Source organism: Oncorhynchus mykiss, chromosome 2 (genome assembly GCF_057628025.1).
Source record: "Oncorhynchus mykiss isolate SJ-2025 chromosome 2, ASM5762802v1, whole genome shotgun sequence".
NCBI classification, from domain to species: Eukaryota; Metazoa; Chordata; class Actinopteri; order Salmoniformes; family Salmonidae; genus Oncorhynchus; species Oncorhynchus mykiss.
This window is the reverse complement of record NC_143023.1, coordinates 101,170,071-101,242,159: the sequence shown is the minus strand read 5'-3', so window position 1 is coordinate 101,242,159 and position 72,089 is coordinate 101,170,071. Positions and strand designations below refer to the sequence as shown.

At 40.4% G+C, this 72,089-nt stretch overlaps 1 protein-coding gene across 1 annotated transcript; it reads right to left on the bottom strand.

Moving 5' to 3' along the window:
- Window positions 1-14,935: 14,935 nt before the first annotated feature.
- On the bottom strand, window positions 14,936-65,630 carry LOC110501031 (uncharacterized). Its single transcript, XM_090214300.1, has 48 exons — window positions 65,457-65,630; window positions 65,270-65,332; window positions 64,940-65,142; window positions 64,617-64,684; window positions 63,877-63,991; window positions 59,458-59,542; window positions 59,137-59,240; window positions 58,758-58,977; window positions 58,293-58,418; window positions 52,346-52,463; window positions 51,987-52,125; window positions 48,007-48,114; window positions 47,690-47,759; window positions 47,288-47,425; window positions 46,846-47,010; window positions 45,366-45,460; window positions 44,974-45,100; window positions 44,455-44,558; window positions 43,550-43,701; window positions 43,324-43,373; window positions 43,104-43,204; window positions 42,708-42,859; window positions 42,472-42,610; window positions 42,207-42,314; window positions 38,601-38,780; window positions 38,223-38,462; window positions 34,768-34,924; window positions 34,481-34,609; window positions 34,087-34,237; window positions 33,485-33,528; window positions 28,497-33,308; window positions 28,130-28,392; window positions 27,734-27,905; window positions 27,150-27,394; window positions 26,436-26,619; window positions 25,599-25,800; window positions 25,083-25,261; window positions 24,742-24,811; window positions 21,542-21,684; window positions 21,418-21,449; window positions 20,818-20,986; window positions 18,081-18,121; window positions 17,770-17,892; window positions 17,536-17,634; window positions 17,118-17,246; window positions 16,846-16,885; window positions 15,502-15,622; window positions 14,936-15,300 (listed from the first exon to the last, which is right to left on the bottom strand). Exons 1-48 carry the CDS (start codon window positions 65,524-65,526, stop codon window positions 15,120-15,122), a joined length of 10,926 nt encoding a protein of 3,641 aa, XP_090070426.1. The 5' UTR covers window positions 65,527-65,630; the 3' UTR covers window positions 14,936-15,119.
- Window positions 65,631-72,089: the final 6,459 nt, after the last annotated feature.

The window sequence follows — 72,089 nt, the reverse complement described above, 5'->3', positions numbered from 1 at the left end:
GTATATTTCGTAACCTCTTTAGGATGGTTTTACCGTTTATGAAGAGAGGCCTCAGCATAGCCAAACCACATTTAAAATCAGTGGCTAAAAATATAGTAAGTGAGGTTGTAGCCAATGCTATGACCAGAAGGGCGTCACCAGATGCCGAGCATCATCAAGAAGGCTCGGGCTTATGATGTTGTCTCGAAGACCAAAAAAGAGACCTCTGGGTATAAGGCGCAGGGTAACAGTTATAAGCGAAGGGTAACAGTTAAAAGAAACTCAAAGACGTGGTGAAGTGAGGAGGTCTGGACCAAAAACAACAAAAAGACTCAGAAGTATTTCCTAAAAGAACAAGCAACATGGCTCTTCTACACCGCATGTCCTCTGAAGCTATAAAGACAGAGCTCGATCTTTTCACTGCTCCCTTAACCCAACATTCAATAGAGAGGTCCAGTTACGTGGAGACAGCCCCACTCTCTGCCATTACGGACAACGGTGACAACTATCTGGACCGCAACAACATCTTGGTGCATTTACGTCTAAAAGTGACCAAAAGAGATTGTATTAATATTGCAGACGATGCCAAAGTGAGTCTCATTAATTACCCAGTGGCCACCATCTTCTCCCAAGTTGATGTGACTCTGGGGGAACACCTAATCAGCCACCTATCCTTATAGGGCTATCCTGGAACGTTTACTAAACTACTACGAAGACACTCTCAAGACACAATTCAGCGCCGGCTGTTTAGCAAGGATACTACAGGAGGGTCTATGGAATCGACAGACCCTTCCACCGGTGAAAACAAAGGACTGGAGGCACGCACTTGCTACTGTGCCGAATCTCGAGAGTTTCACCTGCTAGGGCCCATACACTCTGACATTTTCTTTCAAGAACGTTTACTCTTAAATTCGGTTGATTTAAGAATAAAATTAACCAGGGCTAAGGATGAGTGTTGCCTAATGTCTGCCCAGGACGGGGACTTTAGTTTAAAAGTGTTGGGGGCAACGCTTTTTATCTGTATCTCCGACAGTTCGTCTGGGTCACTCACAGGCTTTGATGAAAGGAAATTCCCTTTACCTTCTCCAAAGAATTACCATGAAAACCTTTAGCATACCTGTGGGCAGTAGAATCTGCAGTCAAGAAGACCTTTTTCTAGGCCCTTTACCCCGATACATTGTTATAGGTTTGGTTGATCACGCCTCTAATACGGGCAGCTTAGATAAAAACCCATTTAATTTTCAACACTTCAATGCAGAGTATGTAGCTCTCTGTCAGGACGGACATCAGGTCCCTGCTAAGGCTTTCCAACCGCAATTTAATAACAATATATCTGTGCGAGAATTTTACAATCTATTCCTGGCTACCGGGAGGCATCTAAAAGATCTCTCTTTACCTATTGACAGAAATTATTTTGCAGAGCGTTACACATTGTATGCTTTCAATTTATCACCTGATGATGAGATCTCAGGAAATTTGTCTGTTTGTTTACCAAGGTAACCTCAGGCTGGAAATGCATTTCCGTACACCTTTAGCCTGTACCGTTAGCATTATTGTTTATGCATGCTCTGATTCAATCTTGGAAGTGAAGTGACATTAGAAGAGGAAGGAGGAAGAAAAATCTCAACTTTTTTGATTCCTGCGGCTTTTCCCCCGGTTTTTCACATTTCCCCAAATATATTCAATAATTTTTGACCAAAAATGGATCAAAGATATACTACAGCATTAAACAAGATAACCTTTCCACTACATGCGGTCACCACTGTGTATTCTACCTATGCCAAAAAGCCTGGGGAGTTTCTTTTGAAGATGTAAGGGAATACCCCCCTGAATTGTACAAAAATGAATGGCAAGATATTGGCATTGGACAAACCATTTACACGATGTCCAATACCACCCAAAGCGGCGTTGATTCGTGCAAAGTATATGGCAAATGCCATATGGCAATTGCCAATTGTAACACTTCAAAAATCCAACAGGGGGCGAGTGCGCTCCACCTGGGTTTTTCATATTGGAAATGCAACCCAAGTCAACATCCAAAAGCAACATTTTGAAAAAATGATTTTTTTTTCAAAAACTTTCCACCAATTTTTTTATCATATTTTTTTTTTTTTATTATTTTTCAAAATTCTTTCAATTTTTGTGTCAATTACACATGTATAAGAACTTTATCAACATACTTTAGTCATACTTTATTATCATTTTTTTTAATGTTTTACTTGTGCATAAGGCATATGTTTTCTCCATTTGGAATATGATTTCATAGGAAGTCAAAAGTCAAAAGTCAAAAATGTCAAAATGTTATAAAAAACTTCAGCTTTCTGGACCGTTTTTCAAAATTATTTCGAATTTTGTGTCAATTACACACATATAAGAACTGTATCAACATACTTTATTCGTATTTTATTATCATAATTTATTTATTTTTTTACTTGTGCATAAGGCACATGTTTTGTCCATTTGCAATATGATTTAATAGGAAGTCAAAAGTCGAAAATTGATTTTTTTTTTTAACTTTAAAAACTAAAAAAAGTGCTTTCTGGACAGTTTTTCGAAATTGTTTCGATTTTAAGACAATTAATCATGTGTAAGAAGTGTATGAATATCCTTTTGTAAAATGTTATTATCATAATTTTTTTTTTTTACTTGTGCATAAGGAATATGATTTGTCCATTTGCAATATGATTTCATAGGAAGTCAAAAGTCAAAGTCAAAAGTAAATTTTTTTGGGGGCCAAAATTGACTGAACTGATGAACTCGGGACGGCCGGGCAGTGATAGTTGTTCATTTCCATCACTCGTTGTGTTGATTTCATCATGTCCATTTGGTGATATTTTTTCACTATAGAATCATATTGCAAATGCGCGTGCAAATGGTAACCGGAAAAAAAAAAATATGATTTGATTATGTCCATTTGTTTATGTTTCCTTACTTTTTCAAAGTCACTGTGCATTTGCAATATGTTTTAATGGGCAGGTACCATCACGAATTTGTCATGCTCAAAATTCAAACTATACTTTGCTCAAACTATACCTTTGTCAACTTGTATTATCATAATTTTTTTTTGTTTTACTTGTGCATAAGGCATATGTTTTGTCCATTTGCAATATGATGTCATAGGAAGTCAAAAGTAACGATTTTCCTCCGTGCAACTGGTGATCTGAAATGTGCAACTGGTGATCTGAAATGTGCAACTGGTGATCTGAAATGTGCAACTGGTAACCCCCCCAAAAAATAATTTTTGTTTATGTTTCCTTACTTTTTCAAAGTCACTGTGCATTTGCAATATGTTTCAATGGGCAGGTACCATCACGAATTTGTCATGCTATAAAAATCCTGCAGGAATGTGAAATTGACTGGCCCGATGAACTCGGGATGGCTTTGCAGTGATTCTGGGTCATCTCAATCGCTCGTTTGGGTTGATTTCAGAATGTCGCTTTTGGTGATGTTTTTTCACTATAGAATCATATTGCAAATGCACGTGCAACTGGTCACCCAAAAATAAAAAAAAATGTTGATTTCATTATGTCCATTTGTTTATGTTTCCTTACTTTTTCAAAGTCACTGTGCATTTGCAATATGTTTCAATGGGCAGGTACCATCACGAATTGGTCATGCTATAAAAATCCTGCAGGAATGTGAAATTGACTGGCCCGATGAACTCGGGATGGCTTTGCAGTGATTCTGGGTCATCTCAATCGCTCGTTTGGGTTGATTTCAGAATGTCGCTTTTGGTGATGTTTTTTCACTATAGAATCATATTGCAAATGCACGTGCAACTGGTCACCCAAAAATAAAAAAAATGTTGATTTCATTATGTCCATTTGTTTATGTTTCCTTACTTTTTCAAAGTCACTGTGCATTTGCAATATGTTTCAATGGGCAGGTACCATCACGAATTGGTCATGCTATAAAAATCCTGCAGGAATGTGAAATTGACTGGCCCGATGAACTCGGGATGGCTTTGCAGTGATTCTGGGTCATCTCAATCGCTCGTTTGGGTTGATTTCAGAATGTCGCTTTTGGTGATGTTTTTTCACTATAGAATCATATTGCAAATGCACGTGCAACTGGTCACCCAAAAATAAAAAAAATGTGTTTATGTTTCCTTACTTTTTCAAAGTCACTGTGCATTTGAAATATGTTTTAATGGGCAGGTACCATCACGAATTGGTCATGCTATAAAAATCCTGCAGGAATGTGAAATTGACTAGCCCGATGAACTCGGGATGGCTTTGCAGTGATTCTGGGTCATCTCAATGGCTCGTTTGGGTAGATTTCAGAATGTCGCTTTTGGTGATGTTTTTTTCACTATAGAATCATATTGCAAATGCACGTGCAACTGGTCACCCAAAAATAAAAAAAATGTTGATTTCATTATGTCCATTTGTTTATGTTTCCTTACTTTTTCAAAGTCACTGTGCATTTGCAATATGTTTCAATGGGCAGGTACCATCACGAATTGGTCATGCTATAAAAATCCTGCAGGAATGTGAAATTGACTGGCCCGATGAACTCGGGATGGCTTTGCAGTGATTCTGGGTCATCTCAATCGCTCGTTTGGGTTGATTTCAGAATGTCGCTTTTGGTGATGTTTTTTCACTATAGAATCATATTGCAAATGCACGTGCAACTGGTCACCCAAAAATAAAAAAAATGTTGATTTCATTATGTCCATTTGTTTATGTTTCCTTACTTTTTCAAAGTCACTGTGCATTTGCAATATGTTTCAATGGGCAGGTACCATCACGAATTGGTCATGCTATAAAAATCCTGCAGGAATGTGAAATTGACTGGCCCGATGAACTCGGGATGGCTTTGCAGTGATTCTGGGTCATCTCAATCGCTCGTTTGGGTTGATTTCAGAATGTCGCTTTTGGTGATGTTTTTTCACTATAGAATCATATTGCAAATGCACGTGCAACTGGTCACCCAAAAATAAAAAAAATGTGTTTATGTTTCCTTACTTTTTCAAAGTCACTGTGCATTTGAAATATGTTTTAATGGGCAGGTACCATCACGAATTGGTCATGCTATAAAAATCCTGCAGGAATGTGAAATTGACTAGCCCGATGAACTCGGGATGGCTTTGCAGTGATTCTGGGTCATCTCAATGGCTCGTTTGGGTAGATTTCAGAATGTCGCTTTTGGTGATGTTTTTTTCACTATAGAATCATATTGCAAATGCACGTGCAACTGGTCACCCAAAAATAAAAAAAATGTTGATTTCATTATGTCCATTTGTTTATGTTTCCTTACTTTTTCAAAGTCACTGTGCATTTGCAATATGTTTCAATGGGCAGGTACCATCACGAATTGGTCATGCTATAAAAATCCTGCAGGAATGTGAAATTGACTGGCCCGATGAACTCGGGATGGCTTTGCAGTGATTCTGGGTCATCTCAATCGCTCGTTTGGGTTGATTTCAGAATGTCGCTTTTGGTGATGTTTTTTCACTATAGAATCATATTGCAAATGCACGTGCAACTGGTCACCCAAAAATAAAAAAAATGTGTTTATGTTTACTTACTTTTTCAAAGTCACTGTGCATTTGAAATATGTTTTAATGGGCAGGTACCATCACGAATTGGTCATGCTATAAAAATCCTGCAGGAATGTGAAATTGACTAGCCCGATGAACTCGGGATGGCTTTGCAGTGATTCTGGGTCATCTCAATGGCTCGTTTGGGTAGATTTCAGAATGTCGCTTTTGGTGATGTTTTTTTCACTATAGAATCATATTGCAGATGCACGTGCAACTGGTCACCTAAAAATAAAAAAAATGTGTTTATGTTTCCTTACTTTTTCAAAGTCACTGTACATTTGCAATATGTTTTAATGGGCAGGTACCATCACGAATTGGTCATGCTATAAAAATCCTGCAGGAATGTGAAATTGACTAGCCCGATGAACTCGGGATGGCTTTGCAGTGATTCTGGGTCATCTCAATCGCTCGTTTGGGTTGATTTCAGAATGTCGCTTTTGGTGATGTTTTTTCACTATAGAATCATATTGCAAATGCACGTGCAACTGGTCACCCAAAAATAAAAAAAATGTTGATTTCATTATGTCCATTTGTTTATGTTTCCTTACTTTTTCAAAGTCACTGTGCATTTGCAATATGTTTCAATGGGCAGGTACCATCACGAATTTGTCATGCTATAAAAATCCTGCAGGAATGTGAAATTGACTGGCCCGATGAACTCGGGATGGCTTTGCAGTGATTCTGGTTCATCTCAATCGCTCGTTAGGGTAGATTTCAGAATGTCGCTTTTGGTGATGGTACCTCACTGTTTAAACATATTGCAAATGTACAAGAGTCAAGTGGACAAGAGTCCATCAGTCAATTAGATATCATTCTGACACCAAACTGATACAAACTGACACCAAACCCACTTTTTCCAACTCGTTTAGTAGCCAACTATTACATACTTCAGAGCTGGCCCAAAATTCACAACGCCTTCGGTTCAAACCATAAAAAAACCATAAAACACGTAGTTACGTTCTAGCTGCGGGTCCATTTCTTATGTTATGTGTTGGCCTAGCTGAGGCGACCCCGAATCCCAAGTTTCGGCTCGATAGGTCATATGGTGTCCGAGAAAAACCCTAATTGGTGCTGAAAATCCACTTTTTTCCATGCCTTGCTACGGGGTCCTTGAACGAGCTATCGGACAGAAACGTTGGGGTCCGTCTCTATGGGCCGAGCCGGTTTCAATGCACCTAGCCTTGCGTCTCTGAGACTTTTCTGTGATGGTCAAAATGAATTGAAGGTATTGCAAATGTACGAGGCTGTTTCTCGGTCCGAGAACCGTCTAGAGCCACGTAACTCACCACGCACCATCGACCGGAGGTCTAGAACAGGTTTCTAAAGTTTCGGAACTCTAGGCCTGACGGTTCTTTTTTAGCTCCAACAAAGCTAACTATTGCAGCCACTGTCTGTCTCTACGCACCCCAATACGTCCCTCCATCCAACTTGTGGTTTAGTGTGATTTTTTTTCCTTTGATTTTTTTTTTGAAAAATGACTGATTTACAGTTCATGGGGGTTGCCTAATCACACATATGAAGTTTTGGAAAGATCAGACTTTTTTAACCCCTCGAAACAGCCCCTGAGACACCAATTATGGCACTTCCGGTTGGCACAGGAAGCTATAAATCAACACATATCCTCATTGGGGTATGCTGTTACAGAATCCTGAGTTTTAAGTCCTTACGTTAAGAACTGACTGATTTACACAGGGTTGAATGCACTATGTCTGTCAAACTGCAGGCAGGGTATGGGTAAACACTTTTAGGGTGATTTTAACCACTTCCGGTTGGTCCAGGAAGCTCAGAATCAACACAGGTAGACCTCATAGTGGCCTGATGGACTGGTACCGAAGACAGGTTCATACGGCATTCATAACCCATATAGACTTCAGGTTGAAATTAGGGGTGCAGGCAATGTATTCCTATGGGGAGAGATGACACTGTAATCTGTGAGATCAAAAAACACTGTTTTACTGTTAAGGGTTAATGCCACACGGTCAAGGTTAGGCTTGCACGGATCGGGAGGACCTTAGGAACATTCATGTGGTGTAATTTTTCTTCTCACCCTAACGGTTCTCTCACTGTTACTCATAAGCAAATGACATTGTGGGTCAGGCTTCATTTTGGGCCTACTTTTCTAATGGTCGTTGCGCTTAGACCGAGCGAGCTACGGTTAAGCGGGATAGCTCGTTGAACTCAGCACAGTCTGGAGACTATGGTGATGCCATTTTTTTGTGTTGATTTCAAGATGCCATTTTGGTGATGGTCCCTCTCCGTTTAAACATATTGCAAATGCACAAAATTCAACTAGCAAGTCAGTGTCCATCAGTCAATTAGATGTCATTATGACACCAAACCCACTTTTTCCTACTCATTTAGAAGCCAACTATCACATATGTCAGAGCAGTCCCATAATTCACAGCGCCTTTAGTTTAAAACATAATAAAAAGGTAAAACACATAGTTACGTTCTAGCTGCGGGTCCAGTTCAGACATTATGTGAAGTCCTATGTGAGGCGACCCCGAATCCCGAGTTTCGGCTCGATAGGTCATTTGGTGTCCGAGAAAAACCCTAATTGGTGCTGAAAATCCACTTTATTTCATGCCTTGCTACGAGGTCCTTGAACGAGCTATCGGACAGAAACGTTGGGGTCCGTCTCTATGGGCCGAGCCGGTTTCAATGCACCTAGCCTTGCGTCTCTGAGACTTTTCTAAACGTTGTCATTTTCGTAATGGTCAAAATGAATTGAAGATATTGCAAATGTACGAGGCTGTTTCTCGGTCCGAGAACCGTCTAGAGCCACGTAACTCACCACGCACCATCGACCGGAGGTCTAGAACAGGTTTCTAAAGTTTTGGAACTCTAGGTCTGACGGTTCTTTTTTAGCTCCAACAAAGCTAACTATTGCAGCCACTGTCTGTCTCTACGCACCCCAATACGTCCCTCCAGTCAAGTTGTGTTTTAGTGTGATTTTTTTTTCCTTTGATTTTTTTGGGGAAAAATGACTGATTTACAGTTCATGGGGGTTGCCTAATCACACATATAACATTTTGGAGAGATCAGACCTTTTTAACCCTTCGAAACAGCCCCTGAGACACCAATTATGGCACTTCCGGTTGGCACAGGAAGCTATAAGTCACCACATATCCTCATTGGGGTATGCTTTTAGATAATCCTGAGTTTTAAGTATTTACGTTAAGAACTGAGTTATTTACGGAGGGTTTAGTATGTGTGTGTTATTTCAGAAAATCATAGAAAATCACAGAAATCTCGCAGAGCTCCGCAGCACACTTTAAAAAGATTCGTATGAACACCCTGCAACTGGATCTGTAACTGTTGAAGAAAAAAAAACGCCTATTTGTGACCATCACCAAGTTGTCATTGTTCCGTTTCTCTTAAATGACGATAGATAAATGGCTGGTTCTTTTTTTATTGACACCGGAGGCTCCTTGACTTTGACCTGAAGTGGAAAAATAATTTCTCTATTTCCATTTTGGACCTTTAATCCCAGAAAAATGGCCATAACTCAAAAACCGTTGAGGCCTAGACGCCATCTTGTTCGGGGCCAACTGCCCATTATGCCAAACCTACGCTCACCAAGTTTCGGCTTCAAAATATTTTCAGTTTTCGAGATAAGGCCCCGTCGTTATTCGTGATGTTTTGCCAAATTGCCATATGATTCCGTATGCCCTCTTGTGGGAATTTCCGGGATAGCGGAAAAATGGTCCAAAACTTGTTTATTTTATAAAACGGAAACCGAATGTCCGACAAAGTTCATTTGATGACTTCCCGGTAGGTCCGGCCCTACCGCACGGCCCGACGCGAATTGTACAAATGTTTTCGGACGTCTAGTAAGGGACCGTACATTTGCAATATGGACTTTTTCACTGATCATACACGAAATGCCAAAATGTTCCCTTAAGGTATGTTATGTCTCTTTATAATGATGATTTAAGAAGTAATGATAACGTTGTAGCTTGTTTCGTTAGAAAATATCAAAAGTTTTAAAATATGTGTCCTTTAAAACCGTGTAATCAAGGCGTATGCTCACGTCAAATGTTTCAAGAATGCCACAAATGTTAAATTGCTTAATTTTTCAAATAAAATTGATTTAATTTAATCAGAGTCATTCAAAAGTCATTCAAAAGTCTAACCACCCAGAGAGATCGGGATTAGGGAAAGGTCCGGAGACGTTCAGGGGGGTAAATGAGTCATCATCCCTTTCATAGGGGGGGGGGGGGGGGTGTTGGGGCATCTTTAGGGGGGCTGTAGCTCATTGAAAGTTTTTGTTTTAAAGCTTGAATCTGTAGACGAAGCTTATAGTTGGGTACCACCAAGAGGGGAATGTTGAGGATTGCCAGGGCCTTAAGAAACTGACCCCACCCGTCTTCTGTCATCAGCAACCTTGTGGGCAGCCGTGGTACTTTTAAGCAAGTCAAGCATATGTGAACCCTTGACAACAGAGCCCTGAAGGATAAACTCTCCTTTGTCATTCCAAGTAGCGGTCCCCTTTGAGTCTTTTATCTTGTTCATAATGTATTTAACATTTTTCCTGTTACGTGCCGGAACATGGGTTAACATGTCATGCATAACTTTATCTTCAAAAGGCATTTGATATTCAACCGGTAAGATCGCAGGTACAGGCATTACAGGGGCTTGGCTCTCGCTAGGCTCGTCATCTTTTACAGGGTCCGGCAGGGAAAGCGTTAAAAGGTTGGTCTCTCTCTCTCACCTTTGTTTACCAAGGCCAAATACCTTTGCAATAGGTTTGTGTATTTTTGGACCTTATCATAGGGGTTCAACCCTTTTCGGTTCAAAATGTCCTTCATGGCCATATCCAAATCATTTTCCGCTGTTTGTCTGATATTTTCAGGACCCTGCATTTGTTTGTTTAAGTCTATCCAACTCTTGTTGAAACACCAGGTACATTTTATTGGCCATCACACTCTGTGTTCAACCCCCACGTCTGGCAGCAATAAGGCTGGTGATGAAGGGCACGGCTATACTTCGTAAAGGTAGAAGAAACCGCCAGACTGTTGTATGCTATGTCTTTTCTTTTGAAGACTTGCCAAAGAGTTTGATCGCGGTCTTTTGTATCTTTAATTTTTTCAATTGGGTCAGGGTGAGTGGAATGCGTCCTTTGAGAAGATTTAAAGCAATCTCACATAGGGATAAAATGAGATCTGAAGAACAGTGACCCAAGATGGCCTTCCCTTCTTTAGCTGTATTCCCAACTAGGCTATTTTTACCTTGGTGAAACACATTCTGCACCAAGTAAAGCACGGACAGGTTTCTATGATGAATATATTGGGTAAAAGCTTGTGCAATTTCGGGATGTTCGCTACCTACAAATAGCATATCGTCCAAAACTAGCAAATTGTTTTTATGAGGAGGGAGAAGTTCATCATCAGACAGGGATTCAGGTATTCCTTCAACAAACTTAATTTTTATTTTCTTCAACAATTCATCATACAGAGGTTGATAACACGAATAACACCACTCAACACTATCAGGCTTTTGAGATAACACATGTTCAGAATTCTCTAAAATACCTTTTACAAAACAAGTTTTACCACTATTGGAGGGGCCTGCGATTAAGGCCGATTATGGTAGTTGCAACCGGGGGTCAAAAACTTCTACAGCAGTCATTATATCTTAAGCTTTAAGACACACTGGGGCTTGTAGCATAAGTCAGTAGCCAAAGGGCAATGTGGTCCCGTCAGGCAAAAGCAGTCTCTTGTTATAGACTACCCTGAATCTTTTAGTAAGTGGGGCATTCCTTAGATGGAATCCCTTTTTATCCCTAACAATTTTTTTGTAGGAGCTCAAAATCTCCAAGGCACTATTTCGGTCGTTTATGAACCCCTCCACCAAGCGTGTGATTGATTCCAAGTTGACACGCGGGGCATTCTCATAGTTTTTGAGTCAAGCCTTTGGCCTTCAACACCACGTGATTGTCACGTGATGTGATTGCCTCCTGTGAATCACCATGTGATTGCCTCCTGTGGTCCCAAAAGTTATGCTTTTGGGACCACAGGAGGACCATTCTGTGATATGGTCACCATCTTCGAGTTAAACCACCCAGATAGTTGCTAAGTGGGGGGTTCCAATCACCCTGTTTGCTTACATAGACCACAGAGTCTATGTCGTGGTAAAGAACCCGCCTCTGAAGCTGCTCCATGAGGGTGTACAGTTCAAGTCGGCCATAGGCCGTGCTAAATGCTGCAAGAAACACATTTACATTACCCGGGGGTAGAACCCACTTCTTGTTACCTCATACCTCACTTCTTGTTGCACCAGGGCAATGTCTTGACTCAAGAATGAAAAATTAGAAATGTTGTATTGGCCCGAAAAAACAAATTCCCAAAATTCTTTGGGGTCTTTAATGATCAACGTTGTTAGCATATTGCATCTCTGCAAAAGCTTGCCCAAAAGCGAGTTCAAGTACAATTTCGACACATTTATTTTGGTTTTGTTGACCGATGCAGGATAGCCTGAAGCCATTTGCTTGCATCTCAAGAAGGTCTTGATGTACTCTTTAAAGAATCGTATTTGTCTTGAAACTCTTGGTACATTTCCCTAAAAGTATTTTGGGTTAGGACACACATGGCCTGGAGCACAAAGTAAGATTTACAACCATGGAAGAAACAACCGTTGTACTCAAACACGGTCTCAACCCTGTCAATCTGTGTGCATCCATCTCAATGATAAGACCCAAACGCCTTCTCACCCCTATTCAAAGCATGTTGAATAAAAATGTCTTTATCCTAGGCCAAGTACTCCAACCATTGAATGGACCCACTAGAGTATGACTTGAATTGGCGTCGGTAGTTGTCAGGCGAGGGGATAGCTATAGATGCTGTAGGTAGAAAGTGTGTACGATAGGTTTTCATGCATGCCGATGCAATAGCTGTACAACTCCAGGGGTCAATGCCTGCATCTTTGATTACCTCTTCTCTGAATCTGAGGCATCCGTCACGCAGTATAACCACATCATTGTCACAGTGTGATTCCATCTCTTTATGGAAATCAAAGGTGATATGTCTTACTGTCTCGTACCACGTCATGAATCTCTCACGCTGTTTGGGAGACATTTGATCACACCCGTACATTTCGGGGCTGGGATATGATCCGACATAATGTAGATTCTCCTCAGATGTGAAGAAGTGGGGCCTTTCACAGAGTTTTCAAAACGCAAGGCCTCTGGCATTTGAGCCAATCTCATGGGTAAGAAGCTTAAACTGTCAATGTATCTCTGGTTGAATGCGGGGTCTACAAAACACAAGATTTTACTACCTTGAGCTATGACACTGGGTGCAACGCCTTGCTGTATCAAGTGGCTCTAGAATTGTGCGCTATAAACGTGAAGTTTCTGTACTGGGGTTTCCTAAAATGTTTTAGTGCAGTGCACAATTGGGTCCCTCTGCCGACCACTTTTCACCCTTGAAAGTCATGGTAAACACAAAAATAGGCAAATGAACCCCTGATTGCTGATTTGTCTCAAAATCATAGAACACGTATTTCTCTGAATGTTCATCTTCAGCCAAGGGCTGAATATAACACTTGTGTGGCACTTCCTGAACCACTTCAGCGTCTCTGCTTTTCAAAGGCCCTTTACAAATTGGGCAATGTATTTTTCCACACACATTAGGTTTAGGGCTGTCTATTTGTACCTTTTTGGGATAGGGGGCAGCATTTTCACTTTTGGATGAATAGCATGCCCATAGTGAACTGCCTCCTACTCTGTCCCAGATGCTAATATATGCATATTATTATTAGTATTGGATAGAAAACACTCTGAAGTTTCTAAAACTGTTTGAATGATGTCCGTGAGTATAACAGAACTCATATGGCAGGCAAAAACCTGAGAACAATCCACCAGGAAGTGGGACATCTGAGGTTTGTAGTTTTTCAAAGCTTGGCCTACCGAATACACATTGAGATATGGATAAAGTTGCACTTCCTACGGCTTCCACTAGATGTCAACCGTCTTTAGAAACTTGAATGAGGATTCTGCTATAAAGGAGGGGCTCATGAGACCTCTTTCAGTCAGTGGTCTGGCAGAGAGCCTTGGTCTCATGACGCGTGTTCCCGACAGAGTTACCTCTCGTTCCAGTGCATTTCTGAAGACAAAGGAATTCTCCGGTTGGAACATTATTGATGTTTTATGGTGACTTCTTGGTGACAGGGGGCAGTATTTTCACGTCCGGATGAAATACATGCCCAAATTCAACTGCTTGCTACTCATCCCCAGAAGATAAAATATGCATAGTATTAGTATATTTGGGTAGAAAACACTCTGAAGTTTCTAAAACTGTTTGAATCATGTCTGTGAGTATTACATAACTTATTTAGCAGGCGAAACCCAGAGGACAAACCATTCAGATTTGTTTTTTTTGAGGTCACTCTTTTCAACACGATTTCATTGGGAATCCAGATTTCTAAGGGACCTTCTTGCAGTTCTTATCGCTTCCACTGGATGTCAACAGTCTTTAGAAACTGGTTGTTATTCCTTTGTGTAATGAAGAAGTACGGCCATCTTGAGCGAGGGTCACTTGAAGCGTACTGTTAGAGGCGAGTGACCAGAAAGCTAGAGTTTGTTTTCCTCCTGTATAGAACACAGATCATCCCGTCTTCAATTGTATCTATTATTTACGTTAAAAAATAACTAAAGTTGCATTACAAAAGTAGTTTGAAATGTTTTGGCAAAGTTTCCAGGTAACTTTTGAGATATTTTGTAGTCACGTTGCGCAAGTTGGAACCGGTGTTTTTCTGGATCAAACGCGCCAAATAAATGGACATTCTGGATATATATCGACGGAATTAATCGAACAAAAGGACCATTTTGTTTATGGGACATATTGGAGTGCCAACAAAAGAAGCTTGTCAAAGGTAAGGCATTAATTATATTTTTATTTCTGCATTTTGTGTTGACTGGATTCACTGGATAATATTGTAATGAATAATATTGTTCTGGACTTGTAAATTGATAACACCTATTGATTCTTGAAGAATATCACTTATAAATGCCTAATGAGCTGAGTTCAACTGTCGTAGTCCATCACAACCCAAAATATAAGATTGTTTTATTCCATTGTTGGTAAACGACATAATTGTTAACAAAAACTGTATAGCCTCAAAACATGATTAAAACTGTCATTTTGATATCATGGACAGTCAGTTCTTACATCCATGGCCTTGTTTATGAACTTGAGAGTGGTTACATTTCTCCAGCCGCATTCTTCAACTTTTTGCCAAAACACTGGCAGGGTGGCCACTTTGTTATTGTTTGAATTGCAGATTGCCCCTTTTAATAGTAACAGTTATGTAATGAATATGTTCTTTATTAAATACTATGTGTACTGTTTCCCTAGTCACACAATGACGCACTTGACAATATGAAATAAAACAAGAAAGATAATGACTTCATGCTTCTTCATCAGTTTAATAGGTTTGCATAATGTCTATGGTAGTGTAGAGAGAAAGAACATACAGTTCATGAAAGTAGCCTATATGATAATGAGACAGACCCTATTGGTTCCCTTTAGATAAAACTATTGAATATTCCATGCAGGTAAATAAGAACATTTTAAAAGACTTAATTCGTCAAGGCCTAATCTAAGTGGTTCTTCTTGTCACACTCAGAGTCATGGCAGCCACACTTATCAATGTAAATGTAGGACTGCATGATCTTCTTCCCATCAGGGCAGACCATCTCCACCTTCCTCTCACTGGTAGACATCTCTTGACAGCAGGAGCAGGAGTGCATCAGGGTGTTTTTCTCTGCAGAGTACCTAGCAAACAGGACACACAAACAACACTGTTAGAAACAGTACCACATTTATTCTGCTATAGGTCAACTTCCATTGAATTCTCACCCTTCAATCCAATTCCCCACTTACAAATTTCTAAAAAGACCCAAATGCATGTTGCGTTTGTTTCTGTGTGCTTTTTTGGCATGTGTGTGTGTGGTCTTATTTAGAGTTCGTACTCACATAGAAGATGTTCCACAGGATCCCCCACAGGCTGAGATTTCCACCGGCACAGAGGACCTGCAGTTATTCACCTCAAGGTAGGTGGTGGTGTTCTTCACGTCACAGTGACTGATTAAAGTGCCTGTGGAGGTAGACAGAGTTAAGGAGGACATTTTAAAGTGGTGAGTACATCACATCTGTATTCAGTTTCATCTACAGTAACTCAACATTGATTTATTGTGTCATAAGAGGTCAGGCTCATAAGAGGTCAGGTTCAAAAAGGTTATGTTCATAAGAGGTCAGGTTCATAAGAGGTTATGTTCATAAGAGGTAATGTTCATAAGAGGTAATGTTCATAAGAGGTCAGTTTCATAAGAGGTTGTGTTCATAAGAGGTTATGTTCATAAAAGGTTAGGTTAATAAGAGGTTATGTTCATAAGAGGTCAGGTTCATAAGAGGTTAGGTTCATAAGAGGTTATGTTCATAAGAGGTTAATTTCATAAGAGGGTATGTTCATAAGAGGTTATGATCATAAGAGGTCAGGTTCATAAGCGGTTATGTTCATAAGAGGTCAGGTTCATAAGAGGACATGTTCATAAGAGGTTAGATTCATAAGAGGTTAGGTTCATAAGAGATTATGTTTATTAAGAGGTTATGTTTATAAGAGGTCAGGTTCATAAGAGGTTATGTTCATAAGAGGTCAGGTTCATAAGACGTTATGTTCATAAGAGGTCAGGTTCATAAGAGGTTATGTTCATAAGAGGTCAGGTTCATAAGAGGTTATGTTCATAAGAGGTCAGGTTCATAAGAGGTTATGTTCATAAGAGGTCAATTTCATAAGAGGTTATGTTCATAAGAGGTCAGGTTCATAAGAAGTTATGTTCATAAGAGGTTATGTTCATAAGAGGTCAGGTTCATAAGTTATGTTCATAAGAGGTCAGGTTCATAAGAGGTTATGTTCATAGGAGGTCAGGTTCATAAGAGGTTATGTTCATAAGAGGTCAGGTTCATAAGAGGTTATGTTCATAAGAGTTTACGTTCATATGAGGTCAGGTTCATGAGAGGTCAGGTTCATAAGAGGTTATGTTCAGAAGAGGTCAGGTTCATAAGAGGTTATGTTCATAGGAGGTCAGGTTCATAAGAGGTTATGTTCATAAGAGGTCAGGTTCATAAGAGGTTATGTTCATAAGAGTTTACGTTCATATGAGGTCAGGTTCATGAGAGGTCAGGTTCATAAGAGGTTATGTTCAGAAGAGGTCAGGTTCATAAGAGGTTATGTTTGACTAGTAAATCTGATGTATAAATGAAAAATACAAAACAAATCATGAATTATATATTATATTATATTATATTGTTTTAACTTACAGGTTGTGCAACATCCATTTGCATCAGTTTTCTCAGTTCCCTGTCAAAAAGAATAGTGTACAGCTCAAATGGATACGACTAGTTACAGTCTAATGAGCTAGAGAACACAGTGTAGATGTTATAATGGAAAACTATGATCATCTATGAATATGTTACTCGGGTGTAAATTCAATATAACCTCCAAGTTACTATCAAATGAAGCAAGCAGTATATTTAGGAATAGTAACTTTACTTCAAACAAACACATTCAACCAGTTTCCTCATCTACTTACAGGGACACAGTCCTCTGGACGGAACACTGGGCATTTAAATTTGGATTCCACAACGATGAACTGGCTGTTTGTCTTCGTGCATTCATACTTCACACAGCGGTCACTAGGGGGCGACCAAAACTTCCCAAGCTGTCAAGTAGCAAAAAAAATAATGTTGGTAATTTAATACTGTACGTTATAAAAACTTCAATAAATAAGAGTTGATAAATCATTTATAAACTTTTCAGAAATATGTACATCATTATTCGAAAATGTAAACAAACATTACATTCTTAAGCATTTACATCTTTAACATTTAGGAGAATTTCTAAGCAATTATATGTTCTCATAATTGATGTCATTCGTCCCTTTGACATTTCACAAAGATATCTGATGTTAAAAATAATCTAATTTGGGTGCATTATCTCATCAATGTCACCTGAATGATGTGAGATGTGGCATCTGGGAGACCGACAACACAGTCCTTCTGTACACACGTTCCACAACATTTCTCAGGTAGGACTTCATACTCATAACCCTGGAGGAGAATCAACATGGTGACATCGTTAGGGGATTTCCTTCATATAAACCTGGAATATTATACTGTATAGCCAACCATGTAAAATGGTTCACTTATGTTAAACCGAGTTTGCAATTATCCAGAGTGCAGTACCGTTGGGCAGGTGGTGTTACAGTTGATTTGGGCACACTCAACAACATATAGCTTGGAGACTGGATCCTTTTTAGGACCACACTTGCACTCCTCACAGGTGCCGTTGGGAACATTTTCACCAAGCTGGAGAATGAGAGTTAGTATCATGCACTGAAGCAAAAATTCAGCCTGGGGCCACAGTGGCTCTCAGGATTACTTAAAGGGGCCATCTGTAATTGGTACATCAATATTTAGGTTTATTTTATACAAAATGTACAAATTATTTATTGTAATACAGCTCTGAGTGATATCAAAGAAGTGTCACTTCTCACCGTGTATTCAGTATTGTTGTGGACACAAACAGGTTTGGCCACTGAAAGAACACACAATAAAAGGGTCAGACAATGGTTGAGATATAACAGTTGTTGAACGCTTAAGTTAGTCACAGTTCCTGCACCATGTTACCATCATGAAACCTGCACCATGTTACCATCATGACACCTGCACCATGTTACCATCATGAAACCTGCACCATGTTACCATCATGACACCTGCACCATGTTACCATCATGACACCTGCACCATGTTACCATCATGACACCTGCACCATGTTACCATCATGACACCTGCACCATGTTACCATCATGACACCTGCACCATGTTACCATCATGACACCTGCACCATGTTACCATCATGACACCTGCACCATGTTACCATCATGACACCTGCACCATGTTACCATCATGACACCTGCACCATGTTACCACCATGACACCTGCACCATGTTACCATCATGACACCTGCACCATGTTACCATCATGACACCTGCACCATGTTACCATCATGAAACCTGCACCATGTTACCATCATGACACCTGCACCATGTTACCATCATGACACCTGCTACATGTTACCATCATGACACCTGCACCATGTTACCATCATGACACCTGCACCATGTTACCATCATGACACCTGCACCATGTTGCCATCATGACACCTGCACCATGTTACCATCATGACACCTGCACCATGTTACCATCATGACACCTGCACCATGTTACCATCATGACACCTGCACCATGTTGCCATCATGACACCTGCACCATGTTACCATCATGAAACCTGCACCATGTTACCATCATGAAACCTGCACCATGTTACCATCATGACACCTGCACCATGTTACCATCATGAAACCTGCACCATGTTACCATCATGAAACCTGCACCATGTTACCATCATGACACCTGCACCATGTTGCCATCATGACACCTGCACCATGTTACCATCATGAAACCTGCACCATGTTACCATCATGACACCTGCTCCATGTTACCATCATGAAACCTGCACCATGTTACCATCATGACACCTGCACCCTGTTACCATCATGACACCTGCTACATGTTCATGATAATATTTACATTCATCCTGGGCTTAATAATTACCTCCAGGTTGAAGTTAAAGTCTAAGTACATGATATGTTTGAGTGAGCGCTGTGCCTTTCCACATTCTTGGAATAGAAATATGAAGTCACTGTTTTATCACTTTACACAGTTTTTAAATTATGGTGCATGATGGTCCAATGACATGGTCCACTGACAGGGTCCACTGACAGGGTCCAATGACAGGGTCGAATAACATGGTCCAATGACAGGGTCCAATAACAGGGTCCAATGACAGGGTCCAATGACAGGGTCCAATGACAGGGTCGAATAACATGGTCCAATGACAGGGTCCAATAACAGGGTCCAATGACAGGGTCCAATGACAGGGTCCAATGACATGGTCCAATAACAGGGTCCAATGACAGGGTCAGTATAAAGGCTTCACAAACACTACAGAAATGTGTTACAAATCATCTATAACCGTGTGGCATAACTGTATGACATAACCCACTGTGTCAAATTAGACAAACCTGTGCTTTACAAATGGTGGCATAAACACTGCTTAATAAATGTCTTGTGAATAATTAACCTATATTTATTGTAATTTTTTCTGATTTTATAGTAGTTAAGTGTTGAGTTAGATTGCATATTGTTGTCACGCCCTGGTCTTAGTATTTTGTGTTTTCTTTATTATTTTGGTCAGGCCAGGGTGTGATATGGGTTAATTATGTGGTGTGTTTTGTCTTGTTTTTTTTTGTAGGTATTGGGATTGTGGTATAGTGGGGTGATCTAGAAAAGTCTATGGTTGCCTGAAGTGGTTCTCAATCAGAGGCAGGTGTTTATCGTTGTCTCTGATTGGGAACCATATTTAGGCAGCCATATTCTTTGAGTGTTTTGTGGGTGATTGTTCCTGTCTTTGTGTTTGTTGTCATCAGATAGGCTGTTTAGGTTTTCACACGTTTATTGTTTTGTTAGTTTATTCATGTTTAGTTTTCTTTATTAAAAAACCATGAATAACAACCACGCTGCATTTTGGTCCGCCTCTCCTTCACCTAAAGAAAACCGTTACAATTGTAGCTATCTTAATTGTTATTTCAAATAATTAGCACATCCTTTCAACACTGTATATAGACACAATATGACATTTGAAATGTCTTTATTCTTTTGGAATTGAGTGTAATGTTTACTGTTAATTTGTATTGTTCATTTCACTTTTGTTTATTATCTACTTCACTTGCTTTGGCAATGTTAACATATGTTTCCCATGCCAATAAAACCTCAAATTTGATTGAATTGGTTTGACAAATGCATTTCCTAACACACCTGCTAAATGTCTTTGTTACTTTTAAGGTTGGAATCAACATGCAGAACCTCCAGCAGAAAGACAGGTAAGAAAACATTGGTCCACCAGCTCAGGGACAAGCTACACTATTCACAGTCCGATGATTATGTCACAGAGTTATGGCACATTTATGAACCCTTTATAAAGCACGTTATAGATGCTTTGTAACACATTTATGTAGTGCTTATGAAGGCTTTATGAAGTAGCTAGAATGAAGAGCTGTTTGGTGCTAACATTCCACTCCTTGTCATATGCCAAACATTTAGCACAAACAGACTTGTACCCAGGTTACCTGGTAGCACGTTAAGGTGCCTCTCTATCTTGTCTCTACTCACCACATGTATTTATCTGACAGCAGTCCACCGTCTCGTTGACCAACACCTCACCGTACTTCTTACAAGTAACAATTTCTTGGGCCGGACATTTCACTGGTTCACACTGGACACTCAGTGTGTCAGCATTACACGTGCACTTCTGGCAGTTACTGTACCAAGTCTCACCAAACTGTGTTGGGACAAAACAAACACTGTTAACAGAGACTTCAAATTTGTTAAGACGAGGACTGGCCACCCCTCAGAACCTGGTTCCTCTCTTGGTTTATTCCTAGGTTTCTGCCTTCTAGGGAGTTTTTCCTAGCCACTGTCTTTCTGCCTCTGCATTGCTTGCTCTTTGAGGTTGTAGGTTGGGTATGTGTAAAGGCTTTGTTGCTGCTGCTGATGAAAAAAGGGCTTTATCAAATACATTTGATTGATTGATAATAACAATAGGGCACCAGCCTCTTCAGGGCTGGACAACTTACAAGCCCCAATGAAACTAGTAAACGGATTAAAATAATGGGGGTTCTATACAGAACCTTTTTGTGGGCCATAATGTGAAGTGATCTGTTGAACCATTTCTTCTGACAGATTCATTGTGGTTCACATCCACATTATTACCTGTTTGGGTTTTCCATCAGGTCCTGTGCATCCTTGAAGGGAAAATAAGATCTTAGGTCATACATGCTGGTACTTTGAGACACAATTAAACAATGTATTCCTTAATAAACTGACACATCCTTACCACAGTCACGAACACAGGTGTCAGAGAATGTGTTGAACAAGATGGTACCCTCAGGGCAGAAACAGCCCTCCATGAATGAGTCACATACAAAGTCACGGGTCATTTGTGCTCCTTGACATGAATGCACATATTTGTCATTGTATCTAAGACAAGAAAAATCAATTTATTACAGACTAGCAACCTTGGAATAGAATGGAAACCTTTAAGAATGCATGTCCATTAGGAAGTGGTATAAAATAATGAGATGGGAATAGATGCGATGGGAATGAGATGAGATGGGAATGATATGGGAATGAGATGAGATGAGAATGAGATGAGATGAGATGAGATGGGAATGAGATGAGATGGGAATGAGATGAGATGGGAATGAGAATTAGATGAGAATGAGATGGGAATGAGATGAGATGAGATGAGATGAGATAGGAATGAGATGAGATGGGAATGAGATGAGATGGGAATGAGATGGGAATGAGATGAGATGAGATGAGATGGGAATGAGATGAGATGGGAATGAGATGAGATGGGAATGAGAATTAGATGAGAATGAGATGGGAATGAGATGAGATGAGATGAGATGGGAATGAGATGGGAATGAGATGAGATGGGAATGAGATGAGATGGGAATGAGAATGAGATGGGAATGAGATGAGATGAGATGAGATGGGAATGAGATGGGAATGAGATGAGATGAGAATGAGATGGGAATGAGAATGAGATGAGGATGAGAATTAGATGGGAATGAGATGAGATGAGAATGAGATGGGAATGAGATGAGATGAGATGAGATGGGAATGAGAATGAGATGAGGATGATAATTAGATGGGAATGAGATGAGATGAGAATGAGATGAGAATGAGATGGGAATGAGATGAGATGGGAATTAGATGAGAATGAGATGAGATGGGAATGAGAATGAGATGGGAATGAGAATTAGATGGGAATGAGATGAGATGAGAATGAAATGAGATGGGAATGAGATGAGATGAGAATAAGATGAAAATGAGATGGAAATGTGATGGGAATGAAATTAGATGGGAATGAGTTGAGATGAGAATAAGATGAAAATGAAAATGAGATTGAAATGAGATGAGAATGAGATGGGAATGAGATGAGATGGGAATGATATGGGAATGAGATGAGATGAGAATGAGATGAGATGAGATGAGATGGGAATGAGATGAGATGGGAATGAGATGAGATGGGAATGAGAATTAGATGAGAATGAGATGGGAATGAGATGAGATGAGATGAGATGAGATAGGAATGAGATGAGATGGGAATGAGATGAGATGGGAATGAGATGGGAATGAGATGAGATGAGATGAGATGGGAATGAGATGAGATGGGAATGAGATGAGATGGGAATGAGAATTAGATGAGAATGAGATGGGAATGAGATGAGATGAGATGAGATGGGAATGAGATGGGAATGAGATGAGATGGGAATGAGATGAGATGGGAATGAGAATGAGATGGGAATGAGATGAGATGAGATGAGATGGGAATGAGATGGGAATGAGATGAGATGAGAATGAGATGGGAATGAGAATGAGATGAGGATGAGAATTAGATGGGAATGAGATGAGATGAGAATGAGATGGGAATGAGATGAGATGAGATGAGATGGGAATGAGAATGAGATGAGGATGATAATTAGATGGGAATGAGATGAGATGAGAATGAGATGAGAATGAGATGGGAATGAGATGAGATGGGAATTAGATGAGAATGAGATGAGATGGGAATGAGAATGAGATGGGAATGAGAATTAGATGGGAATGAGATGAGATGAGAATGAAATGAGATGGGAATGAGATGAGATGAGAATAAGATGAAAATGAGATGGAAATGTGATGGGAATGAAATTAGATGGGAATGAGTTGAGATGAGAATAAGATGAAAATGAAAATGAGATTGAAATGAGATGAGAATGAGATGGGAATGAGATGAGAATGAGATGAGATGGGAATGAGATGAGAATGAGATGAGATGGGAATTAGATGAGATGAGATGGGAATGAGATGGGAATGAGAATGAGATGAGATGAGATGAGATGGGAATGAGAATGAGATGGGATGGGAATGAGATGAGAAGAGAATGAGATGAGATGGGAATGAGATGAGAAGAGAATGAGATGAGATGGGAATGAGATGAGATGGGAATGAGATGAGATGGGAATGAGATGGGAATGAGAATGAGATGGGAATGAGAATGAGATGAGATGAGATGGGAATGAGAATGAGAATGAGATGAGATGAGATGAGATGAGATGAGATGAGATGAGATGAGAATGAGATGGGATGGGAATGAGATGAGAAGAGAATGAGATGAGATGGGAATGAGATGAGATGGGAATAAGATGAGAATGAGATGAGATGGGAATGAGTTGAGATGAGATGGGAATTAGATGAGAAGGAAATGAGATGAGATGGGAATGAGATGAGAATGGGAATGAGAATGTAATGAGTATCAGATGAGATGGGAATTAGATGAGATGGGAATGAGAAGAGATGGGAATGAGATGGGAATGAGATGAGATGGGAATGAGATGAGAATGAGATGAGATGGGAATGAGATGAGAATGAGAATGAGATGTGAATGAGATGAGAATGAGACTGGAATGAAATGTGATGGCAATGAGAATGTAATGAGAATCAGATGAGATGGGAATGAGATGGGAATGAGATGAGATGTGAATGAGATGAGAATGAGATGAGATGAGATTGAAATGAGTTGAGAGTGAGATGGGAATGAGATGAGATGAGAACGAGATGAGAATTAGATGAGAATGAAATGGGAATGAGATAAGATGGGAATGAGTTTAGTTGGGAATGAGATGAAATGAGATGGGAATGAGATGAGATGGGAATGAGATGAGATGAGATGGGAATGAGATGAGAATGAGATGAGATGGAAATTAGATTAGATGGGAATGAGATGAAAACGAGATGGGAATGAGATGAGAATGAAATGGGAATGAGATAAGATGAGATGGGAATGAGATGAGATGGGAATGCGATGAGATGAGATGGGGATGAGATGAGATGGGGATGAGATGGGAATTAGATGAGATGGGAATGAGAAGGAAATGAGATGAGATGGGAATGAGATGAGAATGGGAATGAGAATGTAATGAGTATCAGATTAGATGGGAATGAGATGAGAATGAGAATGAGATGAGATGGAAATGAGATGGATACCTTGAATTGCATGTTGGCTGGATAGTTGAGCCACATGCCTTATACACTTTGGTCTTAGGGCATGTCAGATCTATATTATGGTCAAGATGGAATGAAAGACAAAACAGTATGTACACAATTTGTAAATGCAGGTTGTCAAAATACAAATAATTAATGTAAATCATAAAGTTATTAGAATTATTTAAAACCGTGTTAACATCTATCCTGCATCCGAAATTGGATCCTATTCCTTACATAGATCACTACTTATGGCCGGAGCCTGGTCAAAAGCATTGCACTATGTAGAGAATAGGATCCCATTGGGGACACAGGTCTTATTGGATATGAAAGTCCTGCCCTACCACATGTTCCATTAGTTGATTTCCTCCAGTCGATACAGACTCCAGCTGCTGCACAACTCACGGCGTAGGCTTCCAGGCTGGAGCAGCCGATTGAGATATTTGGCATGTGGCAGACATCAAACTTACAGGCCTCGAAGAAGGGTTGTTGTGGGATAACGTCATGGCATTGCTTAAAGACCCTTCCAAAATAAAGAACCCATTTAAGTTATTATATCGGCCTAACCCAAAAGGGGCATTTAATATGTCACAACAGATTTCTTACAAATATTGATTACTCTATGCCTTACACGCTAAATTATTTGTGAAGCATCTATGAAGTTCCTATGAATATGACATATTTTATACGGCATAAACAGTCTAAGATAATTTTGGTTCTAAGTTATGGAACAACAACCCATGCCTTTACCGGAGAGTTTACAGACTTGTATGTATACAGTGTCACAGCAACCTCAATCAATTCCCTTGTCTTTGTAATATAGCTGTCTCTTTGTGTTATTACAAGGTTACACGTCTTACGGGCTAAGTATGATGTCACAGATTGATGTCTTTCCTGGCGGGCAGGTTGGAGGCTTAGGGGTAGGTGGGGTAGGGGGTTGCCATTCACAGTAGGGTTTTTTAACATCAGGAATCTTCCATTCATGAGCCATCAGAGGACATGATGGGTCAATCTGTCCATTCGGTAATCTGCAATCGTTTTTCCTGTTATTGTCACAGGTACCTTTATAAAGGTACAATAAATATGGGAATGAGAAAAAACACAAGTTATTTTATGTCAGAAACAGCTGCTCATAACTTTAAGCCTACCTACAGTATCTTTTAATTGGTAAAGCTATCATTGTAACTGTACAGTGAACTTTAATGCCATGGAAATGCAAAAACACGCAACAAAATAACATTAAATCATTGCAACAAATGTTCAGTTTACTCACAGAGTAAACAAGCTGTTCATCTGATTCATACTTGAAGTGTTTTTGGTCTACATAATGGATGCATCCCAAATGGGACCCTATTCCCCCTGGTTAAAAGGAGTGCACTACAATGGGACCCTATTCCCCCTGGTTAAAAGGAGTGCACTACAATGGGACCCTATTCCCCCTGGTTAAAAGGAGTGCACTACAATGGGACCCTATTCCCCCTGGTTATAAGGGGTGCACTACATTGGGATCCTATTCCCCCTGGTTAAAAGGAGTGCACTACAATGGGACCCTATTCCCCCTGGTTAAAAGGAATGCACTACAATGGGACCCTATTCCCCCTGGTTAAAAGGAGTGCACTACAATGGGATCCTATTCCCCCTCCCACTACAATGGGAACAGTGTTCCATTTGGGATGCAGTAAAGCCTACATACTTACCACACTGCCCCTCTGTGTTGTTGTAGAATAGGGAGTTTGGCAGGGTTACACTGAACATAAGGGATTTAAACATCACTGTTGCTTTAATGGCAGGGATCTTCAACAGTAACTCCACCCCAGTGCTGGTGATCATGAGGTCTTCATTAGAAAAGGTTGGGAAGATCTGATTTCCATTGATGTAAACCTTGTGAATGATAAGGAAAAACATTACATTACGAATGAGAATAGAGAACAGAATAACATTACAATAATGTAGATAAGATATGAACATCTTCCAGAAGTAAATGAAGTCACAAGGAGAGTTGGTAGTCTGTTAATAATTTGTCAATATAATGAAATTCTTTGAAATGTCATGGGAATGTTTCAGATACCTTGATGATGGTTTTGAGTTAATGTGATGGCATCATCAAAGTGGTTAACCAATATGTAATGTTGCTAAATAACTATTTGTAACTACTGTAGTGTAGTAGTGCAAATTACATTTGTTGTAGTCGGCAAGATCAGATATCCCTATTAATCAATACCCCCACGTTACAAAAAAATAAATAATAAATTTCAAAATATGAAGCTAGATTATTTTAAGTCTTAAAGTGGTATGAGAATGTCTATATCAAAGAATGTCTGTTTCAAATAGTGTCTATCTCAAATCATTTCTATCTCAAAGTGCACTTTTATAAAGTGTATAAATGTGAACAATAGCACAGTTATAATTACCATATTTGTTGTCACGTTTAATCTCTTCGGAGTAAGAACGATTTTGTAGGACTTGTAATTGACAATCAGAGACTGAGGGCAGGTCGCATGTCCAGACGGATCGCAGTTATAGTTGTCGATGATGACACTGAAGTTCTGTAGAGGAACTATTTCTTTAATCAAAACGTAGGTGCAGTTTTCCTGGAAACTGTAATATTGGCCATCAAATGTGACGTAATGAGGGTCTCCCCATCCGTAGCATATACCTGAGAGATAGAACAGAAGAAGGTAACAAATAGATAGATCACTCATCAATACAAGAGTTTAAAGTCCTACTCCAATATTCCCCCCCACTTCTAAAGCCAAAGTTGCGCCACTGGATCAGACCTCCTTGAAGTTTGCAGCTTTGTAAAAAAAAACAAATATTGTATTTCTTTACCCTTTAGTATGCGTACTTTACTGTATTTATACTTGGGATATCACTTTCAACAGGAAAAGTTAAAAAATCAATGACGGACGTCTTTAAAACAAGTAAATTGGGGGTAATGCGTATTTGTAGAAGGTGAGAAGAGATGATAATTAAAAACATTACGTTTTGAACTTACATTCACATTCGTATTGATAGCAGCAACCTGATTCATCGTAGACTTTCACTGGTGGGTATCCATTTTCACACACAGGCTTTTCTACAGACTTACAGTCCACAGGCGTGGTGGTAATTACACCCCTGTGGCAAGTCTGAGTAGTGCAGTTGTCTGTCTTCCAAGTCTCACCATCCTAAAGTTGAAAATGTATGTTTTAGTCCTGAAAGTAAACACACTACGTACTACACAACACTGTAAACTACACAACACTATGAACTACACAACATTATGAACTACACAACACTATGAGCTACACAACACTATTAACTACACAACACTGCGAACTACACAACTCTGTAAACTACACAACACTACGAACTAAGAAACACAATTATTCTGTTTACTTTATTTCATTACCTTTCTTGGTGGGAAGACATATTCACAGCCCGTGTAAGGTGTAGTCGAGGACAATCTAGATGTTGCAGTATGTGAAGCTTCTGTTGTTGTTGAGACATTGCTGACTGTAGTTGAGACAGTGCTGACTGTAGCTGAGACAGTGCTGACTGTAGCTGGGGTCGTAGAGGGACATGGTCTGGCTTGTTTCTCAACAACACAACTTGAGTTACAGTAGGAGGTGAAACACCAGCCTGCCCCATCAGTCTCATTATATATCAAGGAACCTAAACATAAACATAATATCAGTAATGAATAGATATTAAATGAAGTGTAGGAATGCAATATTTAGTCAGCATGTATCATTTCAATGAAGGAAGCTTTCACTTACCAGCAGGGAAATGTAGATTTTTATATGTGCAAAAACATAATGTGGTAGGATTTGTGGTTGGGATAGTTGTAGAGGGTGTTGGGCTAGTGATATGGGTTGTTTTGGGGGTATTGGTAGGGGTTGTTGTTGGGGTAGTGGTATGGGTTGTTGTTGGAGTGGTGGTAGGTATTGTTGTTGGGGTAGTGGTATGGGTTGTTGTTGGGGTGGTGGTAGGGGTTGTTGTTGGGGTAGTGGTATGGGTTGTTGTTGGAGTGGTGGTAGGTGTTGTTGTTGGGGTAGTGGTATGGGTTGTTGTTGGGGTGGTGGTAGGGGTTGTTGTTGGGGTAGTGATAGGGGTTGTGGTTGGGTTTGATGTCATAGTTTTTTCTGTCTGTATGGTCAAAGTTGTATTTTGCACTTGAGGTGCGGTTGACTGAAATGTATTTGTTGGATTTGTGATAACAATGAAGCCTGTTGTTGTGGTAGATGCTGAAGTAGTTGCAGTAGTTGTTGGGGTAGTGGAAGGTTTTGATGTTGGGGTAGTGGTAGGAGTTGTCGTTGGGGTTGTGGTAGGTTTAGTTGTTGTAGTAGTTGTTGTGGTAGTGGAAGGTTTTGATGTTGAAGTAGTTGTAGTAGTGGTTGGGGTAGTGGTAGGTTTTGATGTTGGGGTAGTGGTAGGAGTTGTTGTTGGGGTAGTGGTAGGTTTAGTTGTTGAAGTAGTTGTAGTAGATGTTGGGGTAGTGGTAGGTTTTGATGTTGGGGTCATTGTAGTAGTTGTTGTTGGGGTAGTGGAAGGTTTTGATGTTGGGGTACTGGTAGGAGTTGTTGTTGGGATAGTGCTAGATGTAATGGTTGAAGTAGTTGTAGTACTTGCTGGGGTAGTGGTAGGTCTTGATGTTGAAGAATATATAGTAGTTGTTGGGGTAGTGGTAGGTTTTGATGTTGGGGTCGTTGTAGTAGTTGTTGTTGGGATAGTGGTAGATGTAATTGTTGAAGTAGTTGTAGTACTTGTTGGGGTAGTGGTAGGTCTTGATGTTGAAGAATATATAGTAGTTGTTGGGGTAGTGGAAGGTTTTGATGTTGAAGTAGTTGTAGTACTGGTTGGGGTAGTGGTAGGTTTTGATGTTGGGGTCGTTGTAGTAGTTGTGGTTGGGGTAGTGGTAGGTTTTGATGTTGAAGTAGTTGTAGTAGTGGTTGGGGTAGTGGTAGGTTTAGTTGTTGTGGTAGTGGAAGGTTTTGATGTTGAAGTAGTTGTAGTAGTGGTTGGGGTAGTGGTAGGAGATGTTGGGGTTGTGGAAGGTTTAGTTGTTGAAGTGGTTGTAGTAGCTGTTGGGGTAGTGGTAGGTTTAGTTGTTGAAGTAGTTGCAGTTGATGTTGGGTTAGTAGTAGGTTTTGTTGTTGGGGTAGTTGTATCAGTTGTTGGGGTAGTGGTAGGTTTTGATGTTGAAGTAGTTGTAGTAGTTGTTGGTGTAGTGGTAGGTTTAGTTAATGAAGTAGTTGTAGTAGTTGTTGAAGTAGTTGTAGGGGTGGTGGTAGGTTTTGTTGTTGCGGTAGTGGTAGGAGATGTTGGAGTAGTGGTAGGTTTAATTGTTGAAGTAGTTGTAGCTGGTGTTGGGGTAGTGGTAGTAGATGTTGTTGGGGTAGTGGTAGGATATTTTGTTGGGGTAGTGTTAGGTTTAGTTGTAGGGGTAGTTGTAGTAGGTGTTGTTGGGGTAGTGGTAGGTTTAGATGTTGAAGTAGATGTAGTTGCTATTGGGGTAATTGTAGGTTTTGATGTTGGGGTCGTTGTAGTAGTTGTTGTTGGGGTAGTGGAAGGTTTAGTTGTGGAACTAGCTGTGGTAGTTGTTGTTGAAGTAGTTGCAGTAGTTGTTGGGGTAGTAGAAGGTTTTGATGTTGGGGTAGTGGTAGGAGTTGTTGTTGGGGTTGTGGTCGGTTTAGTTGTTGGGGTAGTTGCAGTAGTTGTTGTTGGGGTAGTGGTAGGTTTAGTTGTTGAAGTAGTTGCAGTCGTTGTTGGGTTAATAGTAGGTTGTGTTTTTGGGGTAGTTGTATTAGTTGTTGTTGTAGTGGTAGGTTTTGATGTTGAAGTAGTTGTAGTAGATGTTGTTGGGGTAGTGGTAGGCTTTGATGTTGGGGTAGTGGTAGGAGCTGTTGTTGGGGTAGTGGTAGGAGTTGTTGTTGGGGTAGTGGTAGGTTTAGATGTTAAAGTAGTTGTAGTAGATGTTGGGGTAGTGGTAGGAGTTGTCGTTGGGGTTGTGGTAGGTTTAGTTGTTGTAGTAGTTGTAGTAGATGTTGGGGTAGTGGAAGGTTTTGATGTTGGGGTAGTGGTAGGAGTTGTTGTTGGGGTACTGGTAGGAGATTTTGTTGAAGTAGTTGTAGTAGTTGTTGGTGTAGTGGTAGGTTTAGTTAATGAAGTAGTTGTAGTAGTTGTTGTTGAAGTAGTTGTAGGGGTGGTGGTAGGTTTTGTTGTTGGGGTAGTGGTAGGAGTTGTTGTTGGGGAAGTGGTAGGTTTAGTTGTTGAAGTGGTTGGGGTACTGGTAGGTTTTGATGTTGGGGTAGTTGAAGTAGATGTTGGGGTACTGGTAGGTTTTGATGTTGGGGTAGTTGTAGTAGATGTTGGGGTACTGGTAGGTTTTGATGTTGGGGTAGTTGTAGTAGATGTTGGGGTACTGGTAGGTTTTGATGTTGGGGTAGTTGAAGTGGTTGGGGTACTGGTAGGTTTTGATGTTGGGGTAGTTGAAGTAGATGTTGGGGTACTGGTAGGTTTTGATGTTGGGGTAGTTGTAGTAGATGTTGGGGTACTGGTAGGTTTTGATGTTGGGGTAGTTGAAGTGGTTGGGGTACTGGTAGGTTTTGATGTTGGGGTAGTTGTAGTAGATGTTGGGGTACTGGTAGGTTTTGATGTTGGGGTAGTTGTAGTAGATGTTGGGGTACTGGTAGGTTTTGATGTTGGGGTAGTTGAAGTGGTTGGGGTACTGGTAGGTTTTGATGTTGGGGTAGTTGTAGTAGATGTTGGGGTACTGGTAGGTTTTGATGTTGGGGTAGTTGTAGTAGATGTTGGGGTACTGGTAGGTTTTGATGTTGGGGTAGTTGTAGTAGATGTTGGGGTACTGGTAGGTTTTGATGTTGGGGTAGTTGTAGTAGATGTTGGTGTAGTAGTTGTAGTAGTTGTTGGGGTAGTGGTAGGTTTTGATGTTGGGGTAGTGGTAGGAGTTGTTGCGGAAGTAGCTGAAGTAGTTGCAGGGGTAGTGGTTGGTTGTGTTGTTGTGGTAGTAGATGTTGGGGTAGTGGTAGGAGTTGTGGTTGGGGTAGTGGTAGGTTTAGTTGTTGAAGTAGTTGCAGTAGTTGTTGGGGTAGTGGTAGGTGTTGTTGTTGTGGTAGTGGTAGGTTTAGTTGTTGAAGTAGTTGTGGTAGTTGTTGGGGTAGTGGAAGGTTTTGTTGTTGGGGTAGTTGTGGTAGATGTTGGGGTAGTTGTGGTAGTTGTTGGGATAGTGGTTGGTTTTGATGTTGGGGTAGTGGTAGTAGATGTTGGGGTACTGGTAGGTTTAGTTGTTGAAGTAGTTGAAGTAGATGTTGTGGTAGTAGCTGTTGTTGGGATAGTGGTAGGTTTAGTTGTTGATGAAGAGGTAGTTGTTGGTGGGGTAGTGTCAGGTTTAGTAGCTGAAGTAGTTGCAGGGGTAGTGGTTGGTTTAGTTGTTGATGTAGTTGTAGTAGTTGTTGGGGTAGTGGTAGGAGTTGTGGTAGGTTTAGTTGTTGAAGTAGTTGCAGTAGTTGTTGGGGTAGTGTTAGGAATTGTTGTTGGGGTAGTGGTAGGTTTAGTTGTTGATGTAGTTTTAGTAGTTGTTGGGGTAGTGGAAGGTTTAGTTGTTGATGTAGTTGTAGTAGTTGTTGGGGTAGTAGAAGGTTTTGTTGTTGGGGTAGTTGTGGTAGTTGTTGGCGTAGTTGGGGTAGTTGTTGGGGTAGTTGTTGGTTTTGATGTTGGGGTAGTGGTAGCAGTTGTTGTTGTAATGGTTGTTGTGGGCCTGACTGAGGTGGTAGTTGTCCCATTGCTACAAACATCAACAACATCAACACAACATCTGACTCTGATCTCGTAGTTGTAGCATATTGGTATCTTGCCTTGATCCTTGTTGTGGCATATCAGTCCAACTGAGGGATTGCATTCAACATTTTGACCTAGTTCGTCCAAAGGAACAAGGAAGTCTTTGGCTCTGCATTCTACTTCCTTAGGTTGGCTACAAGTATCATTTCTATATTTCTTTATATTTTCTATGGTTTCATAATCTCCTCCTGTTTTTTCAGTAGGATAGTGATTGTCAATCCAGTCTGACCATTCACAGACAATCTTGGTCAAGCAGAGTGGAGTAGTAGTGGGTGAAGTGGTTGTTGGTGAAATAGGGGTTGTTGTGAGGGCAGTGGTAGGGGTTGTGGTTGGGGTAGAGGTAGGGGTTGTTGTTGGGGTAATGGTAGGGGTTGTTGTTGGGGTAGGGGTTGTTGTTGGGGTAGTGGTAGAAGTTGTTGTTGGGGTAGAGGTAGGGGTTGTTGTTGGGGTAGTGGTAGAAGTTGTTGTTGGGGTAGTGGTAGAAGTTGTTGTTGGGGTAGTGGTAGGAGTTGAGAAAACAAATACTGTTGTGGTCGGTGCTTGAGTGGATATCTGTGTTGTTGTAACACTTGGTGTAGTTGTTGGAGTTGGGGTGCTGGGACAGGGGTTCATAATCCGGACAATAGTTCCGTTCTCTTTGCAGGTGGCAGTAATACAGGTCCCATCACCGTCAGATGTGTGATATATGGTCGCTCCATAAGGGTATGTTCTGCCGTCGTATAAACAATAGCAAGCTGCAATAGGATTATCACAAGGAACATAAGTTATTATCATGTAATCATCTTGTCATGTTACCTTCTTGGTAATAATGTAGGCTAATGTTTCAGTTATTATCATGTAATCATCTTGTCATGTTACCTTCTTGGTAATAATGTAGGCTAATGTTTCAGTTTGTAGTGGTTTTCCTTACCTTGGACATCATAGCTGCATCTGACCTCAGTCGATGAGCAACGACTTGAAAAAGAAAGAAGGAGGTTACAGTACCTTTCAAAGTCGAATAAAATATTAAGAGCTATTTGTTATGAAGTACAAAACAATGTTATATGTTATATTCACAATAAGGTATTAACAGGTCAAATCACAATGAGGTATTAACAGGTCAAATCACAATAAGGTATTAACAGGTCAAATCACAATAAGGTATTAACAGGTCAAATCACAATGAGGTATTAACAGGTCAAATCACAATAAGGTATTAACAGGTCAAATCCCAATAAGGTATTAACAGGTCAAATCCCAATGAGGTATTAACAGGTCAAATCACAATGAGGTATTAACAGGTCAAATCACAATAAGGTATTAACAGGTCAAATCACAATAAGGATCAGTTCAAATCACAATCTTTGAAAATCAAAATCAATTGAATGGTAGGAAAACCTCTTTGTAGGTGGACTATTGACATTGCCTTATCTGACCAGAAATACAGGCTACCTTAAGGCTTATACCAACCGTATTAAACCCTATGTAATGTAAATACAGTATCTATGTATTTATCAAAATGTTGATACATACCATGTCTGACAGTTCTCCTTAGAAGGTATAACCTCTCCATCATTGTAATGAGTTCCATCTCCATCGTAGCAACCACAGTCCTTCTTAGTGACACACTTCATGGTACTTTCTTCCAAATAAGGCTGGGCCGAAGAACATTTTGGATAGCAACCTTTAAGATAAAAACAGTCAATTTAATCCAGGACACCTGCACAGATTAGATCATCCTCATGGTATCTAGTTTTAACACCAAAGCTGTAATGGATATGATATTTCAATATTTGTATTTAGTTTTCAGTATAGATGAACAAGGGAGGGGGAGGCATTACATATGTTATACTGTACATTTGTTTAACAACTTGGAATGTAAATTGTAAATCAAACGGCCAAGCTGTTATGAAGGGCTCTTAGTTACCTTCCAGTGCAGGGATCTGACTGGAGCATGTTCCTGAGGGATTCTTGCAGGTCTTCATACAGGGGTATCCACACGGATTATAATGCCACTCACACTCACCAATAGGGTTGTAGAAATCACAGAACAGAGCTGGTGAAATGAAAACATGTCACATTTTAACTGAACCAGGGTCCTAAAAGAGGATTGAACAGTTACACATTCAAATCATAAATTGGTATTCTGTCCCGATAGCTAAACAATCCCACCTATCCATCAGTCAATTGTCCCACTCAAAGCAAATGACTCACGGCAGATATCTGGTGTTCTCCACTTGATACAAGCCCCTGCCTCGTTACAGGCCTGGGCGTAGGCTGCTACAGCTGTACAGAAACACTCGCAGTCTCCCCCAGTGTCACAGGCACACGAGTCCCTCACACAGGCATCATGGAATGGCGTGGGGTCCACCTTTTAGGAAGATGCATTAAGCCATCATTTGTTTATTCAATGCATTGCTCAGCTTGTTGAAGAGACTACAGATGAATTATTGACGATGATTATTATTGGGTTGGATGGTAGACTTTTAGTTTTTTGTTATCTTTTTATTCCTACTTTCGTTGGTGGATGTTTTTGGTGTCATTCACATGATTATTGACAAACCAATTTTATTAAAAAGATTGCCATGTACCATCATTCAACTCTGCTTGTCATTGTGTACCTTATACGAAACCTGTTAGCCTAAGACTTGTGCTACAAAATTATCGGTTCTTATAAATTCCACCATAAGTTTTACCCTGAGGCTGTGAAGTAAATGAACTATTGTTGAAGCCTTAACCTTATTGACCCTGAGGCTGTGAGGTAAATTAACTCTTGTTGAAGCCTTAACCTTATTGACCCTGGGTCTGTGAGTTACTGTGTATTAACTCTTGTTGAAGTTTTAACCTTATTGACCCTGAGGCTGTGAGTTACTGTGTATTAACTCTTGTTGAAGACTTAACCTTATTGACTCTGAGTCTGTGAGTTACTGTGTATTAACTCTTGTTGAAGCATTAACCATATTATTGTACTTATGCAGTGCCACTTTGGCTGCGTTTACACAGGCAGTCCAATTCAGATCATTCACCAATTATTTGCATATCTGACACCAATTGATATTGCCCTTAATGTATAAACAGCAACAACAAAAAAATGGAATCTGATCTTTTGAGCTCTGATTTATACCACTTCCATACGTGGATCTCAATCCTGATTCAAACCCAATTCTCCATGTGATCTCTGTTTGGATGCTCAGATCTGATGTTTTTGCTCTAAAGTGTTTTTTTTTGCACATGACCTGCCATTACCATGACAACCACCCAAAAATGTAAAGGACAGGAAATGAGCATTGCATCTGTGTGCTACTTCAGAACCTACATCAGTGTTAATGCGCCAATCTGATATGGGCTACAGTAAAACTACAGTCAGGGCCATAAATATTTGGACATTGACTAAGTTATTATTATTTTAGCATATTGGAGTTGAGATTAAAAAGTGCAGACTTCAGCATTATTTTGAGGGTATTTACCTCCAAATCGGGTGAACAGTGTAGGAATCACAGCACTTTTTATGTGGTCCCTCCCTTTTTAAAGGACCAAAAGTAATTGGACAATTGGCTGCTCAGCTGTTCCATGGCCAGGTGTGTCTTATTCCCTCATTAGTTAATTTGCAAGTAAGCAGATAAAATGCCTAGAGTTTATTCAAGTGTGGCATTTACACTTGAAGTCCACTGCCAGTGAAGCAAGCCATCATTAGGCTGAAAAATGAAAACAAACCCATCAGAGAGACAGCAAAAACAGTAGGCGTGGCCAAATCAAATATTTGGTACTTTCTTAAAAGTGAGTGAGCTCAGGGACACCAAAAGGCCCGGAAGACCACGGAAAACAACTGTGGTGGATGACGGAAGAATTCCCTGGTGAAAAACAACCCCTTTACAACAGCTGGTCAAGAACACCCTCCAGGACGTAGGATTATCTGTGCCAAAGTCAACAATCAAGAGAAGACTCAACCAGAGTAAATACAGAGTAAAAAAGGAAGACCAGATTAAAGTTTGCCAAACAACATCTAAAAAAGCCTGTAAAGTTCTGTAACAACATCCTATGGACAGATGAGACAAGGTTCAACTTGTACCAGAATGATGGGAAGAGAAGAGTATGGAGAAGGGAAGGAACTGCTCACCATCAGAGCATACCACCTCATCTGTGAAGCAAGGTGGAGGTAGTGTTATGGGGTGGGCATGTATGGCTGCCAATGGAACTAGTTCCCTTGTATTTATTGATGATGCGATTGCTGACAAAAGCAGCAGGATGAATTCTGAGGTGTTTAGGGCCATATTATATGCTCAGATTCAGCCAAATGCTATTAAACACATTGGACAGCCCTTTACATTGCAGATGGACAATGACCCGAAGCACACTGTGAAAGCAACCCAATACTTTTTTAAGGCAAAGAAGTGGAATGTTCTGCAATGGCCTTTAAGGCCTAGATTCAATCCTCGTTAAAGAGCGATTTGAGCCAACAAATGCAGTGTTTACCTTGAATGTGGTCTTCATGAATTCAGAAATATTGCCTTTAAAAGGTGCATAGCCGAAATGGGGTCTAGAATCTAGCCTTTTAGAGTTGATCCCCCACATCTCAGGTCCATATTTATATTACAGATGAACTTTTATACGACCTGTACTGCAGTAACGTGCAGAGAGGTCAGTGGCTGGGTAACAACGGGTTATTAACAAAGCCAGATTTACTCACAAATAAACCTTGATGAAGGTCAAGTTCCCCATACAGCAGATAGCTCCAACAACCAGAGTGATTGAGGCTATTAATACTTAAAGAGTACATTGATGCACCTGTGCGTTGATCTAAGTAACATCACCAAAAAATCCCCCCTCACAATCTGTCAATTTAAGCCAGAGATATCAGGTTTTTTTTACTGCTTCTTTAAGAAAGCTCAGGAAGTATGGAGGTAGCTTTGTGCCAACAAAAATAAGGGATTAAGTACGTGTCCAAAAAAAGTAAAACATCTCCTAGATATACAACAGACACTTCAAAATCCTATTCCTTATGATTTATTTTTGACTGTCTGTTTTGCCATTTATGAATGTGTTGTTATGGGCTATAGCAGTAACGGCCAAATTGAATATCTTATCAAATATCTTTGGGGAGGGGGTTATATTTTTGAAACCTAAAGGGGTCCTAAAATTGCAAATGAAAATAGCTAAATGATCAATGGCACTGTATGACCATCTGAAAACCATTCCATATGTAACTCCCTCAACGGCTTTTGACCGAAATGGACAATTTTCACCAAATGTAATTACCAACATAGCCAAGATACACAAGTCATAGCCTTTTTACAGACAGCTTGTTTGAACCTGCCGACTGCATGTATCTGCTGTACTGTCTATTGAATGTATAGGTTTTTCAAATGACTGTATCTATTTATTTTATTTGACCTTTATTTAACTAGGCAAGTCAGTTAAGAACAAATTATTATTTTCAATGACAGCCTAGGAACAGTGGGTTAACTGCCTGTTCAGGGGCAGAACGACAGATTTGTACCTTGTCAGCTCGGGGATTTGAACTTGCAACCTTCCGGTTACTGGTCCAACGCTCTAACCACTAGGCTACCTTTTATCTTTATCAGCTGCACTACGTCGACTTCCTAACAACTTTGGTTGGCATGGCAATAAAGTATTGATCTATATTGAATAGTATCTGCTGTGTACTGTACCTGTGAGTGGCAGGCTGAGAAAACGTTACTGGTGATGATGCTGCAGCGTTTCAGAGACCAGGACTGCCTATATGATCTTAAAGTGCATGGGTTTTTTATGACATCAGCGTTGGGGCAACTGGGTGACACTTTCCAGCTGTTCCCAAACTCCAGAGCTTCAACAACCACTTCCTGGTTTCTGGATGTGAAGTCGTTCTTTCCATTACCGTCGTAGTTACCACACAGACCACACACTTGGCCCTGGAAGGAAATTCAACATTTAGAAATAATAACTTGAAGTAGATAATCAAACATCACATTGTTTTGTAAGCCAATGCAATTGCTAAACAAAGATACAGTGCAATCACTGGTTCAAAATGTCCTATTCTAGTCACTCACCTGGAAGGTAGAGCTGAGTTTGATGAACAGGCTATTCTTCTTGTCCCACATGAGGATCAGGCCATTTTCAGCCTCAACAACAACATAGAGACCGATAGAGTGGACCTGGTATGGCACGTCAACCCCGTTCTCTTGTTTGATCACTTTTACAGATTCATCTGCTAGTATGATCTCATTGCTCTGAAAGACAGAAACAGAAAGTGTTCATTGCTAATGTAATACTAGTAGACAGGTTTACACTGTGGTGGTGCTGGATTTAACACTATCCAGGGTAACACTGTGGTGGTGCTGGCTTTTACACCATCCAGGGTTACACTGGGGTGGTGCTGAGTTTTACACTATCCAGTATGTACACTAAAAGTGGCAGTGGTAAAGCCTCTCTTGAAAAAGCCAAACCTTGACCCAGAAAATGTAAAAAACTATTGGCCTATATCGAATCATCCATTCCTCTCAAAAATTTTAGAAAAGGCTGTTGCGCAGCAACTCACTGCCTTCCTGAAGACAAACAATGTATACGAAATGCTTCAGTCTGGCTTTAGACCCCATCATAGCACTGAGACTGTACTTGTGAAGGTGGTAAATGACCTTTTAATTGCATCAGACCGAGGCTCTGCATCTGTCCTCGTGCTCCTAGACCTTAGTGCTGCTTTTGATGCCATCGATCACCACCTTCTTTTGGAGAGATTGGAAACCCAAATTGGTCTACACGGACAAGTTCTGGACTGGTTTAGATCTTATCTGTTCGAAAGATATCAGTTTGTCTCTGTGAATGGTTTGTCCTCTGACAAATCAACTGTAAATTTCGGTGTTCCTCAAGGTTCCATTTTAGGACCACTATTGTTTTCACTATATATTTTACCTCTTGGGGATGTCATTCGAAAACACAATGTTAACTTTCACTGCTATGCGGATGAAACACAGCTGTACATTTCAATGAAACATAGTGAAGCCCCAAAATTGCCCTCGCTAGAAGCCTGTGTTTCAGACATAAGGAAGTGGATGGCTGCAAACTTTCTACTTTTAAACTCGGACAAAACAGAGATGCTTGTTCTAGGTCCCGAGAAACAAAGAGATCTTCTGTTGAATCTGACAATCAATCTTAATGGTTGTACAGTCGTCTCAAATAAAACTGTGAAGGACCTCTGCGTTACTCTGGACACTGATCTCTCTTTTGAAGAACATATCAAGACTGTTTCAAGGACAGCTTTTTTCCATCTACGTAACAATGCAAAAATCAGAAACTTTCTGTCCAAAAATGATGCAGAAAAATTAATCCATGCTTTTGTCACTTCTAGGTTAAACTACTGCAATGCTCTACTTTCCGGCTAACCGGATAAAGCACTAAATAAACTTCAGTTAGTGCTAAATACGGCTGCTAGAATCCTGACTAGAACCAAAACATTTGATCATATTACTCCAGTGCTAGCCTCCCTACACTGGCTTCCTGTCAAGGCAAGGGCTGATTTCGAGGTTTTATTGCTAACCTAAAAAGCATTACATGGGCTTGCTCGTACCTATCTCTCTGATTTGGTCCTGCCGTACATACCTACACGTACGCTACGGTCACAAGACGCAGGCCTCCTAATTGTCCCTAGAATTTCTAAGCAAACAGCTGGAGGCAGGGCTTTCTCCTATAGAGCTCCATTTTTATGGAATGGTCTGCCTACCCATGTGAGAGACTCAAATTTGGTCTCAACCTTTAAGTCTTTACTGAAGACTCATCTCTTCAGTGGGTCATATGATTGAGTGTAGTCTGGCCCAGGAGTGTGAAGGTGAACGGAAAGGCTCTGGAGCAACGAACCACCCTTGCTGTCTCTGCCTGGCCGGTTCCCCTCTTTCCACTGGGATTCTCTGCCTCTAACCCTATTACAGGGGCTGAGTCACTGGCTTACTAGGGCTCTTTCATACCGTCCCTAGGAGGGGTGCGTCACTTGAGTGGTTTAAGTCACTGATGTGATCTTCCTGTATGGGTTGGCGCCCTCACTTGGGTTGTGCCGTGGCAGAGATCTTTGTGGGCTATACTCGGCCTTGTCTCAGGATGGTAAGTTGGTGGTTGAAGATATCCCTCTAGTGGTGTGGGGTCTGTGCTTTGGCAAAGTGGGTGGGGTTATATCCTTCCTGTTTGGCCCTGTCCGGGGGTGTCATCGGATGAGGCCACAGTGTCTCCTGACCCCTCCTGTCTCAGCCTCTAGTATTTATGCTGCATTAGTTTATGTGTTGGGGGGCTAGGGTCAGTTTGTTATATCTGGAGTACTTCTCCTGTCCTATCCGGTGTCCTGTGTGAATTTAAGTATGCACTCTCTAATTCTCTTTCTCTCTTTCTTTCTTTCTTTCTTTCTCTCTCTTGGAGGACCTGAGCCCTAGGACCATGCCTCAGGACTACCTGACATGATGACTCCTTGCTGTCCCCAGTCCACCTGGCTGTGCTGCTGCTCCAGTTTCAACTGTTCTGCCTGTGATTATTATTATTTGACCATGCTGGTCATTTATGAACATTTGAACATCTTGGCCATGTTCTGTTATAATCTCCACCCGGCACAGCCAGAAGAGGACAGGCCACCCCACATATCCTGGTTCCTCTCTAGGTTCCTTCCTAGGTTTTGGCCTTTCTAGGGAGTTTTTCCAAGCCGCCGTGCTTCTACATCTGCATTGCTTGCTGTTTGGGGTTTTAGGCTGGGTTTCTGTATAGCACTTTGAGATATCAAATGATGTACGAAGGGCTATATAAATACATTTGATTTAATTTGATATACTGTACATGTCAATTTGAAATTCTACTGTACAAATACATAGCTAACCCTAACCCAAATATATAGCTAACCCTAACCCTAACCCAAATATATAGCTAACCCTAACCCAAATACATAGCTAACCCTAACCCTAACCCTAATACATAGCTAACCCTAACCCAAATACAAGGGGGGGGGGGGGGGGTTCCTGCTATCAATTCTGCTCATAGAGAATTCTAAGCAGGCATTCCATCAGACAGCCCTGTCAATCTAGCTACAGTGGTTGCTCCACTAAAAATTTTGTGATTATGCTGCGGGATTTAGAGGTAATTTGTGGTTTAGTACAGTACCCTGCGCCACCACTTCATTGCTCCAGACCACCACAAGGGGGAGTTAGAGCACTGATTATGATTTTGGTTCCAACTGTGTCTCTAACTGACAATGAATGGGTGACATAAACCTAAATAGAAACTGATAATTGTGCACGACTTCAGTATTACTTACTAAAACTGTTGTTACACAGGTTTTTATTATTTCATTTTGTTAGGATTGTTTTGGTATTACTGTAGTACTGTAGGCTACTCTCGACCAGTCACGTTGTACAGCGCCTGAGTGGCACAATGGTCTAAGACACTGCTTAGCAAGCTGTGTTGCTACAGATGCTGGTACAATACTCCTACCAGCCTCGACTGGGAGATCCATGAGAAGACTGTGGGTTTTGTAGCTAAATTCATGGGGGGGACGAGATAAGCACAATCCAGAGTTCAGCATGCAATTCCGCTCACTGCCACCGGCGTCGACATTGTGCCAAATGTCCAGACTTGTCTATTGTACCTTTAATGCATGTATGAAGCCGTCTATGAACAGTAGTCCCTACCCCCAAGAAGAGCTTGATGGCCTTGGAACAGGTGGTGCCGGTGGATCCACAGGGAATGTTCTCTGTGATCACTCTAAAGGTACCGTTTGGATTGTTGCTGCAGTAGTCCTGCAGGATGTTTTCAAATTCACAATCAGAAAACATCTTAGTTATTATTATTATTACCTCATCTTAATCATAATTAGAAAATATGTGCATCATACATAAAGTAGGGGTTTTAATAAAATACAAATAAAATCATAAATGCAAATGATTATTGCCCTACCTGAGTAAGAATGTATTCACAGTCTCCATTGAAAGTGAACCTTTCCTTATCAAAAGTGATGAAATGCCCATCTCCATATATGGCACACATCCCATCACACTGCTTATTGGTACACTGCCATTTTCTGCCTTCGCAAGTGCTACAATGATGCAAACATAATCACATAGGAAGATTTTAGAGGGAAGCATTTGACATATCCAAAGAAGAAGAAGAAGAGGGATAGAAGTTGATTTTACCAGGTATTGCAGTCTACTTTGAGCACATGTCCAGGTTGGTAATAGACTCCATTGTGAGAACAGGGACATAGATCTTCCTTGATGCATCCTCCGTTTCCATCAGACAGCAGGCCATCAGGACATACACAGCCTGACACACACTCTGCACTGATCTATAACACAATGAATCAGGGAAGGACTGACATGAATTTAAGTTGGACTTTTTGTGCCTGAATGTCCCTCCACCCTCCAGGGTATAAGATGTGGACATTATGTGCCTGAATGTCCCTCCCCTCTCCAGGGTATAAGATGGGGACATTATTTGACTGTATGTCCACATCTTAAATTAAAACATGTTGTGAGGCATTTTCATATTTTTATTAACGTGTTGTAAGACATGTCCCATTGTAGACTTACACAGTGACTGTCTAGTGTTTGACAGCTCTTCTGGCACTCTGAGCCCTTGGCTCCGGGCCCTGCACTAGAACAGTTGAAGAAACCCATTGGTTCTTCACAGGCTGTAGGGAACAAAAGTAGGCTTTATAGGTTAGTAGGGATTAAACTACAGAGTCTTGGATGTGAAGTGATTTGCTAAATTTGGCAAATAACGATGTGTTCTGAATTTCAGAGTACTCACATAAATGTTGTTGTTCTCCAGTACAGCTTAATTTCCCTTGTCTGCAAGAGCTGGGTGGTTAAGAGGGGTACAAGAGGAGGGGGTTAAGCATGGTTTAGCATGCCTCTTGCAGTAAAACAACACTTCAGAAGAAGACAGTCGATTTCTAAATATTTTAGTAGAGCCACAACAGAGAAGACCATCAGATTTTCAGAGATTTTCTTTCACATGCCAACCAAGTCCTCACCATGTAGCCCCATAGATCCTGGTGACCGCTCCAGGGGGTACTACTGTGCCTCCATTGTAGCAGGAGCAGCGTGAGGCAGGGACACACTCTCCCTGGTCATTCAGGTAGGTTCCCTCGGCACAGCCACAGCCGTCCACAGACACATGGTCTAACTGTTCAATTCAATTAAAAATGTTTTATCCATGAGGGGAAATTACTTTGGGCATGTCTGCAACAACAATAACAAAACAGCAACAACAAGACAACAACATCCACAACAACAACAAGACATCGACAACAAGACAACAACATACACAACAACAACAAGACAACAACAACAAGAAGACAACAACAACAACAAGACAACAGCAAGAAGACAACAACAATATATTGGGGCTCTGGTAGCCTATTGGTTAGAGCATTGATTGCTGGATCGAATGTCAGAGCTGTCAACGTAATAATCTGTCGTTCTGCCCCTGAGCAAGGCAGTTAACCCACTGTTCCCCGGGCCCTGAGCAAGGCAGTTAACCCACTGTTCCCCGGGCCCTGAGCAAGGCAGTTAACCCACTGTTCCCCGGGCGCTGAAGATGTGAATGTCGATTATGGCAGCACCCTCTCTGATTCAGAGGGTTTGGGTTAAACGCGGAAGACACATTTCAGTTTAGGCATTCGGTTGTACAACTTACACAACAACAACAAGACAACAACAGCCTACACAACAACAACAAGACAACAACAGCCTACACAACAACAACAAGACAACAACAGCCTACACAACAACAAAACACACAACCATTCACATCAAAATAAACTCGTCATAGACCACAAAACATTAAAAAAAATGAATAATAATAACAATAATTATGAGAATAAAAATATATTAAATAAGTAACATGAATAGAAATGAGATGTCCAAGTAAATGTACCTGGCAGGTAAAGTCTGTCTGGCTCAGTGAACGACAGGTGCGGTCACAGCTGGTCATGGTGTAGTCATAGATCATCGTGTCAGGGCAGCTAGAGGAGTACTTCCCTGTTGAAAACAGTATGGTGATTCAACATTTAATTACATGTTTTGCGGAATTTTGTTTTTAAATAAGAAGGTAAACCCTGGACACCGTGGGTTAAAAGGAGGGTAAACCCTGGACACCGTGGGTTAATTGGAGGGTAAACCCTGGACACTGTGGGTTAATAGGAGGGTAAACCCTGGACACTGTGGGTTAATAGGAGGGTAAACCCTGGACACTGTGGGTTAATAGTAGGGTGAAATCTGGACACCGTGGGTTAATAGGAGGGTAAACCCTGGACAATGTGGGTAAATAGGAGGGTAAACCCTGGACATCGTGTGTTAATAGGAGGGGGAACCCTGGACACCGTGGGTAAATAGGAGGGGAACGCTTCATTAATTAATAAATAAATATATTCAGTATCTCTGATGTTTATCTTACCACAGGTGGTGTTTCTCCATCCACTGAGCAGGACGCCTGCAGCAGCACATGCATGGACGTAGGAGGAGACCGCAGCACACATGCACTCCTCACTCCTCTCACAGTTACAACTGTCATATAGGCAGATCTACAGGGAGAGAAGAAGAAACAGTAGAAGAAGAAGAAGTTATGAGATGTGATAATGAAGAAAACTACTGTTTTCTGAAATCACACACAAGCACAGGACAATAGTACTACAAAAATCTTAGATGTTTTGAGATAAATTAAATTAATATTATATAATTATTTGATATAGAACGTCTTAAATGATTGTTTAAATAAATATATTCTTAGAGCTTTGGGATAACTCTGTAATTAAAGAGTATTTGAGAAGTTAAAATCATCATACTTACTTCCTTGTAGTAATTTGGGTTGATCTCGGTGTGGCATTGGGAAAATATTCCTTTACTATCTGACAGCATTGAGCACCAGTACTTGGCATATCTCTCTGTAAAACATATGAGATATTAGAAACATTTCACAAAGTACAGTGTTTTTATCTAGGCTTTACTGTGCATCCCATTAGACATATGTAAGTGTAATCCCCAAGAAGTTTTCCAAGGCTCTGATAAAGGCTGTCGAAACATAATGAAACGGTTTAATTATAAAAGTTTAACAAATAATTTGTTAGAAAATCTATACAGAGGATCCTTTTTCTACTACTAGTAAGGAATAGTTTTGGTATTATCAAGTCCCTCAGTCGAGCACCTGATTCACTTTTTGTTCAAGCTGGGTTGAAGCGCATTTGGGTTTCATGTTTCATTAGACCAAGGGTTTCCAAACCTTTTTGGCACACGACCCCATTTGGACTGGTGAAGAGGCCTGCCCGCTGTCCCACCATAGATTTGCCCCATTTGTGCAAGAGTCCACCTTTCAGTCCCATAAAAAGCTGGGGAGTTTGTGAGTCGTTCAATCAGAGTTTCCTCTTGATTGCGAGAAATAGCATAAATTCTTTGTTTAACATGTGCCTCTATCCCCCCACACCGATTGCGGACGGTAATATCAAAACCTGCAATAGTGTGTGGTTTCATTCCGTAGTGGAACTAGCCGTTCAACGTGGGAATGATTCAAGTGCAACGGTCAAGTGCGGCCATTGAAGAACTGGGACAATTTCAGCGTCCAGGAATTGTGTACAGATCCTTGCGACATGGGGCTGTGCATTGTCATGTTGAAACATGAGGTGATGGCGGTGGATGAATGGCATGACAATAGGCCTCAGGATCTCGTCACGGTATCTCTGTGTATTCAAATTGCCATTGATAAAATGCAAGAGTGTTCATTGTCTGTAGCTCATGCCAGCCCCATACCATAACCCCACACCAACCATGGGGCATTTTGTTCACAACACTGACATCAGCAGCGGTTGTGAGGATGTACTGCCAAATTCTCTAAAATGACGTTGAAGGCGGCTTATGGTAGAGAAATTAACATTCAATTATCTGGCTACAGATCTGGTGGATCCTGCAGTCAGCATACCAATTGCATGCGCACTCAAAACGTAAGACATCTGTGGCATTGAGTTGTGTGACAAAAACCTCACATTTTAGAGTGGCCTTTTTTTTACCCTAGCACATGGTGCACCTGTGTTATTGTCATAGTGTAAATCACCTTCTTGATCTGCCACACCTGTCAGATAGATGGATTGTCTTGGCAAAGGCAAAATGCTAACTAACAGGGATGTAAACAAATTTGTGTATATATTATTTGGTATTTTGGAAATTCTCCCGTGACCCCATTGTCATATAAAGTGACCCAACATGGGGTCGTGACCCCTAGTTTGAGAACCGCTGCATTAGACATATGTTAGTGCTTTTAAAGAGGTCGAAGGAGTACCGTTCTCTACACTCAGACTGCATGGCATCTCAAAGTTCTGTGCCACATCAGGACAGCTTGCTTTGTTCTTCCACATGTTGGCGAACGTCACAGCGGTTCCTTCCACGAGTCCATTGATGGTTCTGAAGTCGTCAGCGCGGACGCTGTTAAAGTCTCCGCAAAGACCTGGATAAGAGGTACAAAACATTATAACAGGTGGTTTGAACTAACATTGACAGAAGATGCAATGCATCAAGTATCATTAGTTTATTAATAATGGTTTCAGGTGAGGTTTGACCGAACCCCTCAAACAAGTGGTATAGTGGCACACGTTACATTAACAGTAGATTGATAACCAATCATCTTTTATAATAACAATGCATGACATTTATATAGCGCTTCTCAACAACCCCAAAACACTTATCTTTCCACAAAGACTTTAAATGAGCAGAGAGAAACATACCCTGGGTTTTTTCTTTGTGTGAACTGCTAGCTACGATGTAGACCTGCATTATAGGTGTTAGCTGGACCTCTAGACGGAGCCCATAAGAGGTATGCACAACGATGTAGAACGTAGAGGGCTGAAAGATCCTTACATCAGCTGTGGAAAATATACACAAGTTCTAGTTACAATCTGGTTTACCATGAACTTTTAGCTCCCACTTCCCTATTGTGGGATGCTTATGGTGTTACATGCTGCTAGACAAGGAAAGAAAGACGAAAGAAAGAGACAACTTCTGGTACAGAATGTACTGCATGGGAAGGGTTTCAAACATACGTTTATACTGATCAATGACTACAAAAAATAGACAGATATCACATCTCTGTATCCCTTTTCTCAAGCAGCCATCAATCAGTCCCTCACCCATGAAAAGCGGCATCTGAGAAAACATCTTGTTGACAAAGACCCTTCCACTGGCCTTGATGACGATCATCTGCAAGTGACAAATTACAACTTGAGTTAAAGCGACTCCCCTGGTGTTAAGGAGTGTGGAACAGGGTTGGAGTCAATTCCAGTCAATTCAGAGAGAAAACCTAAGTCCAATTCCAAATGTTCCTCACTGAAAAACAATGAAGAGCATTGGAATTGGAATTCAGTGGACTGCCTGAATTGACTGGAAATGAAATGTAATTTACTCCAACCCTGAAGTGGTGATACGAGTCACGGACTTGCTAACTTACCGTGGACTCTGGAGTCACCAGGGTTACAGATCTTAGGCAGGTCTCAATGTCCGTCTTCCCACATTTCACTATGTCACCCAGGACTGTGAAAGCAGTCTTGTTGGTTTGCTGGGGACAATCGGCAACAGGTATGACAGTAAAGTTAAGGTATGACAGTAAAGTTATGGAGTAATTAATTACAATATAGCAATTAAACACTGGAGTGATAGATGTGCAGAAGATGAATGTGCAAGTAGAGACACTGGGGTGTAAAGGAGCAAGATAAATAAATAAATACAGTATGGGGATGAGGTAGATAGATGGGCTGTTTACAGGTGGGCTATGTACAGGTGCAGTGATCTGTGAGCTGCTCTGACAGCTGGTGCTTAAAGCTAGTGAGGGAGATATGAGTCTCCAGCTTCAGTGATTTTTGTAGTTCATTACAGTCATTGGCAGCAGAGAACTGTAAGGAAATGCGACCAAAGGAGGAATTGGCTTTGGGGGTGACCAGTGAAATATACCTGCTGGATCGCGTGCTACGAGTGGGTGATGCTATGGTGACCAGTGAGCTGAGATAAGGCGGGGCTTTACCTAGCAGAGACTTGTAGATAACCTGTAGTCAGTAGGTTTGGCAACGAGTATGAAGCGAGGGCAGAGTGTTGGAGGCTATTTTATAGATGACATCGTCAAAGTCGAGGATCGGTAGGATGGTCCGTTTTACGAGGGTATGTTTGGCAGCATGAGTGAAGAATACTTTGCTGCGATATAGCGAACCAATTCTAGATTTAATGTTGGATTGGAGATGCTTAATGTGAGTCTGGAAGGAGAGTTTACAGTCTAACCAGACACATAGGTATTTGAAGTTGTCCACGTTTTCCTTGTCAGAACCGTCCAGAGTAGTGATGCTGGACGGGCGTGCAGGAGCGGGCAGTGATCGATTGAATAGCATGCATTTAAGAGTAGTTGGAGGCCAAGGAAGGAGAGTTGTATGTCATTGATGCTCGTCTGGAGGTTAGTTAACACAGTGTCCAAAGAAGGGCCAGAAGTATACAGAATGGTGTCATCTGTGTAGAGGTGGATCAGAGGATCACCAGCAACAAGAGAGACATCATTGATGTATACAGAGAATAGAGTCAGCCCAATAATTTAACCCTGTGGCACCCTCATAGAGACTGCCAGAGGTCCGGACACACTGAACTCTATCAGAGAAGTAGTTGGTAAACCAGGCGAGGCAATCATTTGAGAAACCAAGGCTGTTGAGTCTGCCAATAAGAATGTGGTGATTGACAGAGTCGAAAGCCTTGGCCAGGTCGATGAATACTGCTGCACAGCATGTCTCTTATCAATTTCGTTTAGGACCTTGAGCGTGGCTGAGGTGCACCCACCGTACCTTCACCCATAGCGGAGAAGGTACGGTGGGATTCGAAATGGTCGATAATCTGTTTGTTAACTTGGCTTTCAAAGACCTTAGAAAGACAGGCTAGAATAGATATCGATCTGTAGCAGTTTGGGTCTAGAGTGTCACCCCCTTTGAAGAGGGGGATAACCGCACCAGCTTTGCAATCTTTGGGAATTTCAGATGATATGAAAGAGAGGTTGAACAGGCTTGTAATAGGGGTTGCAACAATTTTGGCAGAGAATTTTAGAAAGAGAGGGTCCAGATTGTCTAACCCGGCTGATTTGTAAGGGTCCAGATTTTGCAGCTCTTTCAGAACATAAGCTATCTGGATTTGTGTGAAGGAGAAATGGTGGCGGCTTTGGCGGGTTGCTGTGGAGGGTGCCGGGCAGTTGACCGGGGTAGGGGTAGCCTGGTGGAAAGCATGGCCAGCCGTAGAGAAATGCTTATTGATATTCTCAATTACAGTGGATTTATCGATGGTAACAGTGTTTCCTAGCCTCAGAGCAGTGGGCAGCTGGGACAAGGTGCTCTTATTCTCCATGGACTTTACAGTGTCCCAGAACTTTTTTGAGTTTGTACTACAGGATAAAAATGTATGTTTGAAAAAGCTAGCCTTCGCTTTCCTAACTGCCTGTGTATATTTGTTCCTAACTTCCCTGAAAAGGCTATTCGATGCTATTGCAGAACGCCACAGGATGTTTTTGTACTGGTCAAGGGCAGACAGGTCTGGAGTGAATCAAGGACAATATATATTCCTAGTTCTACATTTTTTGAATGGGGCATGCTTATTTAAGATGTTGAGGAAGGCCCTTTTAAAAAATAACCATGCATCATCTACTGACGGGATGAGGTCAATGTCATTCTAGGATACCCGGCCAGGTCGATTAGAAAGACCTGCTCGCAGAAGTGATATTAGGGAGCGTTTGACAGTGATGAGGGGTGGTCGTTTGACCGCGGACCCATTGCAGATACGGCAATGAGACAGTGATTGCTGAGATCCTGATTGAAAACAGCGGAGGTGTATTTGGAGGGCGAGTTAGTTAGGATGATATCTATGAGGGTGAAAACTCCCCAGTCCTTAACGATTACAAGCATACCCATAACATGATGCAGCCACCACTATGCTTGAAAAAATGAAGAGTGGTACTCAATAATGTGTTGTATTGTATTTGCCCCAAACGTGACACTTTGTATTCAGAACAAAAAGTCAATTTCTTTGCCACATGTTTTGCAGTATGACTTTAGTACCTTGTTGCAAACAGGATGCATGTTTTGTAATGTTTTTCTTCTGTACAGGATTCCTTCTTTTCACTTGTCAATTAGGTTAGTATTGTGGAGTAACTACAATGTTGTTGATCCATCCTCAGTTTTGTCCTATCACAGCCATTAAACTCTGTAACTGTTTTAAAGTCACCATTGGTGAAATCACCGATCAGTTTCCTTCCTCTCTGGTTACTGAGTTTAGGAAGGATACTTGTATCTTTGTTTTGACTGGGTGTGACGATACACTATCCAACGTGTGTAATTAATAACTTCACCATGTTCAAAGGGGTATTCAGTGTCTGCTTTTTATTTTTTTTTACCAATCGGTGCCCTTCTTTGCGAGTCATTGGAAAAACTTTCTGGTCTTTGTCGTTGAATCTGTTTGTGAAATTCATTGCTCGACTGAGGGACCTTAGAGATAATTTTATGTGTGGGGGTACAGACATGAGGTAGTCATTCAAAAGTCATGTTAAAGACGGTAAGTCACAGCGAGTCCACGCAATGTATTTATGTGACTTGTCAAGCCAATGTTTACTCCTGAACATAAAGCTTGTCATAACAAAGGGGTTGAATACCTATTGACTCAACATTTTTCGATTTATCTTTTAAAGTAATTTGTAATTTTTTTTTACAAATTTTAGAAAAATGATTCCGTTTTGACATTATGGGATATTGTGTGTAGGCCAGTGACCCCCTCCAAAAATCACTATTTAATACATTTTTTGCAGTATGACTTTAGTACCTCGTTGCAAACAGGATGCATGTTTTGGAATGTTTTTCTTCTGTACAGGATTCCTTCTTTTCACTTGTCAATTAGGTTAGTATTGTGGAGTAACTACAATGTTGTTGATCCATCCTCAGTTTCCTCCTATCACAGCCATTATTGGGTGTGAATACCTTCTGAAGGCACTGTATATTATGGTTCAACTTGATTGAAAAGTATTTATGAGATTAATATGGATGGTGATGGCCATGGTATGTATAAGCACCTCCAATGCACGTGGCTGCCAGCTGTCGGCTGCAATCTATGCCGGATGTGGCCGGTTCGTTGGCCAGTACATGTTCGCTAGCGAGTTAGGAGTTAAATCTACTAAAACATACAGTCATCATGGAGGCATATTAGTGCCAACTGACATGGAATCTGAATTGAGTCACTTTGAATTTGTATGAAAGAGACCACATTTTTATTCAATATTTCTGTTGGCACTAATACCACTACATACAGTAGGTTAGATCCCTACCTTGGACAGGACATATGAGCAGTCTCCATGCAGTAGGTTAGATCCCTACCTTGGACAGGTCATATGAGCAGTCTCCATGCAGTAGGTTAGATCCCTACCTTGGACAGGACATATGAGCAGTCTCCATGGAACGTGTAGGCTTTCCCATCGTAGGTGGTGATGTGGGAACCTCCCACTATGGAGCAGGTAGCAGGGCAATCTAGATCCATACAACTCCACTGGCCTCGGATACAGGTACTAACGGAGAGAGACAGTCAGTTTAGCCTCAACACATACAACTCCACTGGCCTTGGATACAGGTACTAACGGAGAGAGACAGTCAGTTTAGCCTCAACACATCTGGCTCCACTGGCCTTGGATACAGGTACTAACGGAGAGGGACAGTCAGTTTAGCCTCAACACACCCGGATCAACACACACAACAATTCTGTGTATATAAACGCAATGCAGCTCTTACCATTTGTGGCATGTTCTTGAGAATGATTGTCCAGGCTGGTAAGTTTGTCCGTTGTGGAGACAAGAGCACTGGTTCACAGCTACACAGCCAGTCTGAGTGATGTCATCAAACACGGTTCCTATGAGAAAGACATTCAATACATTTAGCCAGCTGATCCCATGACTTACATTCAATACATTACATTTAGCAAGCTGATCCCATGACTTACATTCAATACATTTAGTCAGCTGATCCCATGACTTACATTCAATACATTTAGCCAGCTGATCCCATGACTTAGATTCAATACATTTAGCCAGCTGATCCCATGACTTACATTCAATACATTTAGCCAGCTGATCCCATGACTTACATTCAATACATTTAGCCAGCTGATCCCATGACTTAGATTCAATACATTTAGCCAGCTGATCCCATGACTTACATTCAATACATTTAGCCAGCTGATCCCATGACTTACATTCAATACATTTAGCCAGCTTATCCCATGACTTACATTCAATACATTTAGCCAGCTGATCCCATGACTTACATTCAATACATTTAGCCAGCTTATCCCATGACTTACATTCAATACATCACATTTAGTCAACTGATTCCGTAAATATATGTTATATTAAAGGCCCAGTGTAAATTTTTTTTATATATATTTTTTTAATTATGATTTTTTAGGGGGTGCTGCTGGACACTCAGCACCCCTACTTCCTGCAGCTATGCACATATCTGACATGAGGTTTAATTCAGTCTTCCTGGTTTAAAATACAAGGACGTGGACTCCAGTCATGTGACTTGCAATTTGAGACTTGACAAAAAAGTATCTTCATTTTATTTCACCTTTATTTAACCAGGTAGGCTAGTTGAGAACAAGTTCTCATTTAAAACTGCGACCTGGCCAAGATAAAGCAAAGCAGTGTGACACAGACAACTACACAGAGTTACACATGGAGTAAACAATAAACAAGCCAATAACACAATAAACAAGTCAAGGACACAGTAGAAAAAATAAAGTATATATACAGTGTGTGCAAAAGGCATGAGGAGGTAGGCAATAAATAGGCCATAGGAATAAATTATTACAATTTATCAGATTAACACTGGAGTGATAAATGAGCAGATAATGATGTGCAAGTAGAGATACTGGGGTGTAAAAGAGCAGAAAAGTAAATAAAATAAAAACAAATAAAATAAAAACAGTATGGAGATGAGGTAGGAAGATTGGGTGGGCTATTTACAGATGAACTATGTACAGCTGCAGCGATCGGTTAGCTGCTCAGATTGCTGATGTTTAAAGTTGGTGAGGGGAAAAAAAAGTCTCCAACTTCAGCGATTTTTGCAATTCGTTACCTAGCATAGACTTATAGATGACCTGGAGCCAGTGGGTCTGGCGACGAATATGTAACGAGGGCCAGCCGACTAGAGCATACAGGTCGCAGTGGTGGGTGGTATAAGGTGATTTGGTAACAAAACGGATGGCACTGTGATAGACTGCATCCAGTTTGCTGAGTAGAGTGTTGGAAGCTATTTTGTAGATGACATCGCCGAAGTCGAGGATCGGTAGGATAGTCCGTTTTACTCAGGTAAGTTTGGCAGTGTGACTGAAGAAGGCTTTGTTGCGAAGTAGAAAGCCGATTCTAGATTTGATTTTGGACTGGAGATGTTTAATATGAGTCTGGAAGGAGAGTTTACAGTCTAACCAGACAACTAGGTATTTATAGTTGTCCACATATTCTAGGTCGGAACCGTCCAGGGTGGTGATGCTAGTCGGGCGGGCGGGTGAGGGCAGCGAACGGTTGAAAAGCATGCATTTGGTTTTACTAGCGTTTAAGAACAGTTGGAGAACACGGAAGGAGTGTTGTATGCCATTGAAGCTCGTTTGGAGGTTAGTTAGCACAGTGTCCAAGGAAGGGCCAGAAGTATACAGAATGGTGTCGTCTGCATAGAGGTGGATCAGGGAATCGCCCGCAGCAAGAGAGACATCATTGATATATACAGAGAAAAGAGTCGGTCCAACAATTGAACCCTGTGGTACCCCCATAGAGACTGCCAGAGGTCCGGACAACATGCCCTCCGATTTGACACACAGAACGCTGTCTGCAAAGTAGTTGGTGAACCAGGCGAGGCAGTCATTAGAAAAATTAAGAATATTGAGTCTGCCGATAAGAATGTGGTGATTGACAGAGTCAAAAGCCTTGGCCAGGTCGATGAAGACGGCTGCACAGTACTGTCTTTTATCGATGGCGATTATGATATCGTTTAGTACCTTGAGCGTGGCTGAGGTGCACCAGTGGCCGGCTCGGAAACCGGATTGCACAGCGGAGAAGGTACGGTGGGATTCTAAATGGTCAGTGATCTGTTTATTAACTTGGCTTTCAAAGACTTTAGATAGGCAGGGCAGGATGGATATAGCTGTAACAATTTGGGGCTAGGGTGTCACCCCCTTTGAAGAGGGGGATGACCACGGCATTTTTCCAATCTTTACGGATCTAGGACTATACGAAAGAGAGGTTGAACAGGCTAGTAATAGGGGTTGCAACAATGGCGGCGGATAGTTTTAGAAAGAGAGGGTCCAGATTTTTTATTTTACCTTTCTTTAATTTAACCTTTCTTTAACTAGGCAAGTCAGTGAAGAACAAATTCTTATTTTCAATAATGGCCTAGGAACAGTGGGTTAACTGCCTGTTCAGGGGCAGAACGACAGATCTTGTACCTTGTCAGCTCGGGGGTTTGAAGTTGCAACCTTCCGGTTACTAGTCCAACGCTCTAACCACTAGGCTACCCTGCCGCCCCAAGCCCAGCTGATTTGTACGGGTCCAGGTTTTGCAGCTCTGTCTGGATTTGGGTGAAGGAGAAGCTGGGGAAGCTTGGGCGAGTAGCTGCAGCGGGGGGGGGGGGGGCTTTACAGTGTCCCAAAACTCTTAGTTAGAGCTACAGGATGCTAATTTCTGCTTGAAATAGCTAGCCTTTGCTTTCCTGACTGACTGCGTGTATTGGTTCCTGACTTCCCTGAACAGTTGCATATCGCAGGGACTATTCGATGCTATTGCAGTCCGCCACAGGATGTTTTTGTGCTGGTCGAGGGCAGACAGGTCTGGAGTGAATCAAGGACAATATATATTCCTAGTTCTACATTTTTTGAATGGGGCATGCTTGTTTAAGATGTTGAGGAAGGCCCTTTTAAAAAATAACCATGCATCATCTACTGACGGGATGAGGTCAATGTCATTCCAGGATACCCGGCCAGGTCGATTAGAAAGACCTGCTCGCAGAAGTGTTTTAGGGAGCGTTTGACAGTGATGAGGGGTGGTCGTTTGACCACGGACCCATTGCAGATACGGCAATGAGACAGTGATTGCTGAGATCCTGATTGAAAACAGCGGAGGTGTATTTGGAGGGCAAGTTGGTCAAGATAATGTCTATGAGGGTGCCCATGTTTACGGATTTAGGGTTGTACCTGGTGGGTTCCTTGATGATTTGTGTGAGATTGAGGGCATCTAGCTTAGATTGCAGGACTGCCGGGGTGTTAAGCATATCCCAGTTTAGGTCACCGAACAGAACGAACTCTGAAGCTAGATGGAGGGCGATCAATTCACAAGGGCAGCTGTATGACTCAATTTGTCATCTTGCGCATGCAAACCTATGTATTATTTTAATCAGAGTGCTGCAGGTTCTGTGCGTTTTGTTCTGTGTCTTGACCAATCAGATTCACAGAAATCACAGGTTGCGCATGTCAGGCGCAAAGCACATAATCTAGCAAAACTCTGCTCCGCTTTCCTCCGGTATGTATTTAGCAAACATGATAACACATCACTCCTGACATACCCAAGCAAGAACTCTTCACGGAAATGTTTCAGCAGCCTACACTTAAACTGTATGGCAAGAAAACTAGAGGATTTCTCAGTCTGACTATGCTACTGATAACAACCGCTGCCTGGAGCTGCATAGTCTACAGCCATTGCGCCCTGTCCCTTCTGACCAGGGTAAACCACATGGTAATGTGGTTTAGGCTATATTCAAACTTGGTCTGGCTGGCTAGGCTACCTTGACCTGTTCAATCCAGAATGATTAACTGAAATGAATCAAACAACACAGAACTGATTACATAAATGGACCGTGTGAGTCCATTTTTAATTGCAGTTGTATGGGCCTATATGATGCTAAGCTCAGCCCTGTGAGTTCTGTTGTCCAATCACTGTGGTTGTGTCTGTGTACAGGAAAGAAGATTTAAAATAGGTTGCTGAAGTTTGACAGGTTTTTCATCCACCCAAGGGTCAGGATTTTTTTCCAGAATTTCTTTAAAACCATGTGACCTGTTTCGAAAATATCTGAATACCTAGGCGACAGGTAGCCTATTGGTTAAGAGCATTGCTGTCACACCCTGGCCATAGAGAGGCTCTAATTCTCTATTTCGGTTAGGCCAGGGTGTGACTAGGGTGGGCATTCTAGTTTCTTTATTTCTATGTTTTCTGTTTCTATGTTTTGGCCGGATGTGGTTCTCAATCAGGGACAGCTGTCTGTCGTGGTCTCTGATTGGGATGGGAATCATACTTTGGCAGCCTGTTTTGCCACCTTAGTTGTGGGTAGTTGTATTGGTTAGTGGCCTGTATAGTCGATGTAAGCGTCACGGTAACGGTCACGGTCCTTATTCCGTGTTTTGTTGGTGACATTTATGAATAAAAAGAAATGTACCACGCTGCACCTTGGTCACCCTGACGACGATCGTGACAATTGAACTAGTAACTGAAAGGTCGATGGTTTGAATACCCGACCTGACTAGGTGAACAATCTTGTGTCAGTGTGCCCTTGAGGAAGACTCTTACCCTAACTGTTCCTGTAAGTCGCTCTGGATAAGAGCATCTGCTGAAAATGTAAATCTGGGCCCACTCCCATCATTGCCCATAAAAATAACTTTTCACAACTACTAATTAATCACAGTCAGATCCTATAGGGTCCTGATGTACACCTGGGTTAGGTTACCAGATTAGGAAAAGCTCTGGGCCCCAGGAAAAACGATTTGCCCCACCACTCTGGGACCTGTGGTGCACCTCTGCATCAGGGCATCATCGGTCCCAAAAACCATTTGGTTTCAAAGACTATGTCGTAGTAGGGAGGGGGGGGGGGGTTGCAAAACATGTGGGGCCAAAATCACTGATGTATTGCAGTTGCAATGAAATTGGCATAAAACACTTAACCATTAACTTGAGGACTCAAAACCCCAAATAAGGGACATGTACTGTAGCTTGACTCGAACTGAGCTGTCGAACTTTACTTGGGACTTACCCATTATTACTTGGGACATGCAACGAAACTCAAAAAATTAAGACTTCAGACTTGCTTAGGACGTGCAAAATTGTGAATTGGTCCCATCTCTGATAAAATCAGTGAGTGTGCAGTAGGCAGGGCAGAATCTCTGTCGGTGAGATTGCATTGTATGTTTTAAATGCTACTTTAAATAGTTACATAGCTGACATATAATGTTGTATTCAGCTACTTTAAAATAGTTACATAGCTGATATATAATGTTGTATTCAGCTACTTTAAAATAGTTACATAGCTGACATATAATGTTGTATTCAGCTACTTTAAAATAGTTACATAGCAGACTTACAATGTTGTATTCAGCTACTTTAAAATAGTTACATAACTGACATATAATGTTGTATTCAGCTACTTTAAAATAGTTACATAGCTGACTTATGTTGTATTCAGCTACTTTAAAATAGTTACACAGCTGACATATAATGTTGTATTCAGCTACTTTAAAATAGTTACATAGCTGACATATAATGTTGTATTCAGCTACTTTAAAATAGTTACACAGCTGACATATAATGTTGTATTCAGCTACTTTAAAATAGTTACATAGCTGACATATAATGTTGTATTCAGCTACTTTAAAATGGTTACATAGCTGACATATGATGTTGTATTCAGTAATGAGTGCATGTACCAGCAGGGCAGAAGCATCCGTCGGTGCAGTGTTCCTCACAATGCTGGTTCCTCTTTGGGTTGGAGCAGGTATCAGTGCAGGGACTACCACACTCCTGGTACTGCATGCTTAAAGGACACGTCTGCACTGCTCAACACAAATAACCAGAGTCACAAATCTGTTTCTGACTCTTCATTACTTCACATTTTCACGGCTTCTTCTATTGACATCATTGGAAGTGAAAATTGGGATTTGCTCCTCAGTTTTCAGTCACATAAATGTAAATACTAGCATGTCAAAGAAGAAGACACTATAGATTACCTAAGGCAAAGCATTATTGCATATCAAAAGTGTTTACTTTGAGTTACAATATAACTGTGGCTGAGTTTTTTTTTTTTTTACCCACATCCAAACTACCAACAGAGCAATACAAACAATCTAGTATAAAAACAAAAAGGATGTGTAATGCAAATAATGTTCCCTTACAGCAGAACTGGTCGGTCTTCCACTCCTGGGGTTTCCCCCCTGCGTGAGCACACTGGCGGGAGTACTCTGACAGGGTGGGACAGGCGCAGGTGACACTGCTGCTGCTGTTGCCACAGTGACACATGTCTTCTGCACAGGCCTTGATGAAGGAGTCTGTGGCGATCAGGTCCTTACAGCTACTGAAGGCAAGACTGGTGAGAAGCTGCTCACAAAGTTTGGTCTGAAAGGATGAAGAAGAAGAAGAATTACTAGAGGCAACATAGAGGGATTATGTACTGATCAAATGTCAGCCATGATGATATTTTAAACTAACAGTCATGTTTAAATGTAATGAATAAGAAATCTTAAATGTTCAGCTCAGCTCTAGACTTGTAAATACCTGGTCTTCACACTGCTCAGTGTGAACAGGGATTTCTGTACAGGTTTCTGTTGGGCCATTCATCTTCCAAATATCAGCATAGTCGATTGTCTTCAGATAATCATCTGTAGGAAAAGAAACACGGTTTTATCTTACCTGTTTATTTCCCCTTACAAACAGTCTCTGTCATCATGTGTTTTGTGTTTTTGATAACCTTTTCTTAAAATGGTACCTAGAAAAATACTTTATAACCCCTTCCTAACCCATAGATTGAACCCACACATTCATAAGCAGAACAGGAGCGTAATCCACCCCTCTAAGACATTTGGTGATTTTGTTTACCATTCCTATTGAACTCGTTCTGGACTCCGTTGAAGTCTCCACACAGCCCACATGTATGATTCTGGAACTTTGAGTCCAGCTCCACCTATAAAACCAATGGAAGATGACTGAGGGGTAATGCATTGCAAGCTAGCTGTTGAGGCGCCTACAGCAGTTCATATATATGTACATTTCACATACAGCTAGCTAGCCATGCACCTACAGCAGTTCATATGTACTGACATTTCACATTCTTCATCCTGAGATGAATCTGTTCTAGCCTGGGTACCAGTCTCTTTATGCTAACATTCCACTCCTTGTTCTAGCCTGGGTACCAGTCTCTTTATGCTAACATTCCACTCCTTGTTCTAGCCTGGGTACCAGTCTCTTTATGCTAACATTCCACTCCTTGTTCTAGCCTTGGTACCAGTCTCTTTATGATAACATTCCACTCCTTGTTCTAGCCTTGGTACCAGTCTGTTTATGCTAACATTCCACTAATTGTTCTAGCCTGGGTACCAGTCTGTTTATGCTAACATTCCACTAATTGTTCTAGCCTGGGTACCAGTCTGTTTATGCTAACATTCCACTCCTTGTTCTAGCCTGGGTACCAGTCTGTTTATGCTAACATTCCACTAATTGTTCTAGCCTGGGTACCAGTCTGTTTATGCTAACATTCCACTCCTTGTTCTAGCCTGGGTACCAGTCTGTTTATAATAACATTCCACCCCCTGTGCTACAAGAATTTCGCTACTTCCGCAATAACATCTGCTATATATGTGTGTGCGGCCAATAGAATGACACTGAGTACAAGGAGTGTGATGTTAGCACACACAAGGCACTGTTTTTCAGGCTAGGAATGTTTATTTAATTTAATTTAATTTAATTAATTTAATTTAAATTGTATTTTAAAGAGTACATATCACTAATTGTTTCTCTGTTTTTATCATCAGGATTCTATTTTTTGTTGGTTTGTGTTTTATAAACATCTGACAGGGGAGGTGTCTTACAATCCCCTCTGTTTTTTACCTCTCCTGCATATGCACTCTTCCCTTTAAAACCTTTTAAATACTCATCCTGTTGATAAAACCTTTTAAACTCTCATCCTGTTGTTAAAACCTTTTAAACTCTCATCCTGTTGTTAAAACCTTTTAAACTCTCATCATGTTGATAAAACCTTTTAAACTCTCATCCTGTTGTTAAAACCTTTTAATCTCTCATCATGTTGATAAAACCTTTTCATCTCTCATCATGTTGATAAAACCTTTTAAACTCTCATCCTGTTGTTAAAACCTTTTAATCTCTCATCCTGTTGTTAAAACCTTTTAAACTCTCATCATGTTGATAAAACCTTTTAATCTCTCATCCTGTTGTTAAAACCTTTTAATCTCTCATCCTGTTGTTAAAACCTTTTAAACTCTCATCCTGTTGATAAAACCTTTTCATCTCTCATCATGTTGATAAAACCTTTTCATCTCTCATCCTGTTGATAAAACCTTTTAAACTCTCATCATGTTGTTAAAACCTTTTAATCTCTCATCCTGTTGTTAAAACCTTTTAATCTCTCATCATGTTGTTAAAACCTTTTAATCTCTCATCATGTTGATAAAACCTTTTAATCTCTCATCATGTTGATAAAACCTTTTCATCTCTCATCATGTTGATAAAACCTTTTAAACTCTCATCCTGTTGTTAAAACCTTTTAATCTCTCATCATGTTGTTAAAACCTTTTAATCTCTCATCCTGTTGATAAAACCTTTTCATCTCTCATCATGTTGATAAAACCTTTTAAACTCTCATCCTGTTGTTAAAACCTTTTAATCTCTCATCATGTTGTTAAAACCTTTTAATCTCTCATCATGTTGATAAAACCTTTTAAACTCTCATCCTGTTGTTAAAACCTTTTAATCTCTCATCATGTTGTTAAAACCTTTTAATCTCTCATCCTGTTGATAAAACCTTTTAAACTCTCATCCTGTTGTTAAAACCTTTTAATCTCTCATCCTGTTGTTAAAACCTTTTAATCTCTCATCATGTTGATAAAACCTTTTAATCTCTCATCCTGTTGTTAAAACCTTTTAATCTCTCATCATGTTGATAAAACCTTTTAAACTCTCATCCTGTTGTTAAAACCTTTTAAACTCTCATCCTGTTGTTAAAACCTTTTAATCTCTCATCCTGTTGTTAAAACCTTTTAAACTCTCATCCTGTCGATAAAACCTTTTCATCTCTCATCATGTTGATAAAACCTTTTAAACTCTCATCCTGTTGTTAAAACCTTTTAATCTCTCATCATGTTGTTAAAACCTTTTAATCTCTCATCATGTTGATAAAACCTTTTCATCTCTCATCATGTTGATAAAACCTTTTCATCTCTCATCCTGTTGATAAAACCTTTTAAACTCTCATCATGTTGTTAAAACCTTTTAATCTCTCATCCTGTTGTTAAAACCTTTTAATCTCTCATCATGTTGTTAAAACCTTTTAATCTCTCATCATGTTGATAAAACCTTTTAATCTCTCATCATGTTGATAAAACCTTTTCATCTCTCATCATGTTGATAAAACCTTTTAAACTCTCATCCTGTTGTTAAAACCTTTTAATCTCTCATCATGTTGTTAAAACCTTTTAATCTCTCATCCTGTTGATAAAACCTTTTCATCTCTCATCATGTTGATAAAACCTTTTAAACTCTCATCCTGTTGTTAAAACCTTTTAATCTCTCATCATGTTGTTAAAACCTTTTAATCTCTCATCATGTTGATAAAACCTTTTAAACTCTCATCCTGTTGTTAAAACCTTTTAATCTCTCATCATGTTGTTAAAACCTTTTAATCTCTCATCCTGTTGATAAAACCTTTTAAACTCTCATCCTGTTGTTAAAACCTTTTAATCTCTCATCCTGTTGTTAAAACCTTTTAATCTCTCATCATGTTGATAAAACCTTTTAATCTCTCATCCTGTTGTTAAAACCTTTTAATCTCTCATCATGTTGATAAAACCTTTTAAACTCTCATCCTGTTGTTAAAACCTTTTAAACTCTCATCGTGTTTCCAGGTTGTATCACAACCGGCCGTGATTGGGAGTCCGATAGGGCATCGCACAATTGGCCCAGCGTCATCCGGGTTTGGCCGGGGTAGGCCATCATTGTAAATAATAATTTGTTCTTAACTGACTTGCCTAGTTAAATAAAGGTTAAATTAAAAAAATAAAAACGTTGTTAAAATACTTTAAACTCATCATGGTTGTTCAAATCTTTTCAACTCTCATCTTTTTGTTAAAACCGTTTAAACTCTCATCATAATGTTTTGTATTTTCTTGTGTGCATTTTTGGAAAATAACAAAATGAAGCATCATATTGATTATTTTTTCGTCATTAAATTGAATGTGAGTTGTCTGAAAACTGGTCTGTCTGCTTTGCAGGTTAGTTTCAGTCTGAGATTATGATGTCTGAGTACACTGGCGTAATTTACGTACACACGAAGGGGAACGATGATACATACAGTATTTACTCACTACAATGTCAATAGATAGTGAGGCAATGCTGTATGTAACCGTGCAGAAATATAGATTGATTATTGGTCTGTCCTGTCCCATCAGAGGTTAACACTCTGTTCCCACTCTTATCCCAACAGTTCCCCTAACACTGATGTTCCCACTCTTATCCCAACAGTTCCCCTAACACTGATGTTCCCACTCTTATCCCATCAGAGGTTAACACTCTGTTCCCACTCTTATCCCAACCATTCCCCTAACACTGATGTTCCCACTCTTATCCCAACAGTTCCCCTAACACTGATGCTCCCACTCTTATCCCAACAGTTCCCCTAACACTGATGTTCCCACACTTATCCCAACAGTTCCCCTAACACTGATGTTCCCACTCTTATCCCAACAGTTCCCCTAACACTGATGCTCCCACTCTTATCCCAACAGTTCCCCTAACACTGATGTTCCCACTCTTATCCCAACAGTTCCCCTAATACTGATGTTCCCACTCTTATCCCAACAGTTCCCCTAACACTGATGTTCCCACTCTTATCCCAACAGTTCCCCTAACACTGATGCTCCCACTCTTATCCCAACAGTTCCCCTAACACTGATGTTCCCACTCTTATCCCAACAGTTCCCCTAACACTGATGTTCCCACTCTTATCCCAACAGTTCCCCTAACACTGATGTTCCCACTCTTATCCCAACAGTTCCCCTAACACTGATGTTCCCACTCTTATCCCAACAGTTCCCCTAACACTGATGTTCCCACTCTTATCTCAACAGTTCCCCTAACACTGATGTTCCCACTCTTATCCCAACAGTTCCCCTTTTCCCCCAGAGTGATTTACAATCAGTGTATTGAACCAAAGTAGGTGAAACAACCACATATCACTGTAGTGTAACAGAAGACGTATGGAAATGAGTAAGCATTCTGAACACATACCCAGAGGGAGTCATCTTCATTCCACATGATGACTAACCCCAGCTTGGCTGTGATCTTCACATAGGAAACGGTCCTCTCAATGAAGACGTTAAACTGACCAAACGGTATGGTGACCCTAGAGGGACAAAACAATAGTGTTCATCAGAGAGGAGAGTCTGTATTCCAACAAGGGTCAAAATGGTCCTTTACAGTATTTTCTTTGTGTTTCTCTTCCTCCCCTGTTGAGACTGTACCAGGAAATAATGTCTGTATAGGATTTCATCAAATGGAATTTCAGCTCGGTAACTTTCATCTGTAAATGCACATCAACTGAACTTCAGAATAAGAGTTTGACCTCTGAGTGCTTTTAGATCACTGATGAACTCACTGTTGCCGGTTGAAACTGATATTATGTAGATTATGTTAAAACAGCAAAAGATTGATCTCAAGATGAGATTAATGATGATGCAACACTGCATCCATGACATTAATGCATTTTTTATAAAACTTGTTATGAATTTTACCTTAAGTCTTCGCACAAATGTAGCAACTGAATGAAGTGAAAAATACTTTCCATTCTTTTTTTCCTACATATGATAAATGCAAGTGAACTCTCTGAATAAAATGAATCCCATTGGATGTAGATAAGCTATAACAAACCCCTGTATCATTTACTTCCTGTATTACTATGTATTTTACACATCTAAGAGCCAATGGTTTTCCACATCTGAGATCCATTGTTGACTAGACTGGGAACTCACTGTAATCCGTTGACGCTGACGTTACCGTTGGCCAGCTCCACGAAGGTTCCATCCAGCTTCAACGAAACCTTAATAATAATAATAGTAGGACATTTTATTTCACAGACGCCTTTCAGGACCCTCAAGGTCACCTTATATTAAGATCATAGAGCAATAAAAACTATTAATCAATACTGCAATTTAAAAACAATTAATCAATAGTGCAATTTAAAAACAATTAATCAATAGTGCAATTTAAAAACAATGAATCAATAGTGAAATTTGAAACAATTAATCAATAGTGAAATTTAAAAACAATCAAAGGACTGATCACAAAGGAATACCTTGGTGATGGTTGGCAGCCCATCTACCTCCCCGCGCTGCAGCTGAATGTTAAAGGCCTCGTAGCCACTGCTGCTCTTACACAACGACGACAGCACGTAGTTACAGGTGTAGGGCAGCTGGAAGAGGTCTCCATCGTAGGTTTTGTAGTGGTAGTTACCCCATGTGCTGCAGACCTGCCCGTTATGAGTGGGACTTGCTCCTGCTGCATGGGGGGAAATGTACAGTATAGTTGCACCATTCATGTCTGAATATAAGATGTAAAATATAACAGTAGAGTAGAATATAGATATTTGAGTATTTGGTGACATATATTCAACAACACAAATTACCTGATACGATTTGCAGTTTGGAATCATATAGACTCCCAATGGAAGTCATGTCTGGAATCATAACTGGAAATAGACAGGGAACAAGTCTTATTTTGCTTCTAACCCAGCTCCTCTTTAGTTCCTAAACTATGCAACATGACTTATCCTAAAGTGAGATTAAAATGTATTTCATCATATCTTTTCTTACCAGTCTCAGAATGTGCAGCAGATAGTCCGAAGACCAGAGCGATCCACGGCTTCACCCATTGGAGTGCCATGATGGTTCTTCTAACGAGTCGTCCTGGTCCACCTGGTCAGGTACTCTTCCTGTTCCTACTGATACCGTGAGGCACCAGGTGCCTGCTTTTAAACTACTACACTCAAGGAAGTATCTCCACTCAAGGAAGTACCTTGATGATTCTGTGATACCTGATTCTGTATCTAAGGAGGGTAATGTGTTTTTATCATAATAATCCTTAGATCACTATCAATATTCCTGAGATGTAGGGTATGTCCCGAATGTGTTCCCTATAAAATGAGTGTACAAAACATTAAGACTGTAGGTGAAAGCTATGATCCCTGATTGATGTCACTTGATAAATCCACTTCAGTCAGTGTAGGTGAAGGGAAAGAGACAGGTTAAAGAAGGATGTTTAAGACTTGAGACAATTGAGATTTGAGATATGGATTGTGTGTGTGTGCCATTCAGAGGTTAAATAGGCAAGACAAGACATGTATCTCAAGTGCCTTTGAGCGGGGGTATGGTGCCAGTCACACCAGTTTGTGTCAAGAACTGCAATGCTGCTGGGTCTATCACGCTCAACACTTTGTGTCTGTATCAAGAATATTCCAACACCCAAAGGACATCTAGCCAACCATCTGCCTCCTGTGTCTGTATCTGGGTCTCGCCTTGTGCCTTGATAATCACCCCATTTCAAGACTTGCTCAGCTAAGATTCTTAAATCCTTGGTTAATGTACAACTTTGTTCCTTTTTATCTGATAATTGTATTCTTAATATTAACCAGTCAGGGTTTAGGCCTGGGTACTACCACACCAACCACGCTAGTTTGTTAATGACCATGTCAATGCCTTGGATGCTAAAAAGAGCTTTGCTGCCTTGTTCATTGACCTTTGAAAGACGTTTGACACTGTTGATCTGTTTTGTGGAAGAAATTACAAATAAGAGAGAGATTGTTCAAACAATGCTTCGCCCTGCATTGGATTTTGGTTTTGGTGTTTACATGCATGTGGCAACCTCTGTTTTAAAACCCTTGGACACAGTCTACCATTCAGCGATACGTTTTAGCACAGCGGACAATTTTAGGACTCATCATTGTAGTCTGTACAAAAAATATGGGCTGGACCTCTCTGTCTGTAAGAAGAGAGCTTCATTCTCATATTTATTTACACAGCAATCTGACAGAAACTCCCTCTATATGTAACATCATTAATTAAGATTAAAAATCATAAGTTACCCGTTCACAGGAATGGATAGCCCTAGAACAGATTGTCTAGCCCAGCTGATTTGTATGGGGTCCAGGTTTTGTAGCTCTTTCAGAACATCAGCTATCTGGATTTGGGTGAAGGAGAAGCTGAGGAGGCTAGGGCAAGTAGCTGTGGGGTGGGTGGAGCTGTTTGCAGGGGTTGGGGTAGCCAGGAGGAAAGCATGGCTAGCCGTAGAGAAATGCTTTTTGCAATTTTCGATTATCATGGATTTATCGGTGGTGACCGTGTTACCTAGCCTCAATGCAGTGGGCAGCTAGGAGGAGGTGCTTGTTCTCCATGGACTTGACAGTGTCCCAAATCTTTTTGGAGTTAGGATGCAAATTTCTGTTTGAAAAAGCTAGCCTTTGCTTTCCCGACTGACTCCAGTGTCATTTTGCGTATCAGTTCATAAACCATATGCCATGCAATCGGTATGTCAAAAATATCTTCCTAACTATTTTGCAATCTATATGGCACAGGCTGTCAATTTTTGGGTCCTTAAATGGAACTGGTATAGTTTTTTGTTTTCACAATTTTCATTAACCAATTTTGGGCCGACAGAAAAGTTCCTTGCTTTTACCCCTTCCACTTTCCCCTTCCACTTTCCTCTTACATTTTTGCGGTAATACCAATTAGTTGGTTGTATTTTGGGAAGAGCAGACATTTCCATCTGTTTTAGTTAGTCTTATTTATATAATTTGTGAAGATTATACCTTTGTTTTTTTTTGTTTTTTTGTCTTTCTGGTGGATTAAATTAAATTGAAATTGCATCAAACTTTCTATGGTTTGTTTTAAAAATCGCGATATTTGGGAGATGATTACCTTTTCAAATAACTGAGTGAGAGGTTGTAATCTGAATAAAGGGGGAAAGGTCTTTCTTGAACAGACATACTTACTAATTTGCTAGAGAACCAGTTGTCACATCCTGACCTTAGTTCCTTTGTTATGTTTCTTGTTTAGGTTGGTCAGGGCGTGAGTTGAGGTGGGCATTCTATGTGTTGTTCTAGTTTTGGTTTTCTATGTGTTTGGCCTGGTATGGTTGTCAATCAGAGGCAGCTGTCAATTGTTGTCTCTGATTGAGAACCATATTTAGGTAGCCTGTTTTTCCCACTTGATTTGTGGGTAGTTGTTTTCTGTTTAGTGCATGTCACTTTACAGAACTGTTTCGTATTCGTTCGCCGGTGTTATTTTGTTTAGTGTTCTATGTTTAATATGAACACATTTTGTATTTTGTATTCATTCTCATTAAAAGACATTGTGGACACGTACCACGCTGCACATTGGTCCGATCTCTCCTACTCCTCCTCAGACGAGGACGACGAACGTTACATCAGTTTGGATTTAAGTATAAGTTTTGTATGACCCGTGGCCTTTAGTGAGAGGTCCAATGCTTTAATATTTAATCATTTCTGCCCTCTGAATTCATATTCGTTATATAAATAGGCCATTTAATTTTGTCTGGCTTGCCTTCTAAATAAAATGAATATTTTTTTCTTATATAATTTAAAAAACAGTTCGATAGATGTCGGCAAGACCATCAGCGCAAATGTAAACTGGGATATGACTAAAGAGATATTTTTACACAAATAGACAAGATCTTGCTACCATGGAAAGGAAAATACCTGTCTATTTTTGCTAATTTTCTATTAAAATTTATTGGAGTGAGATCATTTATTTATTTCGGGATATGTATACACATCACCATCCACATCACCATCTGACCATTTTATTGGTAAACTACATGGTAAAGTAAAAGTAATATTATTTTTTTTTTGTGATCCAATACGTAATATGTCATAATTTGGTTGTAATCCGGAGAGGTTATATAAAGTATCTATTTCCTCTATGAGGCTGTGGAGGGATCCAAGTTGTGGTTTTAAAAGAAAACATGAATCATCAGCGTACAATGACACCTTTGTTTTTACACCCTGGATTTCTAATCTCTTAATATTATTGTTGGATTTGATTTTAATACTGTAGTTCAAATTTCAATGGCCATAATAGATATGCCGATAGTGGACAACCATTGTTTTACTCCTCTTGACAGTTTAAAACTTTCGGAGAAGCAGCCTTTATTTTATTGTTTTACTCCATGTGTAACTCTGTGTTGTCTGTTCACGCTGCTTTGCTTTATCTTGGTCAGGTCGCAGTTGTAAATGAGAACTTGTTCTCAACTAGCCTACCTGGTTAAATAAAGGTGAAATAAATCAAATAAAATTTACCATTTTACACCTAGCGTTACTGTAGATGATTTTAACCCATTTTAAGGAGATTCTCCAAATTTGAAATGTTCCAGGCATTTATATATAAACTCCAGTCACACTTTATCAAAAGCCTTTTCATAGTCTGCTGTGAATCGTAGGCCTGGTTTCCGAGAGTTTTCATAATGTTCTATTGTTTCCAGTACTTCTATTATCTCCAATGTGTCCATGGAAAAAGAACTGTCTGATTGGAATGAATAATGTCCGACAATACCTTTTTAAATCTATGCGCTATACATGTTGCTAGAATTTTTACACCACAACACTGAAGAGTAAGGGGCCTCCAATTTTTTTTAAAGGACTGGATCTTTATATTTCGCACTTGTATCCTGTTTCAGTAATAATGAAATCAGACCTTCTTGTTTAGTGTCTGATAATCTGCCATTAACATAGGACTGGTCAAAACATGCTATGAATGGTCCTCTGAGTACATCAAAAAAGGTTTGGTATACTTCCACTGCCATCAAGCCCTGGAGTTTTCCCAGACTTAAAGGCTTTAATCGCATCAATAAGTTCCTCCTCTGTATTTTGTCATTTCACATGAGTCTTTCTGTATACAATGTTATATTATTAATAGAAAAAGGAGATGGAGGAGACTGAAAAAAAAAAAACATATGCTTAAAGTTCTTTGCTTCCTCTTTAAAATATAATTTGTAACAAATTTTAGTAAATTATTTATGTATGTGGAAGATTAAAACATATTTTGGGACACTTTTCCCCAATTTTCCATCCAGTTTGCTTCATTATTATAATATATTACACTCTTTTTGTTTTTTTTCTCTAACTCTAACTCTGAGCCTCTATGGTACAGTTTTTATTGCTATCTATCTGTTCTGTTAGACCGTCTATTTCCTTTGTTAGTATGGACTCCTTTTGACCTGCTCTTGTTTTAGAGATGAGTGCTGAATTGCATGGCCTCTAAAAGGCACATTTAAAAGTGTACCACACAATACATTTCCAATATCCTGGTCCACGTGGAAGTTCAGTAAGAGTAATGTAAATGTCAATTATCTGATGGTCCGACCGCATTCTATCTCCTATCAACACTTTGTAAACTTTTGGTGCCAGTGAGAATAACATAAGAAAGAAGTCAACTAGCAACTAGGCAACTAGCAACTAGCAACTAGGCAACTAGCACCTAGGCAACTAACTCCACTACTCCACCCACTAAAGCCCCTCCCCCTCCCTAGTTGGGTTGTCATCCCAGTAAGCAGCAAACCTCCCCCATCCCCCTTGGATCCCTAGGCCCCCTGAGAGGCCAGGACCCATCTTTTGAAAGGAGCACATAGTGCCAGCAACCCACAGAACAGAAGCAGATCAACCGCTAAATATATTTCCGATGCTCTCACCTCAATTTGTTTTATATATTGCCATTAAAAAATATAGACATATTCAAATATCCTACGTATCTAATTTTCAGAATTTACTTGTTGACAGTTTGTGCAAAGGATTGTTAACTATAACTAGGACGGCCAATGCATTACATTACTTTTTTGTCAAGTAATTATTATTTTAGCAAACAATTATTGCTATTCCTCCTATATTGTCCCTGCAGCATACCACCCTGCAGCATACCACCCGGCAGCATACCACCCTGGAGCATACCACCCTGCATCCCACTGCTGGCTTGCTTCTGAAGGTAAGCAGGTTTGGTCCTGGTCAGTCCCTGGATGGGAGACCAGATGCTGCTGGAAGTGGTGTTGGAGGGCCAGTAAGAGGCATGCTTTCCTCTGGTCTAAAAAATATCCCAATTCCCCAGGGCAGTGATTGGGGACACTGCCCTATGGATGGTGCTGTCTTTCAGATGGGACATTAAACGGGTATCCTGACTCTCGGAGGTCATTAAAGAGCCCATGGCACTTGTTGTAAGAGTAGGGGTGTTAACCCTGGTGTCCTGGCTAAATTCCCAATCTGGCCCTCAAACCATCAAGGTCACCTAATAATCCCTAGTTTACAATTGGCTCATTCATCCCCCTCCTCTCCCCTGTAACTATTCCCCAGGTCGTTGCTATAAATGAAAACGTGTTCTCAGTCAACTTACCTGGTAAAATAACAGATAAATAAATTATGCTTTTGTGTTCCAGTTAGTCATATGTTTGAAAGTGTGTTATTTTGCTAGTTATCCTTTCTTCTAATGCTGTCTTTTCCATTTATAAAATACTATACTACACTATACTATACTACTATACTATACTACTATAATACTATACTACACTATACTATACTACTATACTATACTACTATACTATTATACTACACTATACTATACTACTATACTACTATACTATACTACTATAGTACTATGTGATACTACTATAGTACTATACTACTATACTACACTATATTATACTACTATAATACTATACTACACTATACTATACTACTATACTATACTACTATACTATACTACTACACTACTATACTATACTACTATAATACTATACTACTATACTACACTATACTATACTACTATAATACTATACTACACTATACTATACTACTATACTATACTACTATACTATGCTACTATACTACTATACTACTATACGATACTACTATACTATACTACTATACTACACTATACTATACTACTATACTATACTCCTATAATGCTATACTACTATAATACTATACTACACTATAGTATACTACTATACTATACTACTATAATACTATACTACTATAAAATACTATAAATGGAAAATTGAACACTAGTAACTGTATGTCCCTATCTTGTAATTGTACTTTATTTATTTAACAACAATTTTATTTTATTGCTTTTCTAATCTTCCGTTCACCATTATTTCAATCCCTACCATGAAAGTTTGTGTTGGTCTTATTATGGGAGGTGGCAGGTTAGCCTAGTGGTTAGAGCGTTGGACTGGTAACCGAAAGGTTCCAAGTTCAAATCCCCGAGCTGACAAGCAACAAATCTGTTGTTCTGCCCCTGAACAAGACTGTTTCCTAAACCGTCAATGTAAATAAGAATTTGTTCTTAATTAACTGAGTTAAATGTAAAAATAAACTGGACCACAAAGTTGTAGGATCAAACCCTAGCCCCCATAGGTCTCTGGTCAGAAGTAGTGCACTATAC

What these genes read in the sequence shown, in the direction of transcription:
- LOC110501031 (XM_090214300.1), bottom strand. Translation starts at nt 65,526, where the DNA reads ATGGCACTCCAATGGGTGAAGCCGTGGATCGCTCTGGTCTTCGGACTA. An exon ending in CCATCAAGCTCTTCTTGGGG is followed by an intron (nt 38,781 to 42,206) that starts GTAGGGACTACT and finishes TCTGTCTTTCAG; the next exon opens with AGCAATGAGATCATACTAGC. An exon ending in TAAACGTGACAACAAATATG is followed by an intron (nt 26,620 to 27,149) that starts GTAATTATAACT and finishes ATCATTCACAAG; the next exon opens with GTTTACATCAATGGAAATCA.